The sequence below is a fragment of the Asterias rubens genome, chromosome 8 (assembly GCF_902459465.1).
Source record: "Asterias rubens chromosome 8, eAstRub1.3, whole genome shotgun sequence".
NCBI classification, from domain to species: domain Eukaryota; kingdom Metazoa; phylum Echinodermata; class Asteroidea; order Forcipulatida; family Asteriidae; genus Asterias; species Asterias rubens.
This window is the reverse complement of record NC_047069.1, coordinates 2,504,816-2,576,904: the sequence shown is the minus strand read 5'-3', so window position 1 is coordinate 2,576,904 and position 72,089 is coordinate 2,504,816. Positions and strand designations below refer to the sequence as shown.

Sequence of the window (72,089 nt, the reverse complement as noted above, 5' to 3'; positions counted from 1 at the left end):
TTTCTTTGGTCCAATATTGTGTCCCTGGGTTGTTGGCTTTCAAACTGGAGCATTTGGGGTACAAGCATCCTCTAAAAATTACCCCTCGCCGCCCCTCCTAACACTTGCAGGGCCTTGTTTGCAGTTGAACATAAAATAATATACAGTTCACACGCAGTTCTGATGGACCTGCTAATTCCTAAAGACTGGTGTCACTGCATCAGTGTTTTGGGCATAGTTTGTAATGCAAATACTACACGCTGTTCGTTTCCAGCAATAAATTGTTGAAATTGATTTGATTACCAATGTGGTCTTTCCGGTAGGACTTGGAAATGAAGAGCGGTGCAAGAATGTCAGGATCTCAACGCAGTAGCCTCTCAATAATGTTTGATGGAGCATTCAATGTATAACCACATGACATTTTAAAGGAACATTTTACATATTTTTTAAATATATTTTTTGCTTACAAAACTGTTGCTGGCAGTGTAAGCACTTCATGTTAAAACTGACAAATCTGTAGAAGTTTGGGATTGATCGGCCATCTTGGTCACGAGAAAATAATAAAAATCCGATCACACATTCTGCATGACCTTAGTTTTTTGTTTTCATGAATAACTCCGAATGGGAAATTAGTTTTATATATTTCTCAACAAATACGACATTTCAGTCGGAAATATTTTGAGGGATGTTTTCTACTAATAATTTAATTTATCTCTGAATTTAACATTAAATCAGGTGATCTGATTTAAAAGGAAAATGCTGCATTTATTTTGACGTGGTATTTGAAATAACAACTTCGTTAAAGATACATTTCTTGCCAACGTATAGTATTTAAAAGGATTGTGTTTCGAAGCTATTGCATCTGTATTTTGTTTGTTTGTTTGTTTGTTTGTTTGTTTGTTTGTCTATTTGTGTTGTTGTTGATTGTGTTTTCAATCACAACAATTGTATCGTACCTTTAAGCATTTCTGGAGAGTTACTCCATGGGGAGGGGAGGGGGTGGACTGAAAAGTCTCACTGCGGAGAGCAAGTGTTCCACAGCTATCGCAAGACTGTCTCCCAGTGTCAAGTTGGAATTAGTAGCCAATCAAATAAACATTCTACGGCAATTATGTACGCAGAGAACTGGAATGGTCATTGGGTAAATAGATTGACAGCATCTTCATGTCAAGATGACAGTCAGAGTGTATCTTCGTTTTGTATTCAAATGAGAAGGCGCTTCTTTTTCTTTTTATCAACAAAAATAACTTTTATCTGAAAGTGTTTTTAGTATATTTTTCAAAACTAATATTTATAATTATTATATTTAATTATTTAGTTATTGTTTTCTCCGAGTGAGATTTATTTATTTCGCAAATTTATTTATTTACATGAGTTGTTTATGTTTAATTTTACTTTCTGTCTTTCGCTCTTTCCAGCCCCCCCCCCCCCCCCCCCCCCGTGTGTGTATGGGAAGGGGTCAAACCAACTAAGGACCCACTAGTATGAGTTTCGTATTTCATTTAATCGTTTGTAAATGGTTTTGATTAAATCGAGGTCTATTTTCATAGGCTAGCTTAATCTATTCATTCATATTTGGATATTTGGGGGTCCTATGTCGTCATTTGTTCAAAGGCTTGTTCTGTATTTGCATTTTTTTCTTTTCCAATTCCCCAGAAATGGTGATGATTTGAAACCAATGTAGCACATTCGCTTTAAGGACAGCTTTAAGGGAGACAGCTACTGGTTTTGACACCTCATCAGAGAAACAACTGTCCTGGGTCTGTTACGGTGCAGTTTCAAAGGGCGTCAGGAACATACATCAGTTTATTGTTATGCCATTACGGTATTGGAATGTTTAATGGGTTTATATTAAGATGAATGTATCCCCTGAAATATGTGTCACTCTACACTTCAGTTGGAATTCTTGTGACATTATTAACAACAAATCCTTGAATTCAAATTCTTTGGATGACTCTCCAATTGGCATAACTGCAGGTAGTTTTATATTAGTATTAGAGCACAAAGAAGTTCAAGATGTCCTCAATTATTATAATATTGTTGTTTTAACAAAACTGGTGGAATGTTTTGAAATTGCTAGGCGTTTAAAGCGTATACCATATAGATCACTTTCCATAAGTATGAAACTAGGAAATTAAAATGTTTTCCAAAGCCTTTTTATAAATAAAAAATGAAAAATGAATAATGTGAATATTGTTTTATTTACCTATTTTATTTCATTAGAGTGGACTTTATATCAGCGCTAAAAATGATACTTTCCTTCTATATTTTCAATCCCCAAGAATAAACTTCAGCTCTAAATACACAACCAATTACAAACTTTCTTTCTCCACTATGGAAAAAATGTCCTTCTTGTGGTAAAAAAAGGTCAAAGTGTGGTAGTTATGGTAGGGCTATTTCCAATGATACAAAAATAAAATTACCACTGTCAGATGACTTCATGCGAACAAGTTTTAGTTTCTATGGGTTTCTATACGATTTAAAAAAGTACAGCGATCTTCAATTACGATCAAAAGGGATACAGAGAAAGACTCGAGTCAAAGGCCGTCAACAAAATCCAGAATGATGACATGAAGAAATTGCCCTTCACGAAAGTATGCCTAAAATCAATAATCATAATGCACTTCGTTGTAATTCATAACTCCGTAAAAAGGGTGGTATTTGCCATTTTCCTCCCTATTGGAGAATATAATACGATGGTGCATATAATCAGTCTGGGTTAGATTCTCACGAGGGATGCAAGAGGATCGCAGTGCGGGAATTAAGGCCCTACCTCTTAACAGTGTCATCCAACTATACAGGATTCAGTTACTTCTTGGGTCTGTCAAGAAAGATAGGTCTGGTATGGAGTAGCTGAAACCTAAGCATAAATTTAATCGGGAATATTAACTTACAATGTCAATAGATGGAGGCGTGAAACGGGTTTGGTTTCTTCGGGACATGGAGGTGCAGTTTGTAGCTCAGGGCTCTTTTATAGAAATTATGGGAGGGTTTTATGTAATATGTCATATTTGGGGCAAAATAGTTATTTGAAAGTGCACTTGAAGACCACTTGTTTCTGGAGTATACCATGAAGATATTATGGCAGAGAGTGTGTCCCCTTAATGTTACATTACTTTAACACACTCTTTTCTTCTTGGAATGTACATAAGTACCCTCTTTAAATTCATCTAAATGATTGCTAAGATGCCAATAACAAAATGAAGACACAATAGGAGGGGGTACACCATGCCACATATCCGATCACCATACGTTTTCTATAAGGTTAGAAAATGAAACGAGCTTAGATGAATTGACTTCTTTGCTGGACACCAATCACAAAAATACAGGGAAAACAAATGATGTTATGACAACCTCCTCTTTCACTTTCAAGAACCTCCGATCGCGCACATTATTATAGGCGCAGAAAACAAAGTGTTTGCAACGTCGAGGAAAGTATGACTACAGCATGTTCAAGTGATATTGGTATGGCAGAAGAAAATTCATTTCATTTTGATGGCTTTGTGCATCGATGTTAAGAACATGACGCTTATCAAAAATTAATCATGTTTACAAATAAATAAAATTTATCAGGAGATTCTCTCAGTCAAAAAAATGGTTCTACAAATTGGCGGATTGTGTTCGTCCAATAAGTTTAAGACAAAGCACACATATTTGAGAAAGATTTTTGTGAATCTTAAAACATCTATCCAACCACAAATCATTACGTGTCCGACGTTTTTATAGCCCAAAGCGCCTAATCTCACGGCACTGTGTCTCTTTAACATGACTCTCCCGAAGCAGCCACCCACACGCAGTGTGTGCTATCACCACGAGACAGAACCATCTCCACACGGATGATAGCGTTTCTCCTTGCTCATTTCCCAGACGTGTAACATGGGAGGCCCGTAGAGAAGCATTAACTCAATTACCAGAGCAGGGACCCGAAATACAAACCAATATTTTGAGCTATTGATTGACTATGGAGTCAATAACCTCAGGCGAATCGGTACAGGGAGTAAACACTTAACCGTAAAATAGTTGTTTTCTCGACTTGTCTTGATAAATGAACAAGGATAGATGGAAAGTAATTTCATTATGTTGTTTACTTAACCCTCAAAAAATGAAGTTGCCATTGTCAGGTACTACGTGAGTCTGGTTTGTCCGACGGACCAATTTTGGTTTCAAGGGATACAGCATTATTAAAACAAAATTGTATTGACGAAGAGATTTGCTGCCGCTGGTAGAGCAACTTGTATAAAATATAAGACAATATTTTCTTTAACCAGCTTACACCATAAAATCCAACTTCAGAACTGACCCATATCTGGTTCCGGTTCAAACCGAGTCGTATCAATCAATCTGACCATGATATCTGCTGAAGGACATTATCTCACAACTCCCATACACATGGAATAAATTTCTGCAAAAACGAACTCTAAAAAGATTTGTTTGTGAACTTTCAATAATTTGGTGAAGATGAATATTGGGTCACAGTAATGTTAAATTGCCCTCTTTCAGGGGTAACAGAGATGTTCATAATACAGCATACAAGCTTCTGACAATGACATACCTGGAATTTCATCTCTGAGCGGGCAAGGTTTTTCATTTTCCAAGGGGCACTTCCATTGGAGTTATCTTTAATTTGATTGGATACAGAGGCCATAGCCTAAGGGGCTCCGTGTAATTCCACAGTGGTATCTACGTACGTAACTGTGGATGAAACAGAAATAACCAATTAGCAATGAGTTTCGACCTCGTCCTGTCACTATGCGCCATTCAGTGCGCAATGATTATCAAAACTGCTGATAAGGACAATGTTCAACTCTTACTGAATTAATTCCCTTGAGTTCAGCGATTTGATTAAACACCCAAAGATTCTGGCTAAATCTATCTAGTCTTATACTTTCCGTTTTGTTTTATTAAATGTGACGTAGAGTGAGAAAAGACTCCCTGGTGTGCTAGTATGTAGTAATTATTCTTTTTGAAAAACCCCAATGGTACGTCATATCACGTCAAATTGCCAGCTGTAGGGCATTTTGGTAAACTGTAAACAAGGTTATTTAATTTTGTTCAAGAACTTTTGGAAAAACAGATTTAAGGTCGTTTAGCTACTTTTACTTAATTTTTTGTCTGTCAGTTTGAAACAGCTTGTGATTAAATGCTTTTGTTATGTTCGTATGTTAAGTTGCTCTCCATTTTGTTTCAGAATGAAAAAGCGAATTGAGGGCCCGTTTTTGATCTCCTAATGTGTTTTCCGATGTGTAAGCACTGTATACTCTTGAGTACTTTCCCGAGTCCTGAGAACACAAAAGTCAAATTACTCGGGTTGGATTCGAGCCCGCGACCTTCACAATTCCAGAACAGTGTCTTAAAACTAGACCACCGATTGCCGAGTCATGGAGACAAAAAATCAAATTTAGAAAACATACTCAAAGAAACAAACAAGCAAAATAAACAGGCTAACTTTTAAACAACTTTCTATCGCAACAATAATGGCATTTTGGCAAACTGTCAAGCCCACTTTCTTGTACAAAGTATTTATTCTAAAGTAAAGTTTCATTTATTTTGGTACGCCCACAGCTAGCTAGCTTGTCGTCAATTTCCATTTACTGAGTGAACCTCAAAACGTCCCCATCTCTAAGTGACACCGTTGTTTGACTTCTAAGTAACTCAATTTGTCTGATATTTTTCCTCCTAATTGCTAGACTGAATTAGCAAATTTTCTCCCTGCGTCAACCCGCTATGTGAAAACGGACAGACCCTTAAGGGTACCGGCGCTGGGACCATTACCCGTCGGACAAACACACGGGCAACATTTGCTAAGTTTAGAGACTAAATTAAATGTATCTGAAACATGTGTCTTTGAAAAGTCACAGCCAATGTAGTAATGTGTCCATAAGGGCATGAAACTTTAATTTGTGTGTAAATGAGATGTAACAGTTAATTGACCGTCGGCAGTAATAGACTTCATCAAAATTGTACTCTCCGTTTTCTCTGGGCATTATTGAGATGGTGAATGACATCTCATATTGACCGCAAACTCCTAACTACTTAGTATCACACGGTTCATGGGGCTAACGAGTGGTATACGTTGCTGAAAGAGGAGGGGAAAGTGCTACCTCCGTCCAATCGATTTACAAAAACAAACAATTTATGAAATAATTCAGAAATTAATAGTAAGCTGCTCGTATGGCCATGTATTACATCTCTATTGTTGAAAAGGTTTACTCTGCTCGTCTTTAGGAGAAAGACACTCCTTAACACACAGGTGAACTTGCATTTTGCATTTGTAAACACGTAGAAGTAACAAAGTGGAAATGTGTGATCGCATTAAAAACCAATCAAAGGAGAAATGGTAACGGGAGCTATTTGTTTGTGTATTGATAACCTCAGGCAGTTTACTGTTGTCTTATAAGGTTCCTTCGGGAAATATTTCATAGATCTATTTTTTAACCAAAAAGGTTTGCTCACCATTTTAAAGTTACAACAGCTAGTGTTTTTATACCATGTTAAATAAGCAGGGCGCGAGTATATTCAAACTGAACACCCCTTCGGCTATGTCTTGCGTCATACGGATCTCAGACAGCAAAGAACATTAAATTTAACTGTTCGTATAGTTCGACCTTTTTTTTTTTTAAGATCCTGTTTTAATTGTACCTTTAGAGATTTATGAAGTTGTTTACGGTAGGGCTTTGTGTAATGGTTTCCCGGAGCGTTTAAACAAATCACGTTTACAGCAGCCATACATTATTGAGAACTCGGTTAGTGTCTGCTCTAGACATCAACCTGCGTCAACTCAAGTAATGCCCTGTTTTCGCGCTAGTTGCTCCCATGGTAATAGTAGGCGAATATTCAGCGTCACCCTGCGACAAAATGTAGGGTGTATAACACTGACTATTTATTTTGAGTAAGTTCCTTCAGCAAACATCCCCTATAAGTCACCGACCCGCTTTCGTAGATGCCAATTGTCATGTTATTCGATAAAGAAATAATTTTCCAAAACCGCACAAACACAAATGTCTATATTAAATTATTCAATCCGCCAAGAGTGGCAGTGGAAAGTGTGTCCCCTTCACTTAACTCGATTATCATCGGCACAATTTTATAATCGATGTTGACTTTGAAAGGGTTATTTGAAGGAGAAAAAAACTGGCTTGGCTGGTCTTTTGTTGGGTTTTTGGCCAACGACCGATGATCGAACTTTTTAGCGACTCTGCCAAGTACAAACACTGGCAAAAAAAAGTACAACGACCAAAAACAACTTCTTGTGAATCAATGACACTAATGGTAACCTGACCTATTATAAGAGTCAACTTGTGAGGGAGGGGAGGGAGTGCTGACTAATATACATATCCATTTCAAGCTTGCAAGAACCAAGCACGGTCAGTGACTTACATAAATATTGCTGCACTTCAACAGTAGCCACTGTCTGTGTTACACCATAATAACACTTTTTTTAAATCACCACCACCACCATGCCCAACAACAACAACAACAGCAACAACAACAACAAACCAACGACGTCTGTTGTTCACTCTATGGTGTTTGTGTACACTATTTAGTTTTGGGGTTGAGTAGCAAAACGCCAGCAAATTATAACTTTGAATCTCCAAAATGATGCATAAACTATACCACCCCCCCCCCCCTTTTCTAAACTAGACCTAGATCAATTGACAAGGAGCAATGACAACCGATAGCGGGTAATTGGGTGTATTATGCACCATCTAGAAATTGAGATTCAGTACTGAAGACAATAACTGTAGTCATTTGAAATCAGCTGTTGGGGGGGGATTCACACCTACAACCTTGCAATCACAAGTCCAGCAGTCTAACCACTCGACCACGGTGACGGCAATGGAAGGTAATGGTAAGTGAGGTGCGAGACCCATGTCTGTATGCAGCTGAATCTACTCAAACAGTCGACATGAAAACACAAACACAAAAAGTGGGTTCACAATAAGATTCATCTCACCGATGCAATCAGCACAACTTCACACAACCTGAGGTTGGGTCCTTGCTTTTCTAAATATATATCTCACACGACAAACGTGCATGCACTGGTTGCACGTTTAAAAAGGTTAGGCTTGACGGCAAAACAAGTCAACCAATGATGTTTATCAGGGAACCTGAAAACCCCACCCAATGCAAAACAATTTGGGTAAAGAATAGTTGGTGTTACTCAAAAAATGGACAGCTTGAAATAATGTTTTCAATCGTGGCAGTCCAGTTTCAAGTGATGATGCAGATGTTTATAGTTGATTGGGCTACCTAAGGCAACAAAGAGCAAACAGAACAAATTGGAACAAGAAGACCGGCAGGATATATGGCGCTGATTGTAAGGAGTACCCAGGGACAAGCAGGGGGAGTGGCAACATCAAATGCTCAAGCGGTCTCCCAAATGACATCATCTGTCTCCGCTTAAGTACGCTGATGACAAGATGCTATCCAAAGAGCAATGAGCACCAATTAAAGATGAAGAACACGTCTAATAAACTTGATGGTGGTGGGTGATTAGTATAAACCTGAAAGCTTATTAACTATAGAGTTCATAATCAACACAATATCAAGTGAATGTTGTCCATCTGTTTTTGTTTGTTAGTGTTTTTCATTCAAATGTCACCAGACACACAAGGTGTGGGCTACAAATCACCTATTATTCCATGGGCCATTACAACCAACTCCTGGGGGCTGAAACAGAGTTACCCCCTTTACGGTCCAAACGGATGTAGGCTTGGGTATCATCCATCGGAAGCCTGGCTGGTAGTAAGAGCAGAAAGCACTACCTCACTTACTTAAAAAGTCGAGAAAGATCAAAAGCTCTAGAACCATCTTTGCAAACATAGATTGTAGCAATCATCGAATGCCAACATCAATTGTAGCAATCATCGAATGCAATTGAGTTTACTCGACTCCCTCAAAAACCAAGGATGAATTCTCCCTTTAAGGAGCTTGATACTATGACCGAGGGAGAGTTTCAATCCGCGGTTTCGGTTCAGTAGGGGTGAAGTGGTCTCGAGATGTTAAGGGGCTATGATGAGCTGCAGATTGGTTGAGACTAAATGGAGCATGTATGTGGATCGAGACGAGACGAAAAAAGAGACGGTAAACACGTGGGTCAAACTTGGGGGAATTCGCGCTGGCATTGTTGAAAAATCAGTTTTCCTAAATTTGTTTATTATTTCACTAACAGCTCGCAAGTAAAATATCTATAAGTACCGATGTATGGAGCATCATAACATTTTTTATAATTTCCAAAAATGAATTCAAAGTTATGAAGAGCATAACATTCATGATGAAACATTTCAAAGGTCTGTTCGGCCTACAGTGTAATTATTAATCCTGCTTATAATTATGTACATCGTCAGTGACACAACTCTCAGCAAATCTAAACAGCGCCCTTTAGAGGAAATATGACCCAGAAGACGTGGCTTCTATATTTAGCCAATTTCTATAATTGGCCTAAGGGTCTATTAAAGACTCTCTCAATTATAGAAGGGCTCCTTTATCCGTAGAGGAAGGTTCCTTCTCCAAAGTTGAATCATGTTTTTTTTTTTTTTTTTACGTGTTTCTTTTTTTTTTTTTACGGAAATAAATTTACTGTTGCAAATACCAATACTGTAGCATTATTATACCTTTAATGAGTAGTATTACTTTTAGTTCTGAACTGCCCGAAGGGATCAATTAATCGCTGCAAGACATAGTTAATAATTTACAGTATTATCTTGGAAGGTCATATCCCCCAAACCCTCTGTCACGGTGGATCAAAACAGTAAACGGACATTGCAGTTTTTATACAGTGTCAGTAGGAAGTTTAAACCTTAACGAGATAGTACTATTTTAGTTTCAAAATTAGACAAAAATTTACCTTACATTTTAATGAAATATTGTGTTGATAAGTAAACGAGCAAGCTGAATCTTTCTTATCCTGCCTCCAACAACGTTTTGAATTCGAATAATTTTGTAACATGGTAATTATACTACTGTCTCAGTTAAAACAACTGCTACCCTTTAAGGCAAACAAATGTAATATCATGTTTAGCTTATCACTTTGTTCAGTCAACAAGAGAGATAACAAGAGACTAACCGTGGTCACCGTCTGTATTATATATATTTGGAAATTTGAATTGATATGCAACAGTTGATGCATTCGCCTATAATGTCTACAACGCTGTGCTGCCGGGCAACACATCTACACGCCAGTGGCACTGATACGAACTTTTATCTTCAAGAAAAAAATAAACAGAATAGACATCATTCATGATACATAAGTCTTAATGGAAAACCGTGGTGATTAATCGTTGGATCAGCGCAGCGGCGCACGGAGGAGAGAGTCCGAAACTTCCTAATGCCACGAGATTCAAGCCGTTTGAAGAGCCGTCAGAACAGGGGCACTTAAGCTTGGTTCAAGAGCTGTTCAAGAGCTGTCATTTTGTTTTTCGGAGTATTTTACTGATATGGGGTTACGGAAGTGCTGCTGTTCGGTCGGCTGCGTGTATGTGATCGGTGTGGTTGGGGCACTGCTGGTGGTGCTGGGAGGTGCTCTAGTCGTTGTGGTGGATATATTTATTGAAAGCACAGTCAAATCGGTAAGAGAAACTTCAAAACAGATTCAGCGGCATTGATTGTTAATGTATGTCCAAAAAATACAACATGTGGTTTGGATCCAATGGTGGTATTTTTGCAGCTCATAATGATCCCATATAAGGCCCAGCCACGTTCGGTATTTGTCAGAGACCAGTATTCTCACTTATTGGTGTATCCCAACACTATGCATAATAACAAATCTGTACAAATGTAACTCAGTTTGGTCATGAAGTTGCAACAAAATTATGAATGAAAAAGCACCCTTGTTGCACAGCCTTGTTTATACCTGAATGTTGTTAACATTATTGAGTGAGAAATTACCTCTTTTTCAAAAACAAAGCTACTTCAAAAGGTGCCGCTAAAATCATCAAATATCTATTTGCTCTATGTTACAGGTACATTTTTACGATTTACCAATTATTTTGAGTAACATTGTCCAGTGCCTTGGAATATTCTGTCTAAATAAAACTATTATTATCGAAACTAACACACATTTTGTTTGAGTAGGCCCTACAGCAAAGAGGGCTCAACCCTTTTTTGTTTGCGTTGAAAGATAAAGTTGCTCGCCCGTTAACCCTTTATCAACCAATTAACGTTAATAAATGGGATCATGCTTATGTGGACCTTAAATTCTGTGTTGATTTACCTATAAACTGGAACGATACTGATAACATGGGTGTGTTTACTATTTGATTATGGTTTGACCTTGGTATGGACTTTTGCTGAGATTTGTTGGTATACAGTGGGGTCCTACTGACTGGAAGACTGCTTTAGACCATTTTGTAAATCAAGAAATACATTGTTGATTTATGCTCCTCTTGGATATGTAAAGACTCAGTATCCATAAGGGGAGAAACGAACTAATTTTGTTTCCCATTATGTGATATTCAAAATTGGTCTTTGGAGAAGTAAGGTTAATCACATTCTTTGGTTTTCAATAAAACCACATTTGAACCTTATTTGACTAAGGCTGTGGTTAAAAGTACAGTGTGGTTTAGTTACAGACTCCAACAATTTAGGCCGTTTTGTTAACCAAGAAATACATTATTGATTTGGGGAATGTGTACATCTGGGGTACACAATGGTCTATGGAGGAGTAAAATTAATCACATTTGGGTCATTCCATGTCAGACCAACGCACTTTTTTACCTCATGTCTTCCGATTTTGATAAAAATTGCTGTGCTTGTAGGTCCTAATAAGCAATGAATGCACACCAATTTTCAGCCCGATCGGACTTTCCATGTGGTCAGGGCAGAAACCACTAAAATCTGAAATTTTTGGGGTAAAATACCACCTTTTTTGTAAAAATATGTCACAACCATGTCAATTTGTATCACATATATGCAAATTTGGTATCAAATTGATGAGAATTGCATGCTCAAATCAATTCTTTCATCAAAAATAAATTTTCTGAAATGTAGGTCACTGTAATCTTTAATATGTTATCGTGACCTTTGACCTTTGACCCCGAGGTTTGTTGGTGGATTTATTATGTAAAGTATATAAATTGACTAGTTTGTGACCTAACAACTGTACAAAAATGGTAATAAAATTGTAAATTTTGAAGAGCCCAGTTGTTTCTTGGTTGATTGTGATAGAGGAAAACATGTTCTATCAAGTGATTTTTATTTTGTTGATTTTTTGAATGATGCATTGTTTCACAAATTGGGTCAAAGGTCACGATAACATATTAAAGATCACGATACTTGTACAAAAATAGTCATAAAGTTGTAAATGTTGAAGAGCCCAACTGTTTCTTAGTGGATTCTGATAGAGGAAGACATGCTCTATCAAGAGATTTTTATTTCATTGATGTTTGGAATGATACATTATTTCAAAAACTGGGTCAAAGGTCACGATAACATATTAAAGATTACAGTGACCTACATTTCAGAAAATTTATTTTTGACAAAAGAACTGATTTGAGTATGCGATTCTCATCATTTTGATACCAAATTTGCATATATGTGATGAGAATTGACATGGTTATGACATATTTTTACCAAAAAGGTGGTATTTTACCCTAAAAATGTCAGATTTTAGTGGTTTCTGCCCTGACCACATGGTAAGTACGATCGGGCTAAAAATTGCTGTGCATTCATTGCTCATAAGGACCTACAATCACAGCAATTTCTATCAAAATCGGAAGACATGAGGTAAAAAAGTGCGTTGGTCTGACATGGAATGACCCATTTGTAGGTTTCCAATAAGAGCACCATGTGCTTTCAATGAAAAACACTGGAAAACGGCAGGGATTTGTTTGCACGTTCATGCACAGTAAATGCTTCCCGGATCAGAGTTCACCCGAATTGTGGGTTCCATACAAGCCTGACCCAAGACGGGTCAAGCTGTCCCAAAAACTGGTTACAATTATGATTTTTATTCAGATTCTACGTCAGTGTGACCCCGTTGCTTGGTCAATTTGACCCATTTCTGGGTCAGATTGATTGAGTAGTGGGTCAGGCCCCAGGACCCGGGTTCAATTCTGAAGTTCATGATTTGTGTTTGTGTAATTCCTTTGTATATAGGACACCATTCTAGTGGAAGGAACCATTGCGTATGACACATGGAAGGAGACACCAACGCCAGTCTACATGCAATACTACATGTGGAACCTGACCAATAGGGAAGAATTCCTGAACGGAGGGATACCTGTGTTTAAGGACGTTGGCCCCTACACCTACAGGTGTGCACACACAGCAGACCACCGCATTGGTCACCATCTTTGATGAATTAATGTGCACGCGTGAGAAAACAGCCTATCATTTGCTGAGAGTCATTTGCAGCGCGTGCAAGCGTGAACTCTTCCATTGTTTTGCATCAAAGATGGTGGTCATGACGTCATCTGCAATCCATCTATTCTCATCTAAAATAACACTGTATGACTTTTTTGCTTGTAACCTGTCTCTGCTAAGCGATATTTTTCTCTGGTAAGCAATTTGTTATGCTAAATGCGTATGCAAGTGAGTGTGCAAATGAGACATGACGTTTCATTACATCTGCGGTTTGGTTTCACCGACTTTAATCAGGTGGACGAATCTCAATTGCATTTCTACCAGTATAAATTGCGTGGAATAGGCTACAAATCCTGAGTTATTTTACCTCTTTGGGATCATATTTTGTTGAGAGGCTAAAACACTGTTATTGTATATATTTTGATTTATCTAATAAAAATGACATATCCATAGTGGGACCCCATCAATTAAACATGTGCAAATAAAAAAACCTTCAAGGTTGCATTTCCTCTTAATACGCTTGATTTTTCCTGCTATCACATCTGAAAAGTGTGGATGTAAAACGAAGCTTATGGATCCGAATACTTTGAGGCTTATCAAAACTGTCTATTTACTTTTTTCTGTACTTTTAGAGAAATAAGGAGGAAGACAAATATAAGTTTCGACGACGATGAAGGGACAGTCAAGTTCAAGAACTACAAAGCTTACATCTTCGATCGGGAGAAATCAGTCGGGCCTGACACCGACACGTTCACCACGGTCGACCTGCTAGCATTCGTAAGTTATCCGTTTGCCAACATCATATTTTGTATAAAAGCTTTAGCTTCAGCTTTCATCTTCTGCTGGCGTTATATCACATGAGGGGACCTTTGGTAATAATATTGTCAAGGACCAGTATTCTCACTTTGTGTATCCCTTCATGTACAAAATAACTAATCTAAGAAAAGTTTGACTCAATTGGTCATCGCAGTTGCAAGAAAATAATGAAAGGAAAAACACCCTTATTGCACAAATGTGTGTGCTTTCTGATGCATAATAAACTAAGAGCTTCAGATTGTTGTTGTTTTGTGTTTTTTTGGAGGGGGGTGGGGGGTGGGGTGAGGACTACTGGATAGAGATTAATCTACTTCCCAAAACAATTGTGTATTTAGTACATCTCTCGTCACGTGTCGTTTGTTTTTCGAGATCTTTTACTGACTTAAGTTTAATCCTGATATTTGTTATTGCAGACATTTGGTAATTTAGGAAGATACTCTGATCTGATTCGGTATCTGCAGAAGATGATGCATGGAGCAACTGCTTCAAATATCATTGTGGACGTAACCGTAAGCAATTTTTTATGTAATACTCATCAAGAATGACAACATTTTAGCGTTACAAGTTTGTGCGAGATTGATAATAATAAGTCAGTGTATTTGAGCCTTTCAGGAGCTCATTTCGGGCAAAACAAAAACAACGAGACTTCTTTGCCGAAAATGACATAAATCTAAAACCATAACACAGTATCTTTAAAGAATACAGCAGTGACCCGAAAACTACAAAATTCAATTCATAGGTTGATGGTTTTCTATGGGGCTACCCTCAGCCATACTTGCAGTTTTTAAAGGACTTCACAGGCCTCCCATTGCCAACTGACTATGGTGTTTTCTATGGCGTGAGTATTTTAGATTTTTCATAGTTAATTATTATTTTACAACCTAGCCTTTCTATTGCTTTATTTGGTAAGAAAATCAATTTTTTTATATTTTAAGCTGGAAGCTTAATACTGATTATGATGATCATATGGTCTAGAATCATTTTGTTCGGTGAAATGATTCAAAATCAATCAATATCAATCTACAATAATTTTACTTTTTTAAACGCAGCTAAAAATTATTATGTTTTTCTTTAGAGGAGGAAGTGAGCTATGAAGTCATAAGGGGAAAAAAATAAGTCCTATACGACTCTGTTTAAATTGAACAAGTGGAGAATGCACTGAACTGTCTGTTTTCAATCACCAGGACAATGACACAACTTACGAGGAATGGGTTGTGTACACAGGTCAGAAAGACGTGTCAACAGTCAACCAGATTAAAAGCTGGAGTAATGGGTCTTCACTTTCTTACTGGAGTAACGAATATGCAAACATGATCAACGGTACAGGTGGGTACGAACAGTCCTTTTACATCCCCCCCCCCCATACGACACGGAGTGCACCTGCTGCAATGCGCGTCTAACATTGCAGCTATTTTCGGAGTGAAATGAAATGCGCCTCTCACATTGCTGCCATGTTGGGAGTCAAGTGAGCTGCGCGTCTATTACTGCTGCCATGTTTGGAGGTAAGTGAGTTGCCCGCCTAAACATTGGCGCGATGTTTGAAGGTAAGTGAGCTGGGCGCCTAACATTGCTGCCATGCTGGGAGTCAAGTGAGCTGCGTGTCTAACATTGTCCCCGGGTTCGGAGTCAAGTAAGCTGCATGTCTTACATTGCCGCCATTTTGGCGGTCAAGTGACCTGTGCGTTTAACATTGCAGCCATATTGGGAGTCAAATGAGCCAAGCGTCTAATGTTGGCGCCATGTTGGGAGTCAAGTGAGCCCGGGAGCCGCACGTCTAAAATTAAACATTTCTGCCATGCTTGGAGTCCAATGAACCAAGCGTCTAACATTGCCGCCATGGTGGGAGTAAAGTGAGCCAAGCGTCCAGCATTGCCGTCATGTTGGGAGTCAAGTGAGCCATGCGTCTAACATCGCCGTCATGGTGGGAGTCAAGTGAGCTCAGATATAACATTGCTGCCATGCTTGGAGTCAAATGAGCCAAGCGTCTAAAATTGCTGTCATGGTGGGAGTCAAGTGAGCCATGCGTCTAACATTACCGCCATGTTTGGAGTCAAGTGAGCTGTGCATCTTACATTGCTGCCATGGTGGGAGTCAAATGAGCCATGCATCTAACACTACCTCCATGTTGAAAGTCAAGTGAACTGCACGTCTAACATTGCGCCATGGTGGGAGTCAAAATGAGCCAACGTCTATTCATTACCGTCATGGTGGGAGTCAAGTGGGCAGCGCATCTAACATTTCCGTCATGCTTGGAGTCAAAATGAGCCAAGCGCCTAACATTACCGTCATGGTGGGAGTCAAGTGAGCCGCACGTCTAAAATTAACATTTCCGCCACGCTTGTAGTCAAATGAGCCAGGCGTCTAACATTGCCGCCATGTTGGGAGTCAAGTGAGCGGCGCATCTAAAATTAAACATTTCCGCCATGCTTGGAGTCAAATGAGCCAAGCTTCTAACATTGCCGCCATGTTGGGAGTCAAGTGAGCGGCGCATCTAAAATTAAACATTTCTGCCATGCTTGGAGTCAAATGAGCTAAGCGTCTAACATTGCCGCCATGTTGGGAGTCAAGTGAGCTGCGCATCTAACACTGCTGCCATGTTTGGAGGTAAGTGAGCTGCGCGCCTAAACATTGGCGCCATGTTTGGAGGTATAAAGCGGGCTGGGCTCCTAACATTGCTGCCATGCTGGGAGTCAAGTGAGCTGCGCGTCTAACATTGTCCCCGGGTTTGGAGTCGAGTAAGCTGCATGTCTAACATTGCCGCCATTTTGGCGGTCAAGTGAGCTGTTTATTTAACATTGCAGCCATATTGGAAGTTAAATGAGCCAAGTGCTAATATTGGCGCCATGTTGGGAGTCAACTGAGCTGCACGTCTAAAATTAAACATTTCCGCCATGCTTGGAGTCAAGTGAGCCAAGCGTCTAGCATTGCCGTCATGTTGGGAGTCAAAATGAGCCAAGGGTCTAACATTACCATCATATAAAGTGAGCGGCACATCTAACATTTCCGCCATGCTTGGAGTCAAATGAGCCAAGCATCTAGCATTGCCGCCATGTTGGGAGTCAAGTGAGCAGCGCATCTAACATTTCCGCCATGCTTGGAGTCAAATGAGCCAAGCATCTAGCATTGCCGCCATGTTGGGAGTCAAGTGAGCCAAGCATCTAGCATTGCCGTCATGTTGGGAGTCAAAATGAGCCAAGGGTCTAACATTACCATCATATAAAGTGAGCAGCACATCTAACATTTCCGCCATGCTTGGAGTCAAATGGGTCAAGCGTCTAACATTGTCGCCATGTTGGGAGTCAAGTGAGCTGCGCGTCTAACACTGCTGCCATGTTTGTAGGTAAGTGAGCTGGGCCCCTAACATTGCTGCCATGCCGGGAGTAAAGTGATCTCCGCATCTAACATTGTCCCCGGGTTCGGAGTCAAGTAAGCTGCATGTCTTACATTGCCGCCATTTTGGCGGTCAAGTGAGCTGTGCGTTTAACATTGCAGCCATATTGGGAGTTAAATGAGCCAAGCGTCTATTATTTCCGCCATGTTGAGAGTCAAGTGAGCTGCACGTCTAAAATTAAACATTTCCGCCATGCCTGGAGTCAAATGAGCCAAGTGTCTAGCATTGCCGTCATGTTGGGAGTCAAGTGAGCTGCACGCCTAAAATTAAACATTTCCGCCATGTTGGGAGTCAAAAGAGCCAAGCGTCTAACATTACACTATGTCGGGAGTCAAGTGCTGCACGTCTACTATTGCCGTCATGGTGGGAGTCAAGTTAGCGGCGCATCTAACATTTCTGCCATGCTTGGAGTTGGAGTCAAATGAGCCAAGCATCTAACATTACCATCATGGTGGGAGTCAAGTGAGCAGCGCATCTAACATTTCCGCCATGCTTGGAGTCAAATGAGCCAAGCATCTAGCATTGCCGCCATGTTGGGAGTCAAGTGAGCCAAGCATCTAGCATTGCCGTCATGTTGGGAGTCAAAATGAGCCAAGGGTCTAACATTACCATCATATAAAGTGAGCGGCACATCTAACATTTCCGCCATGCTTGGAGTCAAATGGGTCAAGCGTCTAACATTGCCGCCATGTTGGGAGTCAAGTGAGCTGCACGTCTAAAATTAAACATTTCCGCCATGCCTGGAGTCAAATGAGCCAAGTGTCTAGCATTGCCGTCATGTTGGGAGTCAAGTGAGCTGCACGCCTAAAATTAAACATTTCCGCCATGTTGGGAGTCAAAAGAGCCAAGCGTCTAACATTACACTATGTCGGGAGTCAAGTGCTGCACGTCTACTATTGCCGTCATGGTGGGAGTCAAGTTAGCGGCGCATCTAACATTTCTGCCATGCTTGGAGTTGGAGTCAAATGAGCCAAGCATCTAACATTACCATCATGGTGGGAGTCAAGTGAGCAGCGCATCTAACATTTCCGCCATGCTTGGAGTCAAATGAGCCAAGCATCTAGCATTGCCGCCATGTTGGGAGTCAAGTGAGCCAAGCATCTAGCATTGCCGTCATGTTGGGAGTCAAAATGAGCCAAGGGTCTAACATTACCATCATATAAAGTGAGCGGCACATCTAACATTTCCGCCATGCTTGGAGTCAAATGGGTCAAGCGTCTAACATTGTCGCCATGTTGGGAGTCAAGTGAGCTGCGCGTCTAACACTGCTGCCATGTTTGTAGGTAAGCGAGCTGGGCCCCTTACATTGCTGCCATGCCGGGAGTCAAGTGATCTCTGCGTCTAACATTGTCCCCGGGTTCGGAGTCAAGTAAGCTGCATGTCTTACATTGCCGCCATTTTGGCCGTCAAGTGAGCTGTGCGTTTAACATTGCAGCCATATTGGGAGTTAAATGAGCCAAGCGTCTATTATTTCCGCCACGTTGAGAGTCAAGTGAGCTGCACGTCTAAAATTAAACATTTCCGCCATGCCTGGAGTCAAATGAGCCAAGTGTCTAGCATTGCCGTCATGTTGGGAGTCAAGTGAGCTGCACGCCTAAAATTAAACATTTCCGCCATGTTGGGAGTCAAAAGAGCCAAGCGTCTAACATTGCAGCCATATTGGGAGTTAAATGAGCCAAGCGTCTATTATTTCCGCCATGTTGAGAGTCAAGTGAGCTGCACGTCTAAAATTAAACATTTCCGCCATGCCTGGAGTCAAATGAGCCAAGTGTCTAGCATTGCCGTCATGTTGGGAGTCAAGTGAGCTGCACGCCTAAAATTAAACATTTCCGCCATGTTGGGAGTCAAAAGAGCCAAGCGTCTAACATTACACTATGTCGGGAGTCAAGTGCTGCACGTCTACTATTGCCGTCATGGTGGGAGTCAAGTTAGCGGCGCATCTAACATTTCTGCCATGCTTGGAGTTGGAGTCAAATGAGCCAAGCATCTAACATTACCATCATGGTGGGAGTCAAGTGAGCAGCGCATCTAACATTTCCGCCATGCTTGGAGTCAAATGAGCCAAGCATCTAGCATTGCCGCCATGTTGGGAGTCAAGTGAGCCAAGCATCTAGCATTGCCGTCATGTTGGGAGTCAAAATGAGCCAAGGGTCTAACATTACCATCATATAAAGTGAGCGGCACATCTAACATTTCCGCCATGCTTGGAGTCAAATGGGTCAAGCGTCTAACATTGCGGCCATGTTGGGAGTCAAGTGAGCTGCGCGTCTAACACTGCTGCCATGTTTGTAGGTAAGCGAGCTGGGCCCCTAACATTGCTGCCATGCCGGGAGTCAAGTGAGCTCCGCGTCTAACATTGTCCCCGGGTTCGGAGTCAAGTAAGCTGCATGTCTTACATTGCCGCCATTTTGGCGGTCAAGTGAGCTGTGCGTTTAACATTGCAGCCATATTGGGAGTTAAATAAGCCAAGCGTCTATTATTTCCGCCATGTTGAGAGTCAAGTGAGCTGCACGTCTAAAATTAAACATTTCCGCCATGCTTGGAGTCAAATGAGCCAAGTGTCTAGCATTGCCGTCATGTTGGGAGTCAAGTGAGCTGCACGTCTAAAATTAAACATTTCCGCCATGTTGGGAGTCAAAAGAGCCAAGCGTCTAACATTACACTATGTTGGGAGTCAAGTGCTGCACGTCTACTATTGCCGTCATGGTGGGAGTCAAGTTAGCGGCGCATCTAACATTTCTGCCATGCTTGGAGTTGGAGTCAAATGAGCCAAACGTCTAGCATTGCCGTCATGTGAGAGTCAAGTGAGCCATGCGTCTAACATTGCCACCATGGTGGGAGTCAAGTGAGCTGAGGATCTAACATTGCCGCCATGGTGGGAGTCAAAATGAGCCAAGCATCTAACATTACCATCATGGTTGGAGTCAAGTGAGCGGCGCTTCTAACATTTCCGCCATGCTTGGAGTCAAATGAGCCAAGCATCTAGCATTGCCGTCATGTTGGGAGTCAAGTGAGCTGCGCATCTTACATTGCCACCATGGTGGGAGTAAAGTGAGCCAAGCGTCTAGCATTGCCGCCATGATGACGATCAAATGAGCCATGCGTCTAACAATACCGCCGTTTTGGGAGTCAAATGAGCCAAGAATCTAACATCGCCGCCATGGTGGGAGTCAAGTGAGCAGCGCATCTAACATTTCCGCCATGCTTGGAGTCAAATGAGCCAAGCATCTAGCATTGCCGTCATGTTGGGAGTCAAGTGAGCTGCGCATCTTACATTGCCACCATAGTGGGAGTAAAGTGAGCCAAGCGTCTAGCATTGCCGCCATGATGACGATCAAATGAGCCATGCGTCTAACAATACCGCCGTTTTGGGAGTCAAATGAGCCAAGAATCTAACATCGCTGCCATGGTGGGAGTCAAGTGAGCAGCGCATCTAACATTTCCGCCATGCTTGGAGTCAAAAGAGCCAAGCATCTAGCATTGCCGTCATGTTGGGAGTCAAGTGAGCTGCGCATCTTACATTGCCACCATGGTGGGAGTAAAGTGAGCCAAGCGTCTAGCATTGCCGCCATGATGACGATCAAATGAGCCATGCGTCTAACAATACCGCCGTTTTGGGAGTCAAATGAGCCAAGAATCTAACATCGCCGCCATGGTGGGAGTCAAGTGAGCAGCGCATCTAACATTTCCGCCATGCTTGGAGTCAAATGAGCCAAGCATCTAGCATTGCCGCCATGTTGGGAGTCAAGTGAGCTGTGCATCTTTCCATTGCTGCCATGGTCGGAGTCAAATGAGCCATGCGTCTAACATTACCTCCATGTTGAAAGTCAAGTGGGACGGCGCATCTAACATTGCTGCCATGCTGGGAGTCAAGTGAGCTGCGCGTCTAACATTGTCCCCGGGTTCGGAGTCAAGTAAGCTGCATGTCTTACATTGCACGATTTTGGCGGTCAAGTGAGCTGTGCGTTTAACATTGCAGCCATATTGGGAGTCAAATGAGCCAAGTGTGTCTAGCATTGCCGTCATGTTGGGAGCCAAGTGAGCTGCAAGTCTAAAATTAAACATTTCCGCCATGTTGGGAGTCAAAAGAGCCAAGCGTCTAACATTACACTATGTTGGGAGTCAAGTGCTGCACGTCTACTATTGCCGTCATGGTGGGAGTCAAGTTAGCGGCGCATCTAACATTTCTGCCATGCTTGGAGTTGGAGTCAAATGAGCCAAACGTCTAGCATTGCCGTCATGTGAGAGTCAAGTGAGCCATGCGTCTAACATCGTCTTACAATTCCAGTAAGAAAAGTAAAATTATGAAAATTAATCCATCCGAAAACAATCAAATGAGCAAATTACAGCAAAAATCCATAAAAAGTGAGCAGCGTGTCTAACATTGCTGCCATGTTGGCGGTCAAGTGAGCTGTGCGTTTAACATTGTCGCCAAGTTGGGAGTCAAGTGAGCCAAGCGTCTAGAATTGTTGCCATTTTGTTAGTCAAGTCCTTTTCGGAGTTCAACCATTATTTATGCTACAGACCATGCCAATGCAATGGGTCGGAAAACGTTGAAAAAAGTGTTATTATTGGATCAGATATAATGGTTTGTAACTATCAGGTATAAGTTTTATGGTTTTGCTGATACAAATTAGAAGATGTCACCGGACAGCTGCGACAGGACTGTACTTTTGATGTGTTCAATTACTTTATATTTTGCTTCTTTCTTCTTTCAATGCTAACTTAGATGGTCAAGCATTCCAACCATTCATTACCAAGGATGATGCCCTTTACATCTATGTACCAGATATATGCAGGTATGTGAATCATTATCTAATCTGTTTGCTTATTGTAAACTACACATTCTTGATTACAAGCTCGTCAGCAAGTTAGCAACAACTGCCCAATGTGTCATCAAAGAGTAAAACTAGGTCTCTCAGCATGCCCAACATGTGGCAGGAGCCCACAACCACACACGCACAAACATTTCTCTACTCAAACACACACTTCCTGGATCGGGATCCACTGATGGCCGACCTGACCCATTTCTTGGTCAATATGACCCGGAATCTGTGTCAAAGTTACCAAGAAAAGGGTCAAACTGACGCAGAATCCAGGTTAAAGTTCCATTTTTTTAACTAGTATCTAGTTAAAGTTCCATTCCAGGCCCGCTTGGACCCTGAATGCGGTTCAGACCTGACCCAAGAGTTTTTAGAGTAAATGATTGTTACACCTTTACAAGAACAGTAGATTGTATTTTCTGATTTCTTATTTCCAGAGCTGGTGTAATTGAGTACACAGGCCCTAATGAGCTAGAGGGTATTCCGACCGGTAAATTCTCTGCCCCTGCCTTCCAGTATGCAAGCGCGGAAGAATATCCAGACAACATAGGTTTCTGTACGCCTGATGAGAGTGGCTGTACACCTACTGGATTGCTAAATGCTACAAACTGTAAAGGTATAAAATTTACAACACGAAGAGGGCCAGTTTTCGTTCTCAAAGAACTCATTAAGCATAACTATCAATCACTTAGCATTTCTACTTGCTGAGAGACTTAAGAAACATTGCATGTTCTCTGACTGGTGAACTCCTGTTTATAAAACACCCAGGGTTGGAGTGAGCAGACTCTCTAGTTTCGGGGGTCTGAACCAATTCAGGGTCAGTTTGACCAAAGACCGTGTCAATGTGACCCATAAACTGGTTAAAATGTGGACGTTTTACTCGGATTCCGGATCATTATGACACTACTATAGGTCAAACTGAGAAATGAATGAGACCCCTTGCCCTCGGTATTTAGGTCAACTTTTGCCCCTGGAATTTTTAGGTAGAAAAAACAAACTAAACTGAATGTGTCATGATACTGTCCGTGGTAATGCTTTCCCTTTTTTTGTCATCATAGGTGCTCCTATCTTCTATTCTTCACCTCATTTTCTATATGGGAGCCAGAAATTACAGAGCAGTGTGAAGGGTATGAATCCTATACAAGAACAACATAAAGTGGACTTTGACGTCGAAATGGTACGTAGGGTGTATGCTCTTAAAAACCAGGAATAGTCAGTTATCACTCGCCTGTAGGCCTACTACTGTGACAAAGGGAAACTAAATCTCTGTTAATATATGATGCGGACAATTCTAATTCAAATTCTAATTATAATGTTGTGTTTTTCCGATTGCAGCTTACAGGAGTTTCAATGCAAGTTTCAAATCGACTACAAGTCAACCTTAAAGTGGAGCCACACAGACAGCTTAGGTTGGTTCAATTATTTGGTGTCATGTCATTAAAACAGAAAAGTACAAGCTGGTATTATCTTGTAAACTTGTGTTTCAATCTGAAAGCTAAAGATTCACAAGACAAGTGACACATTTGAAAACAATTAGAAACTTTCTAAACTATCACTCGACAAAAACAGTCCACAATTTGCCGAGTTTGAGAGATTTTTTAAGGAATCTTAAGTGCACATAAAATAAATCGCAAAAGGTAAAGTTATTTAGAGTTTTCTGATTCTTTTGATTTGCTCAGGGAATCCCTCAACATCCGCACAACGTACTTTCCGTATTTCTGGCTCAATGAGGTAAAATGCTTTAAATTGTTGTTTGATGGGTTGCTCGTTTGTTGTTTGGTTGTTTGTTTGTTTGTTTGTTTGTTTGTTTGTTGTTTGTTTGTTTGTTTGTTAAAGCTATTGGACACTTTCGGTACAGAAACAAAAATTCACAGATTTACAAATAATTTTGTTTACAGAAGGTAATGGTGAAAGACTTCTCTTGAAAAATCATTCCATGAAATGCTTTACTTTTTGAGAAAACATTAAAACAATATCAATCCTCGATATCGAGAATTACGGATTTATTATAAACACACGTCATGACACGGCGAAACTTGCGGAAACAAGGGTGGGTTTTCCCGTTATTTTCACTGGACTCTGAGGACCGATTGAGCCTAAATTTTCACAGGTTTGTTTTCATATAGAAGTTGTAATACACGAAGTGTGTGGGCCTTTAGACAATACTGTTTACAGAAAGTGTCCAATGGCTTTAACTTCGTTTGTTTGTTTGTTTGTCATGGTTGTACGTTTTCCTTTTTTTTATCCCCTTTTTACATTGTTGCATCTTTGGGTTGTGTTGGTGGTTTTATTTGTGAACTTTTTCAAAAAGTTTCTTGTTTGTTTCCCCATGACCAGAGTTCTGTACTAGACGAACCCACGGCCGACCTCTTCAAGGATGATGTGCAGTTTTATCTCTTAATAGCCGACTGCATCATGACATTTGTCTTCTCAGTAGGAGCTGGGATGTTTGTAGGCTCCCTCATTATTGCCATCATGAGAACGTGCAGAGCCAAAAAGGCTACGTAAATATATAGGTAAAATACGGATATTGAAGACTGGTATGAATTATTATACAACAATTAGGACTTTGGGGGGGGGGGGGTACTGGGCAGCAGTTGCAAATAATACATTTCTATCGACATATCTTTGCCGGTAAAAAAAACATTGTCTGTAAAGGGGGATATGGGTGGAGTTAAGGTTTGTGAAAGTGGGGGGGGGGGGGGGGGGTTATGGTGCGTGAATGTGGGGGTGGGGGTGGGGATAGTTACGAGATGACTTGGTGTTCATTGCACTAGAAGTCTTCAAACTATTCATTTGGTTCAGTAAACACAGGTTTATGTGTTTTTTCCCCAGGAATTGAGGCGCTTTTTCAAGATAGGAAGCAAGAACCAACAGCAGTTCACAAAGACCGGAATGAGAAAAAAAAGAAAGACGGATGAGTATAGAAAAAACTAACTAACACCGTGTCGTCAAAGAAGTTGGGACTCTTAAAAATTTCTTTTCAATCTATAAGCCTCGGTTTGGTTACATTGGATTGAGTGGAAGAAAAACAAGATGACTGAATCAGGTTTGAAGGAAATCCTCAATGCAGCTGGTAGTTGCATTACTGAAGTTTTAAAGACAGGGACTCCTATTCCTTGATCGTCTTTCATGAATATATAGGCCTAAGGCTTTACTGTAGTTTCACAGTGAATGATTTCATATCATGATACTGCAGCCCAGAATTAATAAACCAAGTTTTAAAGATATTCCCCAATGTGGGGTCAAATCATTTGCCAGTGTCCAAATTTACAGCTTTATATTTTTTCCGGTTTAGCCTAAACACCGAGTTAAGTTTCAAGTGCGACTTCAAGCCTGTTGCCCAATGGAAGCGGTTGCCTTCGTTGCCCTCATCATTGCCTTTGTGCCCCTTTAAGTGTTCCACACACAAATTGAATGTTCAATTTCCCCATAAAGGTGCCCTTTATGCAAAGGAGAAAACGCCTTGGTGCCTTCACCCTAACAAAACATTAAGCCTGCAAATTACATCATTTTGATACTTTTTTTTTTCTTTTTGCTCACTCTTCTGCAATTTTTTAAATTGCAGGGAAAAAGTAAATTGTTTAACATTATTGCAAAAGATTAGTTGCCCGCAAAAAAATGTACGGGACTTACAGACCTTATACTGTACATTGTATTCCTATTTTATAAGACAAGGGTAACGATAAAATTCTCAATTTTGTTCATCAGAACATAAGATTGGTTCATTTTCAGGGAACTTTCTGCAAAAAAATTACAAGTTTGCAGCTCTGCAATACAAAGGAAGCTTTGGATAATGGAAGCAAATGGCAGCAAGTTGGGGATTGTCACGGTGGGAGGATCCCCTATCAGATTAACTGTTCAAGACTCACAATTCCAGGGGGGGTGGGGGGCCAAAACAACACGTTGGCAACCTCCTTTTTGGAGTGAAACAACTGGAGGAGTCTATACAAAACCATGTTGCTTCGAATTAACTTAGTTGAGTCACAGGGGAAAATGTGTAAATAAACATGACCCAAAAAGAAAAAAATAATAATCAGTGCTATAGTGATCGACATTGAATTCGGTAAAATTTGACAAAGCCTGACCAATCACAGGCTTGGGCCGATTTCACAAAGCAATACAAATCATCGCAAGAAAATTTTCAGTATTTTTAGTGATTTGTATTATGACATCACATTTTACTTAGCAACTACGATTGATTTGCAATTACGATCAATCTAGATCTTTGTGAAATCGGCTACTGGTTCATTACAACGCCATATTTAAATGAAGACCAACCTTATACTCTTCACATACAACAGATAATGTACTCGACGATGTGCATGTATCATCATGGTTCATTTAATCTTGCATGAAAATGTAGAACAGGGTTAAGTCAACTACTGGGAACAAAAAAAAACACACACACATAAAAAAAGATTATTTTTACAACCTGCCAGTGATTATTATTTTGGCTTAAAATAAATATGTACAGAATTAATATCATTAAATGGTCTTCCCCATAATTTACTTATTTTTTCTCGCACAGTTGGGATATCATTAAAATGTGTACAATGCTAAAACAATGGGCAAGTACATGTAGTAAACGGTCCATTAAAAACAACTTGATAAAAACTTTAGGTCGAAAACTAATCTAAATTCAACTGTAACACACAAGGCCAATCGGTTACAACCGAATACAACTTTAGTCAACCGAACAGTTTGTGCATTATTTACACTATAAAGATAACTGTATCCAACAGCAACTGCGGTTTCACCAAACACGGTAAGAGTTGAACATGTAAGTACCATCGAACAAGATTATGAATATTCATTAAGTGATGTCACACATTAACATACTGGTCATGCGCAAACAAACATCGCGGCCATTTCGACTGAAAACAACTACTACCTACACACTTTCCTGTGTGTGATATTTTAAGAACATTTACCAATACGCGGTAGTGATTTCATTTAATTGCATCTGGGATGTGTGCAAAGTATCTACCTGAGCGCGTAAGTGCAAAACATGTGTCCTTGTTCTGACAACATATTTGCAAAATGGGCCAACATTCCTCGGATGCCGAGCAGTATGATTTAAATACAATCCCAAAGCAAATAAAAAAAAATAAAGAGTTAAAGGCAGTGGACACTATTGGTAGTTACTCAAAATAATTATTAGCATAAAACCTTTCTTGGTGACGAGTAATGGGAAGAGGTTGATGGTATAAAACATTGTGAGAAACGGCTCTGAAGTGCCATAGTTTTCGAGAGAGAAGTATTTTTCCACAAATTTGATTTCGAGACCTCAAGTTTAGAACTTGAGGTCTCGAAATCAACTATCTAAATGCACACAACTTCGTGTGACAAGGGTATTTTTTCTTTCATTATTATCTCGCAAGTTCGATGACTGATTGAGCTAAAATTTTCACAGGTTTATTATTGTATGCATATGTTGAGATACACCAACTGTGAAGGCTAGTCCTTGACAATCACCAATAGTGTCCACTGCCTTTAAATTATACATTTTGCAGTTCTGCATCACGCAATTTTCGCTCAATCAGGGACATTGTACTAAAAAAAATCCATGGTTAGTCCAATTAAAGTAACTGTCATTGAGCAGTGCTACCTTGCGACAATCCTTTACAAATGCAATAATTCTTGATATTTTTAAAAGTGAAATTAACTTATGAACAGACTCACTGAAATATTAATATTTACACATCAAATGAAATAACTGTAAAGGTTTCCAACAATTCAGTGTGAAAACAAAGTCATGATAATACTAATACATGTAATATTAAAAAAATTCAACACCTTTTAAAGGTAACATTATGCTGTAGGTACCAAACTTATTTATCACCTGCCAGTGTCATTTGGGATTTTGTCCCCAAGTATGTGTATCTTCTACACAATAAATTAACCTGGGCCCAATTTCATAGAGCTGGTTAAGCAAACATATTGCTTAACGATGTCTGCTTAACAGAAATATGCAGGATACCAGACACAGATTGGATTGTACACGTGGAATGATAGTTTCGCTGGTGACCTTAATCTGGTATACTTAATTTTTTTGTGCTTAGCAACTTTTTATGCTTAAGCAGCTCTCTGAAATTGAGCCCTGGTCTAGTTAAACTAAAAGAAGATGGTTCAACAGAGGGCGCTATCAGACCATTCACCTCATTTGGAGTGGGCGATCAGAATCTCTCCTGCTACACTGGAACGGTCAAACAACTTAAAAGTCAAAGTGCATTATTGCTCAAAATCCTTCCAACACATTTAACCACGATAGACATTATTGAGTGTACACTTAAAAACAAAGCCATGAACTCCACAGGTTGTATGGGAATGGCATCATACTATTTTACACATTTTGGTGATAGAATTGTCTTTGTTTAAGAGTGAAATTTATTTAACTGTACATGGTAAAAAGAATAATAATTTAGTAAAACGTGCATCTTCAGTAGAAAGAAAAAAGAAGAAAAAAATACACATCTGCAAAGGTCTTTCCATCTAGTCAAAAAAGAAAAAACCCAGGATAGGTTTTAAGGCTTCATTCATGCTTACAATATGCAAGTCATAAAAATCTAGCATAAAGCCAGGTGACCAATGTTCATGGGAAGGCATTCGATATGAGGGGCTGAGTTTCATTGATAGATCCAAGTTGCTTCACAAGGCTTACTGGTTCCAATAATAATAACGCATTATTACCCAACACCCAAACATTTGGTCGCTTCTGTACAATCTTCTCACACATAGCTATTCAAATCACAGGTTTGTAGTATGTAACGCCTAAGCAGATCATGTCATTTGATTGGAGGACTGTAAGTCACATGGCATTCATAAATAACCATAGCACTATTTTTTTCCCATCATTTTCCCCATTATTTATGCAACTCCACACCAGCTATCTGTTTTGCACAACATAACAAAACAGCATTTTTGTGAATGGCAGAATACAATATTGTACACTCAAATCATTCTAATAGTTATATCCTCCACTGAAACGACTAAAAAATCGACATGGGTGTTACATTCAACAACAATTTAAAATGAATGTTTAGCATTTGTATAATAGTTTCATTCGATGAAAGGTGCGACATGTTCCAATCAAATCTCATTGAAACAAACATTTTACTTTTCGACCCATATACAAATTCTCACCAATATACTCGTAAACATGTACGTGCATCATTTGGTTTGTCCAAAATATGACAACCTGTGATGCTTACACCCACACTGAAATCTGAAATGGTGCATTCCCCCTTAGCCACAGTGAAGTGACAAAGTCTTCTCATCATTTGAATGGTGTAAAACATTGCATAACGTTGTCTCAAGGCTTATTTAATCAAATGACTATAATTTCCAGGGATATTAACATATGTACAATAATTACATGTAATAACTCATTATGAGTGTTGATGAAAAGCTGGTGTGCGCTTAAAGGCCATGGATTTTATCTTAAACGCAGCGAGGCTCTTTGTATTTTGCAAATGGTATTTTGGTTGGAAAATCTTTAAGTTTGTGGGACACTTTGAAAGGGGCATCAAGGCCAAGGCTACAGCCATGACCTCTTTGAATATCCAGGCCTGTGTCTAGTAATACCACTATGTCCAGGTTGGGAAGCAAAACCGAGTTCAGGGACCAAGTCACAAAAAGAAAGGAATATTAATGTACAGTGTACACAACAAACCCCAACTGAGTTTGCTGGGGTGAAACTTTTACTGTTGGACGACGAGTATTTGAATACTTTGATTGGATCTAGCAATGAATACAGGGGCCCAATTTAATCAAGATGATAGCCTATAAATCTGTTTGAAGGATAAATGGCTTACTCAGCAGAAATGTCATTCCAGGTAAAATACCTTGTGCATGTCCATGTTATTCAGTCTTTCAACTGACACCTTGCCATATTTTTTGCCAAGTAAAGTGTTACGTATTATTTTGTGCCCAACCCCTTTAAAACTTTGGCTCAGGAATACATGAGTAGCTAACAGTCCCCAATCAAAACCCATACTAAAATCACATACAAATCTCAAGGGACAAAGTGTTTATGTTGAGTAGAGAAAAGTAATGTTAAACCATTGAGAAATTACCATGAAACAGAAGACCACAATCTTTTAAGGTTTTGCTGTAACCTCAGGGCTTACTTCGTCGGTGGCTTCTTCGGCTTACCTGTAAAGAAACAAAATCACACAAATTCAATATTCAAGAACACAATATTACAATAATCATAATACTAGGTTGTTAATATAGCAATGTGTCAAACCCCTTAGGGAAGTATCAAATTGGTCATTATTTTTTTCTTTGTGGAGCAATATCTTTGAAGTATGAAAATGTAATGGTTTACCACTCGCGCAAACAAATCAAAACAGTTCACGTAACCTCTGTTTGTCTTTGGAACGATTGGTGCGCATTACGTGATGTCAATGTGAATTGAAGATAGCACTTACAATACGTAGGTTTTTTTTCATACTTTGTTTTTGCTGTAAAACATGTAGTCCTCTTTTTGACATCATTACATCAACTAATCAACTCTCTTATTTCAAATCTGCATTATCATCCACCATAAATACAATGTTATTTTGTGACAAAGACATAGTACCGTATGCTTTTCCGCTGTTTTAAAAACCACTCACATAAGTATGTTCACATAAGATTGCAAACGTGAGCAACATGCGCAACTGTTGGCAACATTTGCGCGAGTGGAACGCACCCCAGGTATTTTTGATACATGTAAGTGCACTGTGTTTTTATATGTTTAATACAACACACAGGAGCGGTCGCACTAAATACCGACAACTCACGACAACTCACAACAACAAATTTTATAGGCAAATGCACTTTACAAGAACATTTGAACAAAAGTCAACCGTTAAATTTATGTAGAAGAGTCATACATGTATGCATCTAAATAATTTTTAAACTGTCTAAGTCACCTGCTCTGGAATTTTAAGCAACAAGAGGAGATTCACATATTATAATATTTTTTTCAACTTCACGAGAGGCACATAAGTGGTTAACAATTATCTTGCATTTTGTATCCTGCGAACTGATTGTATTGTCCAAATACGTCGAAAGACAACATGGCGGACATTATCGTTCGTTACTAATTTAGGGTAAAAAATTCATATTTAATGGTATAATAGTGGTATTTTGTCAAAATAAAGCTTTTGTCACTAATATATGTGTTTTGATGAGTGGAATATGAATAAACACTAAGGTTCTACAAAATTAGTTATCATATTTACAAATTTAACAGTTGGACCCGACCCGAGAGGGCACTGTTTGTTACGTCAATCGAGGCGCATATTTGAAGAGAAAATCCTGCAGTGTTGAAAAAGAAGTTGGACCGGACCAATAGGCACTATTGCTCTTGTGAGTCTGACCAGCCATGCAGACTGACCCCATCTTTAGTTGTTTTGCTGCATCCAGCAGTAATACACTTGGTAGGCATTGCCGGAAAATGCAAGAAAACATCTTTTCAAAACGTACAAACTCAATGACTTGGACTTGCATGTACATGTACTTTGCATGTGTGTTTACTCTACGCATCAAGGCAAAGTCTGCCTTGATTGATGTCACAAAAGGGGTAGGCGGAGTCAACTCCAAACAACTTTAACTATTTTTTAAACATATAAACGTGACAAACAATTACTTTAAAAAAATGTTTTATTGTTACTAAACATACTCCTATGTTTGAAAAAAATAAAAACTCTATTTCCAGGTGCTGGTGACTTAACAAAGATAACCAACAGCAAAGTTTTTATGAAAGAAGAAACTTACATTAAATGAATCCTGTTGTTTCCCTGCTGACTTGATGGCCTTGACCAGTGCACGCCCTTGTCTGCTTGGCCGTCCCGATGAGCTGCTTGTTGATGAATCATTGTTGTCATCATCACCATTCTGCACACCATTCACTCCTGGGGGTGTCACCTTACGACTGGTTTTCCTCCTTCGATATAAAAAAACAAAACAAAAATTCATGTAAATTTCTTTATCAATATAATCTCCTACCATCCAAAGCAACTATCACAAACACAGTTTTCAACATTACCCTTACCTTCAAAGTAACATTGTGTATAAATCAAATTCAGACATTACAAATTTCAAAGCATTTAAAAACATGGGGCCAATTTGATAGCGCTGCTTAACATGGGGCCAATTTGATAGCGCTGCTTAGCAGAAAATATTGTTCAACAACTCTCTGCAAAGCACAATTGACCGGGATACCAGTCACAAATGGTATACACGACATGGTGGTTTACCAGCCAATGTTACAGCCAAGGTGGCTGGTAACATGTGGCTGGTATCACTATTCGGGTAAGCATAATTTTGTTGTTATGAGCATCTTTTTTTGTACTTCAGCAGCTCTATGAAATTGGACCCAGAGGACAAGAAAAGATTTCACTTACAGGTTTTGGAATTTCAGTGTAGTCTGTTTAAGTTTCTTTGCCGATGAGGCGGCATTGCTCGATGATGACCTCTCGTCCGAGGCCTCAACCTCAGCTAATTTTCTCTTCACTCTCTCTCTCCCATTCATGGGCGACGATGACGACGTTCCAGCTTCTTGTGAAGATGAAGTCGATGCCTTCTTCGGCGAGGGCTTTGAAGGAGTCCTTCGTTTCTGGAAGGTCAAGAGGGGCCCAGCGAGGACCGACTTCCTTGGTGAGTACCTGACAGGTGAGGATTGAGGAGAAGAAGAGGAGCTGGGTCGTTGAGGTTTACTGGCTCTAGTCAGGCTGTTCAGACTGTCTCGTCTCAAGGTACTTCTATAAGGTTTTGGAAAAATAAAAATATGTTTAAAAATCAAGTCATGAAACATGGTCATGGAAAAAAAGATTAAATAAAAGAAGACTTGAAGAAGCAGCCCATTTGGCAGTATATCTAATCTACAAAGACAGTAACTTTTAATAAAATATCAAACAATGCAAAACTAACATCAACGTCAAGTACAGGGAAAATAAACTGAAAGGTTCTACACATGATTGGCAAGATAAAAAAAAAATAATTTCAGTCTGAAAACTTACTGATTATGGACGTTCATACTAGAACAATTTCTTTCTGTGAAATATTACACTGTGAAGTTAATAAAATTATTTCAAGAAAACTGTACCAGAAAACCTTAATACATTACATTCTGAAACAAAAGATTGAGCCCAAATTTCCACAGATTTGTTATCTCATGCATGGTTGATCACACAAAACATGAACATAGTCTGTGACTATTTTTTCAGCTCGACCAATCCTGGGTAAATCCTGTAAAAGAATTTTTAATAGTACCCTGAAAAATTGAATGTGTTTGTAATGACAAAGCTTACCTCTTTAGTGGAGATGAAGTTAACCCGTTACTTAGCCTGCCACTTGGGGTTTTCCTGGGCATAGCTTTTCTCCCTGCACTTGATTGTGATTTAGAGCCAACCTTTGGATTTGTTTTCTTGGTCGGACTAACTGTTGTCTTTTTCTTTATTGGACTGGCTTGTTTTTTCGTTACTGGAGTCGCTTTTTTCTTCCCGACTCGAACTGTTGGCTTCGACTTGAGAGGACTAGGTGATTTGTTCACCTTCTTAGTGGCATATGATTTTTTGACAAGGGTCACTGGTTTGTTTGTTTTACTAGCAGGTTTGTTCTTTGCAGCACCGGCTCTAGTTTTCTTTACGGTTTTAGCAATTGCTTTCACAGGACTACTTGAAGATGACGAGGATGGACTTGCTGTGGCCTTGAGTTTCTTCAGTGCCAGTTTCTTGGCATGTGCTGTTTTAGCCTGAGCAAGTTTGGTCTGAGCACTTTTGGTTTTGGCTCTCTTAGCAGCTGGAGATTCCGATGAGGATTGGCTGGTGGGTCTTTTACGAGGCGATTTGGAAGGACTTGATTCTGGTGATGACTGATTCCCTGTTTTACTTCTAGTCAAAAATTCTTTGATCGGCCTCTGAATTGTTCTCTTTTTCTGAGGTTTCTTTGGCGATGGGGATGATGTCGACGATGATGGCTCACTATTGGCATTATTTTCAGAGAGAGCACGTCCCCTCGAGCGGGTCATCCCTTTCCTTTAAAAAAAATATAGAGAGTAAAGAATGTTTAGATCATTTTGCTCCACTCTGGGAGTATTATTTTAGTTCCAAAAGGGAAGCAAAAGGAGAACATCCTTTTTTAACTCTGAAACAAGGTTTGTAGTTCCCAAAGGGCAGGCCAAGTTGAAACTTTTTTCTCAATTCTGCGAGTAAGGTTTGTAATTCCCAAAAGGCAGGGCCAAGGAGAAACACCTTTCTCAATTCTGCGAGTAAGGTTTGTAGTTCTTAAAGGGCAGGCCAAGGAGAAAATCCTTTCTCAATTCTGCGAGTAAGGTTTGTAATTCCCAAAGGGCAGGGCCAAGGAGAAACACCTTTCTCAATTCTGAGAGTAAGGTTTCTGGCTCTTACATTGCAGACCATGGAGAAACAAATTTCTCAATTCTGGGAGAAGGTTTAGTTCTAAAATAGCAGTCCAGAGGAAAAACTCCCTTCTCAATTCTGGGAGTATGGTTTCTACTTCCCAAAGGATTGGCCTAAGGAAAGACACCCTTCTCTATTCTGGGAGTAGGATTTCTAGTTCTCAAAGGAGAACATCTTTCTCAATTTCTAGGAGTAGTGTCTCTAGTTCTCAAAGGGCAGGCCAATAAGAAACACCCTTCTCAATTATGGTTTCTACTTCCCAAAGTACTGGCCAAAGGATAGATGTTTTTTTGTACATTCCATTAACACAATGCAAAGTTCACGAAAAACCTACCTTTCTGTGCCATTGACATTTAACTGCCCATTACTTGCAGAACCTTTACGAGATGAACGACGACCTATTCCCAGGTTAGGTTGGTTCTCATCCCCACTTGGGGTTTTCTGAGGACTTGGTGAGGTAGGGCTGGCAGGAGTTGCTGAATCCGCTCTGACAGTCTTCTTGCCAGCTTTGGAGCCTTTTTGTTGCGGCGATTCTAAGAGTTTATCGGTTAAACTCTTTTTCTGATGGGAAAATGTGTACAAAAAGTAGTGTTAGCAAATCTTATTGAAAGTATTTAATGACATTAATAGTAATGTTGGGATAAACTATTCTCACTTCAAAATGAAAAACTGATTTACATACTATGGCGAAAAGTATTACTATTAGCTATGTAGGCCTACTATATAACTGTAATACAATGTAATTTTGCATCAGAGACAATCTAAGATTTAGATTTGCCTTAAACTAATATAGAATTTGAAAGTAATTTTTACTCAAAACATTAAATCTAAGTCATTAATGCTGGGTCACTAACTCTTTCCAGAACAAACATTACTGATTAGAGACAACAACTAATGCAAAATCATGAATGATGTATCACAAAATATCACAACTATCAGTTACAAATGGAAATCGTAAATTATAATGTAAACAGGCATGGGATCTGGCACTTGGGAAAAAGTAGGATCATTTTAGCAACAAGGGGCTGACCGACATGGTATAGGATTTAATACAATTTTCAGGCTTTTCAATTACACTTAATATTCTGGTTTTTCAAAAGGGCAAAACCAAATGAAAAATCAAACTCAACGAGGAAGAATATGAAGTACGTGCAAAGAGGAGAAAAGGGGTGAAACAATCATCAAAATCATAGTAAATTAAATCAGTGTAGGTATGAAAATACTGATAAGTGATTACAACGATTCAACAATAAAAATGCACCAGAATAACAATATGAAAACATCAGTTATTGTGTGTTGACAAGAATAGTATTGGCATTGAAAATATTGCAGATATCATATAACAAGTTACAATGTATTGCAATGATTCACCAATAAAAATGCAATAGACAAAAGATCAGAAATAATATCAGTTGATGTGTGTTGACAAGAATGGACAATAAAGTATTTGAGAAGAAATGAACAGTATTATTGACACGTCAATGCAAAAATGGTAAAAATGGTAAACATAACCATCATAATATACAATCCATACATAATAATGTGGTTGATATAATTGACTCCAACCAAATTCATGTGACAAATCAGACATGACACCAATTGAAATTAATGCACAAAGTACAAGCAACAATTGTTTGATTCATAAAATGTTATCTCAGTGAGTAATGATACAATGGTTATTGCATACAGAAACAGAGCGCAGCTTACAAAAAACAGCACTCAATGTACACAAGTATGATCACATTTTCATTAAAGAAAGAATTAATAATAGAAAGAGGAAATCAGAAAAAAAAAAAATAATATTGCATTGCAAAAGTACAAATTATAATATATACAGGTAGCAGAAACTTTTAGTGAAGAATAAGTTGACAAGAAATAGTAGTAGCATGAACTTTATATTCCTCCTGAAATCCTTACACGATACCAAAATAGCAACATGGACCTCACAAGATTTATTAGTTGAACTGGACTCCAGGAGGGAATGAGAGTGCTCAGTACTTTAACAGTTAGTCTGTGAGTTGGTCCCCTTGCATCTTGACCATAACAATTTGTACAAACATGGACAAACGTGTGCATTGCTTTCCCTCATGGATAAAGAAATATCTGAAACGGGAAAATACGGAACCCAAGACAAAGATGAACTCACCTTCTTCTCCAGCTGTTGGGTGAATTCTTCCTGCATCTTCTTGGGGAGGACGCTGTCTGTGTTGTGGATTGGCTTCCGAGGGCGCAAGAATAACTGCTTAGGGAGGAGAGGTTTGCCAGGATGCTCCTTCTGGGAGAAAGCGGGGGTCTTGCTCATGAGGAGGCCAAGGGTGATATCACACACTGCATAGAGTTTCTGCATCAAGAAAATTGAGCAATGTTCAATAAAACATCTTACAAAGAACAAGGACATTAATGACACTGCTGTAAAGTTGCAAAGGTCGTGGGTTTGAAGCCCACCTGGGTGATATGTCTGTGATTTTGTTCACAGAACTCAGAACAGTACTGAGTATACAGTGCTAACACACATCAGTGCATTGGGTAAAACCAAAATGATTATTCTGTATCCCCAATGCAAATGTTTTATAGATAATAAGAATAGCAAGATGATAGCAGGAAAAACATCAATAACAAAGGAAAAAACAAATATTAAAAAATCACTTAAGAATAAAAATAATAAAAAAAGACATTGCCACAGAAGGATTTTGAATGAACTCTTCTAGCATGTTCGCATTCCTAACATGTGTTGGAAGCTTGTTCTGAGATTTGTAGGTCAATGTGACTTGATCAAACCTAGGAATTGTCCAAAGAATGTAAGTACTGGTATCATACCCTATTGATTCCTCTGTCTTCAGGTTTCTGTGCATCCTTCATCTGCTTGATGGCCTCGATCAGCTTCCTTAAGAAGCTACAGTTCTCACTCTTACTGACAAGAGGTTCCAAGATAAACCACACACACCTGGGCACAAGGACAAGACAATACAAAACAGTTATAATTACACCTTTCTTTACCTTCATAAAAGCCAGTAAAATATACTATTTGGAAAGCCATTATGTGGTGGTGAATACATTAATACTGTTCATTTATTTCTGTAAATGGTAAATTAGAGTACCTACTACAGTATGACGTGATATTGAAAATGACAAATGATTTTCATCTTCAGAAGGTATTATTTTTTATAAAGTTGATACAAATACCAATTTGTCAGGAAAAATTGGTCTTTAACACCGTTGTGTGCAACAGGTACGCCTTCATTAAGAAAGAGTATACTGATCAAAACATTGTTACACCACTTGTTATTTTCAAAACAACCATAACTCAGCCCTGATACTTCACGACGGCAACGACGGCAATTGCCGTCGTTGCCCCTACCGATTGCCGCAATGCCCTTCAAAAACCCAATTTTTCACGGCAATGATTGCCGTGCCCTTTTCTCATCATTGCCGCCGTGCCCTTCCTCCCGAAAACAAATTATATTCAACGTTGTCAAAGTTCGAAAATAAGCCAAAAAGTCCCGATGTCTGTGTAAATTTCACGCAACGAAATAGACCCCAATTTCACGCACGTAAGGCATAACAGCAGATTTCAGGCACCGCATGCATTTATTCTGTCAACATCGTGTCAAAATGGAGCAGTTACGTGGGAATTTTTAAGCGTCTCTACGAATAACTACACATCGTGCATGACCAATAGTAGGATTACGTAGGAACAAAAATTATTTATTGTGTATTGTAAGTAGTTGTTCTTTATTTTGTTGAATTAGATGAATGCTTTCTTTTTTCATTGGGTAAAATGGAAAAATTGGAAGAACTATTTTTTACAGGCAACTCGGGAGTTTTTTTTTCAAACTGCCGTCGTGCCCTTCGCAACTTTTTATGATTGCCGTGATGCCCTTCCAAATTTTTGAAAATTGCCTTGGTGCCCTAAATTTCTACAAAAAGTCAAGGCAAAACTGCCGTGCCCCTTAAAAGCCGAAGTATCAGGGCTGATAACTCATTGACATTATTTACAATGTGTCACTGCAAACCTTTAACCGTTTCTAAATTGTTAGCCCACATTGCTAAATTAAGACCTATACTTGACTGTGAAACTTCGCATCTTGAACCGTAACAATTAAGAAACCTTACTAAATAAATGTTCAAACCACACTTTGTCAAAGAAAATTTGAACAGGTCTCTGCAAAAAAAAATCTGGACAAGAGGTCATGTAAAATCACAGATCGCAAGGTAGTGAACAAATTTCCAAATGAGATGCATGTGGTAACTTACTCTTTGGTGTCCCGCAATCCTTCCATATCCTTAAGATTAGTAAAGTCTGGATCATGAGCAAGGAGGTGGATGGTGTAAGGAATGACATACTCTGGTAGAAGAGTCAATGCAAGGGCTGCAGGGGGAAATATTGAACAAAGAAGTTAGAAGTGTATGATTTCATCCTTGTTTTAATGCAATGTATTTTACAATGTAAAAAGGGAAAAAAAGGACTTGGATATTGTATTATTGTGGAAAAATAGTCGCCTGGGGGCACAATGTCTGACCTAGTTCTCGCCAGTGGTGCTGTGCACATGACATGTGTACAGTGCGTGATCCCTGTAACCATTTTTAGAGGCAGCAGGCTATGACAAAGCAACAAATCTAAGAGCAGCTCAGTAGTTGTAAACCTGGCACATGCTTAAAGATTATTGTTAAAACAATGTCCGTTGATATAAACAAAATACTAAAATACTTGACGTTTTTTTTTTTAATCGATACTTTTTTAACCATATCCCTATCAGAATTTTTCGATAATATTGAAAATTTTGATGTAGCAAAAATTAGGCATGCAATTCTACCGCGAAAAAAAAAACATGGACAATAATTTTCCCATTGATCGCATGTACTTGAGCTAGATGAGTATTGGTCCCATTTTGTCTGGTTGCTCCCACTCCTCCCCAACTGCATCCTCATATACAACAAGCAATAATAAAAAAAAACAGTTGAGCCAGACTGTGCAGAAAATAGTGTAGATGCTATGATATACGTGGAGAATTGTTTTCTAGCTGCATAATGGAACCTTTAAGCGTCTGGTTCCCCCTGCATCCCCTTATGCAACGAGCAATAAAAACATTAACGAGCCAGACTTTCAAAAAAAAATATATATAGAAGGTATGCTGTACGAGGAGAATTGTGCGAGGAGCAGGTACGTGCTCCTCTTTGCCTAGCAAGCGGGGTAGGCAACGGTAATCACGTCTTTTCTTTGGTATAAAACAAAAAGAGGAGCGGGCGGCGCAATTTTATATTGTTTAGACTAACAATAAGTGCAAAGGATCAAGCTATCAGACTATTTTCTCCTTACCATTTTCCACATTGTGTTGTTTAATGTAGTCCCTCCTGGTCTGAATATTCTTGACTAGGTACTGCTTAGCCTTGGCTCGACTCTCCTTCACTGGATCTTTGACACAAAGGCTGAAAATGGCTAAGTAGCTGAGGGGTAGACGCAGGCAACTCAGCCCCTTATCCAGATGACGGGAAAAACTTTCTCGGACTTGGTAACACTCATCCTGATGAGGAAAAATGCAAAGTTTCATTGTATGTAGAAAAAGTTTTTTTCAGGGCTTTTCTCAAGCAGAAGTGTTTAACTGATTACAGATCCACAAGATTTACACAAAGTAAAACAAGTTTGCCAACAATTGTTTTTCTCAAGCAGTGCAATTTATTAAACAAAATCTTAAACATCCATGTGACACAGCAGGACTGTGAAAAGAATAACACATTGTGTAAACTGTCATTAATAAAGCATTTCATGGAAATGTTTGCTGTAACACCATGTAATGACTACCTCTAAATGAAAAGAACCTTTGGTTTAAACTCGACGTTTCGAACAGTATGCTCTAAACCTCTACTGGATCAACCTTCAAAAATGCCCACAGTAGAATGACCAATTACAAATAAACTGGTAGTATTGCAAAAAGCTTCTAATTTGTTTCATGAAACTACAAACATCCCGTAAAATATAAAAAACTACACAAACTACTTGAAAAACCAATTACTTAAAGAACGATATAAAAAGAAAAATGGCAAATGACAAAAACAGAAAATGTTAGAAAGTACAAGGCATTTAGTTAGTATATAGCAATACAAAAGGCTCCCATTTGGTATTGGACTTATCCAAGTTAATATTCTTAACAAAGATAATTTTTCACTTAACAATGTAATGATTTCTATCCTTTTTTAATAAGAATATCTGAGGGCTTATGTAACAATTTATGAGGTAAACAAACACATGTATCGTCAGAAATAAAAATTACATGCCCAATTACAGTGAGGCCTAAACGAAAAGCATAATAAAAAGCTTCTAATTCTTTTTTTAAATCCCCAAAACAAAACATATTATAATTATTACATGAGAAATGAGATCTGACGAATGTAGATATTCCTGAACAGTGGTTAATACTCATCGGTGAAAGGGCAAAAACCAAACAATATAAGATACATTTTGTGCATTAGGTCCTGTTCAAAGCTGAAAGCTACTGAAAATATCACCAATTGTATTATCTGAGTGTAGTACATGTATACTTACATTGATCATGAGTGCAAGCATCTGGAATTGTTCCATAGATATAAGATCATTGTAGGCAGGTACCTGGGCCAGCTTCAACATGGCACAGCCAGCGGCTAGCCTCAAACGAGACATATCGGCTTTACTGCAAAAAGAGTATACAAATGAAGAACATATCATTGGGTGCTTCGAAGAAATGCATAAAATGCAAACACCTTTCTGCTGTGTGTGTTTGGCATAAAATGTTTTCATCATAGCAGGTCACAAGCAAATAAAATGGAGACATTTTAAACTGTAATGCAAAACTGCAACATGATTGGTAGAACTTATTGGCAAGTCAAGATAATTGTTATAGATCTGCAATCAAAAAAACTATAACAGCTCAAGATTTACACTGAACCACATGCCAGTTCTTGAAGAATCAGGAAAGTAAACTCATAACCAGAAAAGTCCAATGGTCTTGTGGTTTTCAATTATAAGAGAAATACCTAACTTTGAAATATCTTTAATATAAACCAAATGATGTTCAAAAGGTTTGAGTCTGTTAAATGTCTTTCAATTATGTTGAGCTAGCCATAAGACTTGGGACTGCGGTCCAGTGTAACATTTCAGCCCTGCAGTGCAAACTGCTACCACACCATGCCAGAAACACAACGGTGACTCTTGTTAAGTTTTTGAGAAAGGATGGGTCATGGATGGGTTATTGTGAAAAAAAAAGGGGTGGGGAGTAAGAAGAATGAGTGAGTTACCTGATAGCCTTTCTCTCCATCAAGTCACCTTCATTCTTAATCATAGTCATGAGTAGACGGATGGTAGAGACACAGGGTGAGGTGTCTTGGGTGTTACGTAGTCCCTCTAACCATTGAACCAGCAACTTCATCGCTCGGATCTACATAAATGGCATTAAGAACATTGCCCATTAACAAACAAGAGTTAGTGATGTTCACATTAAAGTCAACCCTGTTGAGACCAAAGAGGCCACAAATGAATTGCATTAAATTGCCTTAAACATCCACAAAAAATAATATGCATTCGTTTGACATAAAAGATAATAAACTGCGCCAATAAAGTATCTAAACACTTACAAATGATCAGATTTATCGGAACCTGAAATAGTATACAAAAATTGAATTGTTCGTTTCTATTCACCGTTAACATCTTGTGTTGCGCTACGATGCTGTTTGGTGGATTTATGGACACTTGAGTGGCTTAAGGTCGAATTTCAAAAGTTGCAAAAGCCCCTATTCACCCCAATTCCAAAAGGGAACTCACATAAGCATCACACTCAGACAAAATCAAGACAAACGACACAAACTCGTTTCGTTTACATGACCATGAAATTAATTGCAGTATCTTTAACTCTAAAACTGCTGTTATCCTGTCCTCCATTCTTGGTGTGTCCTCCATCACTGTCCTGAACGGCAAGGAGTCGTCTTCTCATACTCTCAATGAGACCTCTGATCTGTCCCTGGTCAATCCCCTGCCATTTCCCGATCAGGATGCGTCGCAAACCCCTCGAGAGTGGTGTCAGGCTTTATGGACTTGTTCACTTTCTTCTTCTGCTGCAGAAGTCACCCTCGGACGGCCACTCCTTGGCAGGTCGTCCACATTTCCCTGAGCTTGATAGCGATTCCACCATTTACTGACCGTCGCTGGTGACGTTTTTACCTGATGAGCTGCAGCTCGCATCGACGTACCGGCTTCTATCAAACCAACGGTCCGTCCTCTTTCCTGTTTGGTCGTTTGAGCCATCTTTCCTGTTATCTTGAAACACCTTTCCTTGCTTACCATTGTTGTATGCCTCCCATCTTTGACCCCTTTGCTTGGTTTACTGACAATTATTGCTGATGTTCATCGCAACCGATTTATCCAAAACGCGACCAAAAAAATCATTTATAAAAGGCGGGCAAAAGAAACGCCGATCTTACTCGTCACAATATAACGATTTAGCTTGAATAGGGGCTTTTGCAACTTTTGAAATTCGACCTTAAGCCACCCAAGTGCCCGTAAATCCACCAAACAACATCGTAGCGCAACACAAGATGTATCAAAATGTGCAGAAATTAACGGTGACTCGAAATGAATAATTATTTTTTGGCATACTGTTTCAGGTTCCGATATATCTGACCATTTGTAAGTGTTTAGATACTTTATTGGCGCAGTTTAGTTAAGGTCATGTCCATAACATGTTAAGATCAGATGGGCAAACAGAATAACCAAATCAAAAATGACAAAATAATACATCACCAAAAAACAAGTTTAGGTACATATATCAATTATCATTGCTGATGAATGAAACAAATAAATGATTAAAGAATGTAGGAAAGCAAAGAATTTGTTCAGAGAAATGTTTAAACATATGTCACAAAGTTAAAAATAAGATACTAAAACATGAAGCAGTCATTAAATCAGTCTTATCAACAGTTCAAAATCAAACAGGTTGATTTATAATATAAACAATCATCAATTTGTCATGTTAAGCAAAGCCAGGTACATTGGACTGGCACAATAACAACACTGGAAGAGATTTGCAAAATTATAATGTTGACAATTGTACATAAGTTCAAGATAATCAAAATACAATAAAAGATGCAAAGGACAAAATCAACAACAAATTATGATCATTCATCAAGAAACATTGCGGAAGAGATTTAAAATACAAAATTATACAAACATTAATTATTAGATGAGATAAAACATGCATTTCCACAATGATGACTTAGTTTTAAACAGTGAATTTAAAATATCCAAGATAGAATGTGGAATGATAGAAGGTGGAAAATCAATGAAATAGTTTTAGGCTAAAATTGTATGCAATTTTCAGAATCATTAGAATGCAATTGGAGAATATAGCTTACATGTACATAATATACAATGATCATTATAAATGCACAGCACATAAATATATATTCAAGGAATTTTGAGAAAAGGAAAATTCATGAAAAATTCAGGTAAATCACAAGCCTGAAAAACAGCACAAAAGTCTTCACCAATACAAATGACACATTTTGATAAGCAAAGTTGACCAGTCATTGACTGTCGTTTATTGGCAATCCTAAACTATACCTTAGCCAGCGTTTCTTCTGCAACTTGGTTGTCATGGCACCAGATGCCCTTAGTCGGTGTCCCTTCAGTCTGGTCTTGCATCAGGAGTCCCTTCACGATACAGCTGGCTATCATTGGCTTCATACTCAGACAGAACTGCTCTGGGACCAGCTTAGCCAGTTCCCCAACAGCTGTCAAGGCAGTCAGATGGTGCTCATGGTCCAAATTTAAGCATTTGTGCAGGCTCTGAATTAAGAGTCGATCAAAACATATCAAGGTTAAAACTTCCCAGAAAAATATATTTTTTCGGGTGAAGTGCTTAATTGGTTCTGGATTAACCAAATTAAACCCCAAATTGGCAACAACAGTGAACTTGCCCGAGTTAGATGCATTCAATAAAACTTTGGAACAATGGTGTTGAGCATACATGTAATCAAGGCCAAATTACAAGGGATTGCATGTTTACAGTGCCCTTGTTAAGACCAACAAACTTGGGAGTACCATCTGTAAGCACAGCTTCCTGAAGCAAACAATTCCCACAAATTTAAGCCCAGATCAGGACCCCAAAAGTTCATAGTTATACAAAGTAGCTTCCCCTTACGTTGACCCTCTCCTTACACTACCGACATTGTATTGTAAACTTGGAAGTGATTCCTGGTTACAAATATTGCAGTTACCGATTGAATGGCTCCTGAACAAAAGTTAGGGAGACCTCCATTATAGGGCTGCAAAATCCTGCAGGTTCAAATTCCACTCCAGTCAATTTGTCCATGTTCAACCCAAATGTGATGCAAAGTCTTACATTAACCAAAACATCATTCAAAATCAAAGTATAAAATGAAAACGATAACCCAAAATAGAAGTACATTCTTGGCTACTCACGTCATACAGCTGCTGGAACACAGCTACTTTGTTCTTGTTTAAGACAGCATTAATGCAACGGACGGCATGTTTGGCTTGGGAAGGAGTCCCCGTCTTAGCTTTGCTTAACAAGATGGGTAAGAGGCACCTGTATAAAAAGCGCAAAAAAACATATAAGGTGATCAAAAGTATAACAAATTAAATTAAAATAAAAAAAAACTTTTTTTTTATGCAGGTTGCCCCAAACAAGGCTCAAAGAACAACTGTTTAATGATAAAAGAACTCAGGTGAGCTGAATGCAGGAATTGATTTCCTTTTTAAAACAGTCTAGAATGTAGGATGGAGCAGGGGTGTCCTTATTACACAGGATCATCATAATGGATTTTAAAATCTCACATTGAACTTGAACAAACTTACGATGAAATGTTTGAGAATTCTTTGTCCAGATTCTCTCCAGTATTAATGAAGATCTGGAGTGCAACATCAGACACGGTGTCGTCGTCGTGTTTCAGCATGGATATGAGCTGGCTGAAGCAACCCTCGCTCCTATAGGCATTGGGAAACACCATGGACAGAATCTGCAACACAAATAAAAATAAGGTCAACTAGACATAGTGTTTTTTGTTAATTACAAAAACACGGTGTTCGGTTGGACGTTACATGATGACGTAGTTCTAAAACATTGAACCATAAAGATGTTTTTTATACAATGTGTCGTTATTTTATAGTTAAACTTGTATCACACTTTTGAACGCCTTGTTTCTTCACAAATGCAATATGTTTGTGTGAGATTGGCATCAGTTTTTTGTTTGCAACTTATGAAAGCCCTTTAAAAATCTAGCTCACCCCTGCACTTGATGCTGTACACAGATTTGATAATCAACAGCGCCCTCTTTGGTGGGCAAAAAGAGAGCGCTGTTGGGAATTCCCCCAAAAAACTTTCGCGCCATATGATTTTTACACATTTTTATTGTTATTCAATACCTGATGACGTCATTATGACGTAATTAGGCCTGTGTTGTCTTAAAAATGCTAAGGTTCAACTATCTATTCAGTTTCAAGGTTCAAATCGATCTCAATCTTGAGTTATGCCGTAGATAAGCTCAAAAGTTGTTTTTTTATGAAAAAATGGACGTTGAAGAACGAGTCACTACTCTTTTATTCCCATGCATAAATGCCCTTTTGTTAAAAAAATGAAACAAATACAGTTATAGACACTTTAACAATTGAAAATTTGAGGTTTGAAATATTTTTTTCCAAAACTTTGTGAATAATCACGTGGGTTGTGTGTACGCGCGCGCTTAGATTACGCGCTGATAGCTTTGATTTGCGCGTTCCTCGTGATAATCTTGGGCACCCGACACACAGAAGCCAGCTCAGTGTGCATAAACAGAGCTCCAGTGTGCATTAACAAAAGGTTTATGCACACCCACGTGACGGGCTCTCCACCAATAGAGTAGAGAAACTGTCTGGGGTATTTATGAATGTTGTTTTTATCTGTTGCATGGATGGAAGCTGTATAAATTGTCATTTCTATTACTTTTATTATTATTAGAAATCAGACTAAGCACACATGCTGCACACATAAAGTGATCCAAGAATTACACATACAAGTATGTAGATAACTGCAAGACTTGCAGACAGTACACTGACCTGTAGTAATTTAAGGCCCCTGACTTCAGTCTGCTCCTCAGCCCTGTCTTCAAATTCATCTGCTATGCCCTCCACATGGTCATAGACTATAGTGACTAGCTCCTTGACTGCGTTGGCATCTACCACCAACGGGGAGATTCTCTCCATTAGGGTCTTCAGAGTATCATATGTAGGCGTCTTCTGTGTGCCTGTCGTGCCAAACTTCTTCATGACCTCACCCTTCAAAACAAGGATGTGGTTTATAAATCAGTTGCAAACAAAATAGAACATCACCAATCTTCTGTAGTGACGGCTAGTCGAAACAATAAGACCAATTAAGAACTCGCTCCACAGTAGTGAAGTTAATAATGAACGATCTTATTTAGCTCAAGTAGTAGTCCCAAACGATTTTCTACCTTCCAACAAACCCTGGACGATATGGAAAATTTTTACTGGCAATACATGTATATCGTCGAGTAAATATCGCCGATATCACGATACATCGTGAATAAGCTTGGGCGATATCTCGATATAAATTGAAAATCGTGATTATTATTATTGGTTTATCAAAAATCAAAAGGAGCAGCCAAAAGGCTGAATTATGTTTAGGTTTTCAATATAAAAACACATTCAAACATCAAAAACCAGCAAATAATATGCAATAAAAGATTATGTTGTGATACCCTGTCTTGCAAACACAAAGGGCTGTTTCAAAAAATATTAAGTCGCAAAACCAACCGGAAGATTCCCCAATTGATCCCAAAATGACAGGGTTTCTTGGACAAAATAAAATATAAAAGACTTTAGCGCCCAGGCGGTCTCCCGCAGACACTACAGAGGTAACACAATGTATCATTTACCTCCCCTGTGTGCATGGTGTGTGTGCCGCGAAATGCACACCATTGGGATCATATTACACAAACCACAACCCATCAGTACTGTTATGGATGCTTATTGGTTAGCTAGAATGAAATGGGAGGGATCTAGCTAAATATGCACACATGTAAGAACAGTCATGCGCAGTAAACACTTTAATAGACACTTTATGTGTGTGTAACTCATAGATGTATTCAGCTCTATAGTGTGACTGAAAAGCCCATGTTTTTACACCATGGGTAGACCGTACACCCCAAAGATCCACACCTCAATTTGAAAGTAGTCTAAAGTATTTAAATTGGGCGTCGTAAGATGTCAGAATTTTAGACTTCAAATATGAATCGCGATATAATCGAATATCGCGATACTTTTTTTACGATACATCATGGGACAATAAAAGCAATATCACCCAAGCTTACTCGTGAAGATTTTTGAAAATTTAAAAGTGCCCTTTAGACAACTTTGGACAACAATGGCTCAACCGCAAGCTGAAAACCGTTTTACAGCAAGGAGGAAAAACAAAACATGACTTTTAATTTATATATAAAAAAAAACATTAAAAATGACTGTGTAAACTAAATAAATTTTTGTTCTAACCAGAAAAATATGAGAAGCTTAAAAAAGAAACAGGTAATTCCCCAATGTCTCTTGAATTAAATTAAAAAGCATGAAGTGTTACTTCATGTACTTACAACAGACTGTAGTGCTCTTTTACAGGTGACCTTGGGGTCAACAAGCTTCTCCAGCGCAGATCTGACCTTAAGATCTTCCTCAAGCATTGATGCCAGTTTCTTGAGATGATCAACAGCTTTGGCTGGTTCGGGTAGATGCTCTAATAGGAAATCAAACACAATCAATAACGGTAAAAGAGTCAACTGAAAAATCTGAAACAAAGCTACAAATATCCCAATCTAAAAGAAATCAGGGCCAGGAGGATGGACAGCCAATAGTACAGATATCGCTCAGGTAAAGATTTGTAGCACAAGACTGCAACTTTTCCCACAAAGACATGATTCAAACTAGAGAAGAATTATATCAATAAGGTTAGTAAGTAAAACTTACTTGAGATGGCAACAAGCTTGGGATCAATTAATTTGACTTTCTCATCTTTTCCTTTCTTAAAGCATTCCATCAGTTCTCGGACTTGAACACGAACGGTGTGCTGACATTTCATCATCTCAATTAGGGCCCTGTATATAAATAGAAGGCAATGTGTCAGAAAAAAAACAAAAACATTCTAAACTGACAGAATTGTATAAACTTGCATAAAGATGAAGAGCTCCACCAACAAAAAAATATACTGGCCTTCTCTTTGCTTGGAGATCAAACCTTAAAAGGGGATTGAAAATTGATATTAACTATTTCTAACCCAGTTACACTGGTCGTCACATAACAATCGGTGCTTTTATTATAATATAATGATGTGATGGCCAGCAGGTATAAGCAGGAACTGGTTTGGAGTTCGGAATTCCATGTACAGCCACAGGCATGCCATGTTCGTGACGACATTCCACCTTCAGGTATCATATCCTAGAGTTGTAATGAGCCAGAAATTTGGCAAAGGCTATTGCTTCAATTGTGCACTACTGAATATATCAACTGGATTTTTGTGCCAAAATATATTTGATTGGCTAACTTTGTCAACTTGGGGTTGCTGGTTTCAAAAAAGTTGGGTAACAAAGTTAAATACTGAATCTAGCATGGCCATGCATAGATCTAGAGATTGATGTTTGATTGGAGAGAGAAAGCTTACTTGACGGCAAAGCGGTCCACAGTAGCAAAGAGTTGGAGCAATCTCTGCATACGTGGCTTCACCTCCAGGGTGTAAGGTACTAGTGTACTGGTGAAGATTCTCTCCACAAGCAGCCTAGAAATAAAAAATAAAAAAAATCATTAACAGAATGGAATGATTCCATGTGAAACTCCTATTCAACAAAAATAAAAATTGTTCACCTAAGTTGTAAACAGCGTTCTAGCAAGGCATTAAATAGGGTGACAGGCCAAAACGCTATCAACAAGTTTAACGATTAATTACTATGGTAAATAAATCTGGATATGGTGATTGGTTGCACACACTTGTGTTTATTATTATTTTACATTAATTAATTTATTTATTTGTTTGTTTGAAATAAATAATAAATAAACAAAATATCAGCTTCATGACCAAATAATTCTAGATCGAATGGACAACAGATAAGAAATTAGTCTTAACATCTTCATTTAAATATTGCTTAGTCTTTAAACAAAAAACTGTATCAGGAGTATCACAAGGGCCCAACAATATTTTGTGGACAAACTTTTACTGCATTATTTGTTTTACTTTTAAATCATTTCAGACGAAATTATTGGGTAAAAAAAATGTCTGTGAAATTGCCTTTGATTGCACCAGAGAGCATCTACATAAACATTTTCCCGGGGCCCTAAAGCGGGAACTGGACCCCACACCGTAATGACATTGCGCTACACGCACACAAATGACAACATTTCTTTAGTACCCCTACCCTATAATTTCTCTCTGGCTAGAACACTGGTTGTAAACCAGGGCTTGATTTCACAAAGCACCAAGATTTTAAAGGACTTGTTACTATCACTGTTGATGTAGCAACTTGATGTTGAGCCTTGGCCTTGTACAAAAGTGCAAAACAAAAATCCACCTTCATAACCTATAAAGTCTTTAAAATGTTCCGCTAAAGGTTTCCAGATGAAGCATTTGCCAACAAGTAATAAGGACAGCGGGTCAACGCATCCATCTGGAGACAAGTTTTGTTGGGGTACCGAGTACCGACTCTCTGTCGATCAAGGCTTACTTATCTGTGGGCAAGAAGGCAACTGAAGACTGAGTTTACATCTTTCCATTTAGCCATGGTGGTTTTTCTTTGTGGTATTGGAAAAAAATGGGACTTCGATCACCAAGTATAAAAATTAACGCTGTATATTAAGTAGTTCAATGCATTTCCTTCTGGTAATAGTTACAGCCAGTTTGTGTGAAGCGGTCATCAGTGATATTCACAGTTTAAACATAACATTTTAAGTAGCTTACCTGTCCTCAATGCAGGACTGGTAGTACATATGTAGAACCTTATCTTTAATCCAGATGATTCGTTTGTATTCTGATCTCACCAACTCTTCATTGTTGAACCACTTCTTATAAATGTGTGCCAGGCCTAACACTGCTTCTTTGCGAATTTTCCACTTAAAAAAATTAAAACGGCAAACATTTCTTTGAGTAAAACTTACAAATACTTCACTGAAACAAAGATTAGAAAACGGGCGTACAAGAGATGACCTACATGTACATGTACAAATGGAATAGGCTTTCAATGATTTTCAGCCTTTTTAATCACATTTTCCCAAAGGCAAACAAAATTAGTTTTCAGACTTCAGTCGGAAGAATATCCTGACTGAGAATATTGTGGACAATGGAGTTTAAAAAAATTAGCAATAAAAAAACGCATTCATTGACAGTTTTGCCAATTACTTCAACAAAAAGCACATTCAGCCGAAACCCTTGAAATGAAGAAGAATAAATCCAAGACTTACTTTTTTATCAAGAGTGCGGTCTTTGATAAGTGTCAGCATCTCATCGCTGATGTTGGTGATGTCTTTCTTTGCAGCCTTAGCTATGGCTGCAACCACCTCTTGCCTCACCCCTTCATCAACATCATGGACGCGCTCTCGTAACTTCTCTGAATTGAGAAGACAAACAAAAATATTATTAAATGGATATGAACAGTACATGAACGACACAACTGATTTCATCATCAGTTTTAACCAGTGACACAGGCAGAACTCTTCTACTACGAACAAGGGAGGTCTAACAAACTGCCAATTAAAAAAACATAGCATTCGGGAATGTTCAGAAAGCAGTCTAGCAATTGTGTAGAAATTCGATCCGGCAATTCCCTTAACATGGTAGAACACAGAGGCCTGGTGGAGATTTGTCATGTTTATTTAATACCTAAGAGAAGTCTTTCAAAGCAAAAAGGTGAAATGCACATTAAAGAAACTTAAACCTTTCCCTCATCCTCAGTTTTAGTCTGCAACAAAAAAACAGGAACATTACTTCAAAGTCAGAAATGAAAACAAAAGGACAGGCTCTAAAACAGACTGTTGGTTGTTATATTTACCTATCAAATCATGGAGGAGGTAGGAATGATGTATGATGAAATCCGACACAAACTGGACACAAGCTGTCCGAATACCTACACTGATGTCACTGAACCTGAATAAGACAGTTATGTAAAATACGTCACTCAACAGCGTTATGTTTACGATCATCACGCAGCATGGCCTATGCTAAGAGTTTGAGATAGGACAGTTAACTCAGAATTTATCAATGCTGAGGGTTTGTTGCATTTTACTCATTTACATTTATTCTAGTTTCTGACTGTGAAAAAAAGATCAGTCTAATGAGCCTTCCCAGCATAGGAAAGATGCCAATGAGGGCAACACATACAGCATCTCACCGCAATCCAAAATGGTAATACATGTAGTTTACTTTTTAAAATGTCAGACCTGTCATTGGTACATTAAAAGAGGATAGTCTTAGTAGATTTTTAGAGTGCTACTACCACAAATATTTTAGGCTTCTCTTCATACAGAGGCCACTGTCTTTGTGTACGTGCCCTCTTAAAATTACACAACAAATTTTTCAAATGGATGATCCCTTTACAAAAAGAAAACTAACAATTAGAAAATTGAGTTCAACTTGAATACCTATGTAGTTTTATTCATCACGTTTGCAATCACCTGTCTTTTAGAAAGGTTTTTTAAAAGGTGAAAAACACAAAAACCTCCATATAATATAATTGGTATCTTGTCCCTTACCTGCCAAGGAAGCAGTTCCACAGGGGTTTGTTCTGGGATGCAAGGTCAGAGTCTTTGTTGGAGAACATCTGCCCTAGAAGGTTGGTGACAGCCAGCCGTTCCCTCTCATCATTGCTCTATATGCAAACAATTATAGGAGAATTGCAAGTCAATTAAGAGTCCAGTTAAATTTGTTTTTTTCTTCAATCACATGTGATATTGTTGTACCAGGAATGTAAAATTCTAGGTAGAAAAAAGTCCAAGCGATAAAACTATTTTGTCCGACACTTTTGCAGTAAACGTATAATCCATGATACAGGGCTATTACTGTATTAGGCATGCAACTGCAGTTTGTCAAATAAAGGGGGACATTTTCCAGGCACAGCAAGACTCTATGCTGTGTTTCCAACGGCATAGTTAAGAGACGCGAACTATAGGAACCAGCTCATCAGCTAAAAATGTGCATACATGGCTTTTTAAGACAAACAAAAATATGGTCCATGTCACATGAGGCAACTTGAGGCAAGAAGAAATGTGGTCACATTTTAATGTTCACATATTTTTCTTGGGGATTGTAAGACACTGGTCGTGTTGTAGAATGCACTGCAGTTAATTGCCTCCAAGTTGCCTGTAATGCTTGCCTCGTGTGAATAGTACAATGAAGGTAGGACACTGGCTTTTAGTATCCCATAGAGCAAGTTGAAAAGTGGTGTTTGATAGCCCATAGTGGCAATATCGCCAGGCTAGTGTCGCCTGGGATGCTACTTAACTAATAGTGTACTACTAAAATAATAGTTCAAGACCCTTACCTTGAGTTTAAATTCTAGCTGTGGTAATACTGACAGCAGCAGTGTGCTGGATATGGTGTTGAGCTGATAGATGAGCTCATAGGTATTGCTAGCTAACTCCGTCTCAGTCGTCTTGCCCAAGATCAGAACATTGTTGAAGAACTACAACGAATGTTCAAGGCATTTGTGTTATTACATGTACTTTTTGTCATAGTTTCTTTCCATTCATTTGTTTTATTAATGCAAACAAACTGTGACAAAAGTACATGTAAACCCTTTTTTGAACTGTTGTACTTTTTGATGCAATAGTTGACAAAAGGGTTTATTAAATTATCTTTATCTTAAAACAAAACAAATGACTCAAACTCAATGATGTTATGGTCATGTCAAACAAATAGAACAATGAAAGATGGCAACAATTAAAAATGCACTTTACATTAGAATCAATACACATCATCATGGACTACTAAAATGCAGTTACTGAGCAATTAAAATTCACAAGTAATCATGAACATTGAACAAAATACACAAGTCATTGAAACAAAGTTAAAACACAGTGCATTTACAACAGCAACTTTAAATTTGGAGTTAACAAGAAAATACACATCTATAAATGGAAATGTAAAAGATATAAAAACACACATCATAATGCAATGCAAGTACTGTGAGATATTAAATGCAGGGACAAGCCTAATTCAAATGCACTGCATGGACTTAAATCCCAAACATAATCAGAGAACACATCAAATAAATACAGAAATTGAATTTGGAGCTCACAGGAAAATACATATAGTATACATAAAATGCAAGTATTGTAAACAATTAAATGCAAAATGCACTTTGAAACTTAATAGGGGAAAACTCTGCAAATTAGGCATCATTGCATCCAATTGCAGGCAGTACAGTGAATAAAAGTGGCCACATTTAATGCAAGAAGTCATGAGAAATTATCAACACAAAAAATGGAACCTTATAAATGGATAATGAAACATACACCAAATCGTGTAAAATCAGACATTCATATGCACAAGCCCAAGCACAAACACAGATTTGTGCATGCACTTAATCCCAAACTGAATGCGTACCACACATGAACATTTAGTTCACTTTTAATACAGGCAGTTTGGTAATTTTGAGTCTTCGTTCTAATAATTTTGAATTCAGAATTGAATTAAGAAAGAGCATGAGTTACAAACAACCAAAAGCTTTTAATGATATGAATACATGAACTCAAAAATGTGTTTTTATTTTGTACAAGAATATTTAAAAGCATGTGTGCAATAAATGTTGTTAAAATATCACAATCTTGCAATCTACATGTAGTAATACTCACGGCTTGTATAGATGGCTCAATACTGGTAGCTGTCCTTTTTACCAGCTCCTTGGCCATTTGGAAAGCATGTGGATTCTCAGCCTTCTTGGAATCCAGTAGATTTGCCAGAATGACCTCTAGGAGGTCAGGGGGCACTGCGTCATTCTCGCTGATGAGGGGACACATTACGTCCAACATGAAGGTACGCACCTTGGGTGAGTGATATTCACTTGGAAAACGAGAATACATGTTATACTGTTAGTTTACAACTTCTAACTGGCAACCCCCTAACAGAGTTGTGTAATGAGAACGTTGCATCAGTTTACTTTGGTGAAGTGATTGTTGGATGCCATTGTCAGTCCAAATGTATCTCAAAGAGCATTCAAATCTGAGGTCCTGTGTGCACACATACAGGTTTTGCTTTTTTACTGAAAATGGCTTCTTACCCAAATTGGCACAAATACCTCAATATGAAGTTCTTCCCTAAAGAAAATATTGAGGAAAAGGGGAAGGCTATATACATGTAGCTCATCTGGTAGAGCACCGTCATATAAGCCCAGAGTTGAAGATTCAAATCCTGCTCTTTTCTTTGTTCACCCCACAATTAAATCCTAAAATCAGGAAAAATCCTCATATAGTTATTAAAAACATGTAGGAGGTTTGCAATTTTGACTTGCCCAGTGACAAGTAAAACTTACCCATCATGTTTCTTTTTAAAGATCACAAAAAAAGATAAGAATCTCAAGGGTTCTCATCAACTCACTTTGCGATGCTGAAGAAGACATTGAAAAGTTCCACAAAGATTTCATTGCAATCCTCCAGCTCCATGCAGATGTTATAGGACTTCACCATAGCCAGATTCTCTAGGAGGTAGAAGTAACGCTTCCAGGAAGGGCCATCCACATTCTCAAGACCCCACAGCTGCTTGTTAAGAAACTGGAATATTATCTGTAAGGAACAGAACAAAATGAAACTCAAGTAGTGAATGGTTGTATTCGCTCAGCGGCTGAACCAAAGGCCCTGGGATGGGCTGACGTATCTGAAGGTGTGGTGATAGACCAAGTTTTCTCATCTACATGTATGTGATGGCAAGTTTGGCCTCATTCAAGAAAATCTGAAATTGCAGCGACAAATCCTGAAATAGATATAGACCAAGCCATGCATGCAAGTTCTGCATGCTGCCGAGTGGGTCATGGCAGCACAAAGTTTTGTACACAAAGACATACAAAAATCATTTTCGTTTGAACTTTTTATGCGAATCACTCTCTCTACCAGTCATGCTGTCCTGTCACAGTTCTTGTAGAATGCAAAGTAAAAAGACTACGAGCCTTTATTGGAAACCATGTGACTGCTGCGTGTGTTGTATCGCTGCGTGTGATCGCGGAGTGGTAGGTAGGTGTTTTGCGGGAATTTCTAGTGAATTTTTCCGATGATTATCTCAACCATTCTCAACCGTAAAAGTGTAAACATACAACCGGACATTTAGTATGCATATAACAATTTTACAAAAATTAATTTTTTGACGTTATTTTATTGTACAAATTATGTCAATCAATCAATCAATAAAACATTTATTTTCACATCACATGGAGGCATCATCCTAAAAGCCGAGGCTTGTGGCGGATGTGCCCGTTACAAGATTACAGAACAAAACAGGAATACAGCACTAAATAGACGAATAAATAAATACATACCACTACGGTAGATAACTACACAAAGGTTTAACCATGGTAATGAAAATATAACAAAGGGACAGCAATTAAACAAACAATACAAATTAGAAAACATAGACGAGTAAGTAGGTAGGTAAGTAAGTAACGGCTAAGCCAACTACCAGTATAAAACAGCAAATCGATCAATTATGTTGGGAATTTAGTAAATTAAAACGTTTTTAGTCGGTATTTAAACGAGCTAATTGAGGGGCAATTAGTAATTGGTGGTAGAAGATTATTCCAGTTTTTTGGTCCAGTGAAAGAAATTGTGTGTTGGGAAAGAGTTGATCTAAATAGGGGAACATGAAATTTAGCTGATGATCTAGTATTGTAATCATGTACGGTGCTGTTAAAAACAAAAAGATTGAGTAATGATTTAGGAAGTTGGTTGTTTACAAACTTATACATAAAAACATCTTGCTGAAATACATTTATATTCATAAGAGACAATAGCTTATGTTTCTTAAACAAGGGAGTGGTGTGCTCGAGAAAGGGGGCCTTGCATACAATGCGAATAGCCTTTTTTTGAAGTTTAATCAACTTATCCAGATTTGACTTGTATGTATTGGCCCAGATAATATTACAATAAGAGAGGTATGAAAGAATAAGTGAACAATATAAGGTACGCAGAATGCTCGATGGGAGTGTATACTTCAATCTACTCATGATACCAATATTTTTTGATACTTTGTTTTCTAATTCTTTGATATGGATGTTCCATGAAAGACATTCGTCAATATAAACCCCAAGAAATTTTGTATTAGTCACTCGCTGTATGGGCTCATTATTAATTTTAACTTGACAATTACGTAAATTCAATTTCTTTTTACTTTTTGAAAAAGCCATAAATGTACATTTCTTCAAGTTGAGTGACAGTCTGTTTGCCTGGAGCCAAATTGATACTTTGTCTAATTCAACATTAAGTACATTGATAATAGTTTCTACATGTCTGTTGAGTAGATAATATTAGTATCGTCTGCGAAAAGGTCAAAAGAGAGGACCGTTGAGGCATGACAAATATCGTTTATGTACAAAGAAAATAACAATGGCCCAAGAAAGGAACCTTGTGGTACCCCACAAGTAATATTATTCAATGAAGAGGAGCAGCAGTCAATTTCAGTATATTGATTTCTGTTCGTAAGATAACTAAAAAACCAATTCAGAGTAGTACCTCTTATGCCATAAAAATTAAGCTTTTGAAGCAGAATATTGTGATTGATAGTGTCGAAGGCCTTAGACAAGTCTAGAAAGACACCGAGCGATATGCAGTTATTCTCAAAACCTTTAGTAATTTTAGGGACCAGGTCTATTAAAGCCATGTCAGTGAATGATTACTTCTAAACCCGTATTGACCATTGTACAAAATATCAAATTTAGATAAAAAAGAAGAAGTTCTCATGTAGACTATTTTTTCGAGAAGTTTAGAAAAACATGATAACACAGACATTGGTCGGTAGTTAACGGTTTCACACTGGTCTCCAGCTTTGAATATGGGGATCACTTTGGCCGTTTTCAGTTTATCGGGAAAAACACCCTTAGAAATGGACAAATTACAAACATGGCATAATGGCCGACTAATTTTGGAAATAACGGACTTAAAAACATCTGGGCTCAGGTCATCGTACCCAGCACGTCTACCGTTCTTAAATGATTTGGCAATATCACAAACCTCCTTTTGATCGGTAGGGTAGAAAAACATTGATTCAGGGTGATTACATTTTTAAAAATCTCTAAATGACACATCTGTTTGTGGAATTTTACTATTCAGTGATGGGCCAATGTTAGTGAAGTAATTATTGAATATATCAGCGACCTCATGGGGATCATTAACTTGTCTACCCTTGTGATTAAGCTTTGTCTGACTTACGACTACCGGTATTATTATTCAAAATGAGCTTAATAATCTTCCATGTCTTCTTTACATCATGTTTTGCCTGGTCAAATTTATCTTTATAGTATTTAGACTTAGCTTCTTTTAACAGGGTGGTTAGTTTATTACGGTAAGTTGTATACTTATGCTTATTCTGCTCAGTTGGTTTGTTAATATATTTTTTATACAGTCTATGTTTATACTTGATAGATTTAATCAAACCAGTGGTCATCCAGCTTTTAAGTTTACAAGTCATTTTGGATTTTACTTGTTGAACAGAAAATTTGCATCATACATTGAGGTATACTTAGAGTGAAACAAATTGAAAGCTTGGTTAGGATCCTCATTAGACAAAACGTCACTCCAGTCAGTTTCAACAAGATCATATGAAAATCTGGCAATACCACCGGCATTGATTATCCTTCTAGATTGATTAGCACAATGTTGGGGCTGGTGATTGTCCTTTAATGATGAGACTTGGAAGATGGGAAAATGATCTGTAATTTCAGTAAATCATCGAGATAGTTGGAAATGATGTTGTCAATGATGGTGGCAGTCATGTCAGTAATACGGGTTGGTCTATTTATTAACGGCCGATGATAATTACTAAAAAGACTATTAACAAAATTCTGGGTAGGTCGATGGGAATCACATTGCAAGAGATCTACGTTGAAGTCGCCCATAATAAAAGTCTTTTTGTTTTCTTTGTTAATTTGTTGGAGAACAATATCAAATGAGTCAACAAAAGTAGCAGGATTAACCTTGGGTGGCTTATATATTACACCAACAATAATGTTCTTTTGTCCCGAGCGAGGGATTTCAATAAACAGTGATTCACATATGTTATTGTCTGGGAATATATCGTTTCTCAAATTAAATATAAGAGAATCATGTATGTACAAAGCAACGCCACCACCAGCCTTGTCTTTTCTATTATTAGAAATTAAATTGTACCCATCAATTTTAAATGGAGGGCTATTTTCATGGAGCCAGGTTTGGGTAAAACCAAGGTTAGAGAACTGAAAATTCAAAAGATCAAGATAGTCGCAAATACTGTCAACATTTTTATGAAAACTTCTTGCATTTAAATGAAAGGTAGAGAAGGTATCTTTGACAGCTTTGTGCTTGAATCTTTCTTGAAATTGATCACAGAATAAATAATCAGAGTTTGTGTGTTAAAATAAAAGTTACTATCAGGATCGACATCGGCGTTTCCAGGAAACTGATTTTAAATATTAAAGGATTAAGTATGAGATTTGAAAGCCTATCAGTGTTAAATCTTTGATTGCTTCGGAGCTCTACAAGAGCTACATGGAAATCAATGTCATCTTCTAGGTGATTAAAGGGCAAAGCGTGCTGATGGCATGTAAGTTGACTATTGCATAACTCACAATAAGTAGTCATTGAAAAGTGTAGTATAGCATTATACTATATACAATAGACCGATCCAGTAGGCTCCGCCCACAACGCACGTGTGAGCAAGAACACGTGGGGCTCTCCAATGCCTTTCTGCACAACTCTGCCGCGCGCGCCAAGCATACGCGCACGCATGTCGGGCCTTAGTGTCGGACCTTCGTTGAGTTGTGATTGGTCAATACGCAATGGGGCGGAGCTTAAAGGATCGGTCTATTGCCCCAACACAGATTAAGCAACATTCCTCAGCCGTTATATTATTATGTAAGCTTTTGGTAGTAGCCGTGTAATAACATACGAGACTAATAGTAAACTCGAACGGAAAACAAGTACATGAATAACCACAAAACATGGATAAATATGAATTAAACATTGAGCAGTACTTGCTCCATGGGAATCATAGTAAAGTTAAATGTAACCATTAAGAAAATAAACTTGATGCCAGGAAGCCCTGAAGTTCAAGGAGAAGAAGAAGACGGGTCGGTCTTGATGTATTTTGAGCCGTTTATGTATATGTAGTATGATTACGACAAAACTTAATGCCAAGGGAGGGATGCGTTTTCAGGGATTCGGGCGTGTGATTATTCGCACTCCTGGGAAAGGTTTTATTTAGGCGTGCGATGGCGTGCGGGTGCGATCGCACACCTCAAATCAGAAGGACTCCCGTCAGGGAAATTGTGTAAATTGATGAGAAAGACACCTAATTCACATAAACAGTTAAAATGTTTAGCAATGTCTCCGTGTACAGAAAATCTTGCACTGCTGCGACCCAGCAATGGCCGCATAGCAAGGCACTTGCGCGTACGGGCTAAAACGAATCGGTCTAAAGGCCTAGTTGTAGTCCAGAGATACTTGTAGAATCAATCAATAAAAATCAACTCATTACATAATCCTATAGCTTACCCTCAATTGTTCAGCAGTTCGATATGGTGCTTCTGGGGCAAAGACACGGAAGATATCAGCAATGCAGCATGCCACCAGCAGTCGGACATCCTTGCTGGCATGCTTGAAGAAGAAGTTACTGATGAGATAGAGAGCTAGGGGCTCATACTGGGTGGCCTCTTCCTCCTGTTCCATGTCTTGGAAGGAACGAGCAAGCACCTGAGTACAATAAAAGCACCATCATGACCATCCAGAGATGTACTATGTAACAGGGGTCTCAAATGTGTTGAAAAATCCACAAGACCGCACAGGGGTTGTAGCTCAACTTTTTTTATGGACCACACTTTTTTGTACGAGACAAGAATCCAAATGAGAAACAACTCAGCTGAATCTCGGGTCTGAGATAGAAAGTTAACTTTGAGCCCTGGAGGCAAACGCATACTATTCCTACCTTGAGTCTTCTAACAAGCTCATCTCTAGGGAGGTCTTGGGTGATATCTTTAGATCCTTGTGGGTACACAATGGGGGACACCACCAGCCTCTGGTGCCCTCTGCTCTTTGACATCTTGACTCATCCAACTGAAATAATAAATGAAGAAAATAATAGCTTTTAGATTTTTCAACTTAGGATATGATTCATAGCAGAGTTGTGCAGAATGACATTGGAGAAGCTCACATATTCTTGCTCACACGTGCGCCGTGGGCAGAGCCTAATGGATCGGTATATCTTGTCTTTGCATTCTGTTGTGTTTTAGGGACATGTTTGATTTCTATGTGTTATGCGCTATATAAGAATGGTTAATTATTATTATTATTATTATTTAATTATTATTGTTCGCACACTTGCTCTGCCACAGCCCAGACAGCCAATTATGCCGTGAATTCAATGGGGTCATGCCAGAATGCCCACGCTCAGTATACATTGAGAGAAGGAAAGGAAGTAACTTAGAAGAAATTGAAAAGATTTATTTATTGAAATATCTATTAAAAGGTTATGAATTTAAACATCCGACAAGGTAGTACATGTAGTATGTAGTTTTGGTTTTAACTGCCAACCCGCCTTTATGTGGGGAATATCCCTTAAAAATGCAGCCCAAGCATGCCAAGTGTGTTATTATTGCCAAGTGTTGTTAATTGTTTATAAATATAAATAATTTGATACAAACCGCTGATATGAAAATCACTGATTAACATCCATATTTCATGAAACAGAACACATTTTTTAGTTTACACCACTGGGCCAGTGATGTAAAACACAAAAATGTAATGTGTCTCTGAAGCAATTAAATCATATTTGTACCTCAATCGATTGGTGTGTTGCGATCTCTAAAAATCTGGTGCCACTACTTTTAATCCAATGCGTTCACAATCATCACTATGCATTAAGTGCATGTTACGTAAATATTCACAGTCAGTTCGCTTGTGTTTGTCAACTCGCCGTCAACACGACAAATGCAGATGGCAGGGTATGGTTTAGTCTTTACCAAACCGTCAACTATCAATTTACACAAAGCACAGTACATGTACTACATAATTAACTACGCGGTTCACAATGCAGGAAAGCCCTCTCTATTGTCCAAAATGTACAAGCTCTGTGAAAAAGCATGATGGTGGCTGGCGGCTTTGCCGCCTAGAAATAATTTTTTTCACGATAAAAAGGCTCAATTTTTATAACCGAAATATAACCTAAAACTAGGAAAAATTCTCTTTTGGCCAATACTTTACAGGTCTATGACTCTTTTTTGGATTTTAATTGTATAATTACTATTATTGGAGGTGTTGATGATAAATGACGGCACCAAGCAAGTTTACAGCGAGTTGACGGCAAGTAGTTGGACCTGTATTTTCAGTGCGTCTGACATGGTCCGACCATGGTCCGACATTTCCCAATTTATTCTAGAGCTTCGGCTCTACGTGTGTGACGTGTAGTTCAAATGGTTGTGGCAATGCGTGGGGTGCATTGTGTAGCCCGGCAACTGTGCACACATGTGCGGTCCGACCTTTTGAACTACACGTCAAACACGTCCGTAGAGCCGAAGCTCCGCCCCACGCAGGTTCGACATTTGAACCTGTGAATTTCGCTCCGGTTCGGGTAAGATTTTGTCAATTTTTCTTCGAAATATTTCCTCAATCTGTTCCGGTTCTGGTAAGATTTTGTCAATTTTTCTTCGAAATATTTCCTCAATCTGTTTGGAGTATTATGGCAGGCTGCATTAGACATTGCGGATTGAGTTCGTACCCTCAGAATTTGTGTCATGATTTTTGAAAGTGGTAAAAATGGGGCAAATCTGGTGACTAGCTGACGAAATTGTACATGTTGGACCAGATTAACAGTCTGACCGTTGCCGCTCGAAACAATCTCGTAACCCTCCGGCCTGGCGGCCGTCGGGAGGAGGGTTACGTTATCGCAACTAGACCAGATTAACTGTTGCCGCTCGAACCGATCTCGTAACCCTCTGGCCTGGCGGCTGTCGGGAGGAGGGTTACGTTATCTCAACTAATTTTTCATTCGATATGAAATAATATAGTATAAGCAGTATCTAATTTACCTCAATGAGATTCCTCCCTTTTTGCACAAATTAGTTAAAAAGTGGTGGCGTCATACGGAAAGTTTTCCAGCATTGTCCAGGCCCCGGCTACTTTTTTCATATCATTATCAATTAAATAAAAATATTATAAATAAAACTTAGGGAGTCGAGGTCCTCAGCCATGTCAGCTGGTAGACTGGAGAGGTAGCTCCTCTCATGGAACGACTGGGTGCGAGTGTCCGACCAGCTAGCTGGCTAGAGGTAGAGGTGGGCACCCACCGGCAGTCGTAGTCGACCAACCCAACCACAAGCAGCGAGCGTTCACGGACAACATCCGCCCGGCCGGCCAAATTCGCCTGCTTCGCTTCGTTCGTCGTCGTCGTCGTGTGGACAATTTTTTTTTTTTTAAAACAAGCCGTCAAAATTAAAAATGCACTTCAACTCAAAACACATATAAATAAGAATATACCTTTGACTGCTCTTGAAAGAATTCTTCACAAGACGTACACTTTACAACTGCAGCCGACAAAAGATGGAGATTTGAGTTGTTTTGCTAGAGCAATACCGAAATTGTAACCCTTTTTCGAAAAAACAATGGCGCCAACAGTGATACTCAGCACTTTTATTATTAACGACAACTCACATTGGCTAGTTGATTCAACATTTTAAAACAGCTTTTTAAACCATTCACCCCCTAAAAAAAAATACTTACCTCCATAAATTACAGCAACGTTAATCTCATAAATATTTGTTTAAGAAATATTTAAACTTGGGTAAAATTTTAGCATATAATGATTATTTTTTTAATTAAAATAACCCACAAACTCATTTTTATTAGCCAATCAAATGCCTCGTTACATCTTACGTCGGCAATTGCATTTATCAACTGAGGGCGCTAGGTTCGTTGGGCGGATGATATGCTGCACCACAATGTAATTCAGTGCAGTATCGTCCGTGAATAAACGGTCGTCTACACGTACGTACACGGACGGCAGTTTTTTTCTCAAGGGGGTACATGTAGGCTGGCCCATCAGGGACCTCCAAAGTTGAACAGGGGGGGGGGGGGGGGTCCAATGATATTTTTTGTTTCAAGATTTAAAGAAATGCGCATATTTTTGGAAAGTTTGACATAGCCTGTGATATGTAGGGATGGGTTGAATCTGCGGGGGTTTTGCGAATCAATTTTTTTTATTATTCATGATTTGTAAACAAACAAAACAATAATTGTATTTATACAAAAGGGGACCACCGCTGGTATGGTTTCACGAATAGGCCTATACATTAAACCATTTACGAATTAATGTTAGTGTTTTGGGTTGGTTTTTTTTGCTGAGTTAAAAGATTTACATGTATTATTTTGTATCGTAACTTCTACGTAACTAAACAATTTGCATTATGTGCACTTAATAAATGTGGAACGTGACGTGTGATTAAGATGGTTGCCGTTTAATTTCAATGTAATACTACCATAGTTGTGAAAAGTAAACCCAAGTTTGATTATAATAATAATAATAATAATAATTAAACCATTCTTATATAGCGCATAATTATCACCGTGAGGTCCCTATGCGCTGTAAAAGGAAATCAACAATTATTGTACAAAGTAAACAGATATGTTTTCCACTGGGTTTTGAATTGTTTTGATGTCTCTGGGTTCGTTGTAAATGAGCTACATCCTTTAGTTGTTTGTAGCATTTTTAATGGTTTCATTAAGGTAACAGCTGGTCTGGCCTAATTTTATAATTAAGTTGTTTTGGGGCTTCAACTGGGGAATATGTCAGTTTTTGTTTTTCTAGTAATGCTTTTCATTTTTCTGTTAAGCGCTTTGAGGAATGCCTATTCATATTGCGATACTGTTTTATTATTATTATTATTGTTATTATTATTATTATTATTATTATTATTATTATTATTATTAAATAATCACTGGTTTGCAGCTATCCTATAAATGCACCATGATCATCTCTTCGTTTATCTCTTCACCGAGTCTTCAGTTGATTTTATGGAATGTGAGGTCATTATCTTTGTTGTCGGTATCGTCAACTGGCGTGACGACATCACTTTCAACCGGGCTTACGTAATCCATTCCATTATATTCAGGAAAGTCGTCCGAGTCGTAGTCAATTTCTTGACACTGTGACCGTGAGAGTTGGCTACTCCTCTCGGGCACGGTATAAATATCGTTCTCGCCAATGGTTGGCATAATTGTGATGAGACTTGATGACCTCACCCTGCCCTCGGAGTATGTGTCCATTAGGTTAATGTCAAGCTCCCATTGCTGAAGCCGACTAGAAGACCTCCTTGGGGTTGCACTTCTTGGAGGAGGTGCAGAAGCCCTCCGTTTTTCGGAATCTCTCTTTTCGAGATCTTTCTGGAAGAAGTCTTCCACTCGATCCTGCTTTTCTCTCAAGTCATCTATCTCCTCGAATATGTGGTAGAACTCCATAAAAGTGTTGGATATCTCCTCGGAGATTCGCTTGGTCTGTCGTTGTACCTTTCTGGAAAGACTTGCGATGGCTTCGGTCTTGGTTTGACCGGAGTGGGAAAGGGGCACCGGACCTCGGCATATACGAGCGAATTGGCGCATTGCCCTTTCGCTTTGACTGATGGTACATTTTGAGAGGGTTTGCATTGTTCGAAGGTCCTGTATGATGCTGAGAGATTGACGACGATCTAGGATTGGTCTCCAGTCTTCACGAATTTCTTGCTCTTTTTGGAACTCGTCTTTCATCAGGTAGCTCTGACTGTAATCCTCGTTCACTTCATCATCATCTTGACAGATGACTGACCATTCGCCAATGGCGGCAAGTTGCCATTGCTCTCGTTGTTCCAGCTCATACTGAATCTCTCCTGGGACAACATCATTTCCCCTTTCTCCTTCGTCTTGGGATACTTCCTCCCTTTGTTTTTCAACGTTCATTCTCGAAGACATCCTTGAGGCCGCAACTGCTTCCTCTATTTGTGCCCAATTGTCGTACTCGTCATCACTGCTTTTGAGATCGGCCAGCTCATTATTATTCTCACCATCACTTTCATCTGTATCTGTATCTAAGTTTAGCTCATCACCACTCAAGACATTACCGGTTATCTCCAGTCCCGAGACAACTAGATTCTCATCATCAGAATCAATGTGTTCCTGTTTATTTTCTTCTCTGGTCCAGACATTGAACATCGAATCTTGACTTTTGATTATGTCATCAGTCTTGATTACCAGGTCAAGATCTTGTTTGGTGCCACGGGAAGTCTTAGGCCGAAGAGAACATATGCTTTCTCTGGATACATCACTGACGAGATGATCTTCATTTGGAGACATCTTGGTTGTCTTCGCCTGCTGATAATCTGAGAGAGCTGGTGCCACTTCCAAGATGGGTTTGTGTTTCTGTAGTGGGAGATCCTTGACAGTTGAAGTTTCAAGAATGCTTGGAAAGATCTGTCCTCGTGTTCCCTCATTCGACAGCACTTCTATCTTGCTTGGATGGGAATCCTGTCCAAAAGTGTCAATTTCCGTGGTAACCAGTCCAAACAGGTTTGGAATCATCGGTTTTGGGGCATTTATTGCCACTTCTGGTGTTTGAATTTTCTGGGCATCACCCAGACAAAACGGGATGGTATCTGGTTTCATTGGTGTAACTGGTGTAGCCACTTCTCCATGTACCCTCATCATGTTGTTGTCTGAAAGGTTTTTGGAGAGAGGGACAACCTTTGACTGTCTACGCTTTCTCCATCTGCGGATATGCATTTTCAACGGTGAGCAAATGCAAGATGAAGGAGCGGCATCTTCGTCATTTTCTTTCCCTCCTTGGGTGTGGCTGGTGATATGGGAAGTTTCATCAGCAGTCTGTGAAATGGGATCAAAGACAGGAGATATAACATGAGCGTAATTTTTGTAGTAGGCAAGTAACAAAATTTGATTAAACAGAAGCAACATAACACAACAACCCTCACCAGCTTTGCATTTCTTTTGATGCAACACCTTTTCCCAGAATGACGTCTGGGCTTGGGACCATCTTCGGTCCATTTCCCATCAAGGGGTCGATCATGTACATGATCCTTGGGGACGGTGACCTGGGTTTTCGACAGCACCTATTAAAGAATTAAATAGAGAAAAGAAAATGGCAAGTTGCAGTTAGTTTAGGGTAAAATAGTCCACAACAACTTCAACGTCAACCCTTTTCTGTTCAAGCTGGAAAAATGACTAAATTATAAAAAAAATATGAAAAAATGCGAGTATACGATGATCAAGTTACAAATTTGTTGTTTGTACAATGAAATTTGTCTGTACGATATTTTCAAAGTTATTGATTTAATGTGGGAAAACACTACTGTTTAATAAAACTTTTGTGAACAACTAAACTTAAAAAAAAACGTATGCAAGAGTTTCTATACCTTCACTTTAGTGTGAGACACACGAGATGAATGCGCTGATGGAACATGTCCTCGTATCCAAGCGGCAATGTGCCTGTGGTTCAATGTCTGCAATTCAATTAAGACAATGCAATCGATCGTTCCAGTAAAAACAAATCACAAAATATAAACGAAATTGTACAAAAATACTACTTTGTGTAATAAGGTCTACTATAAAATGCATTCCACCAGACTCAGAAAACCGAAAACTGAATTTACGATGAAGGGTTACGCATTAAAACCATACAGAAGCAAAAGATTGTGTGTACATTCATATTAATTTCATAATCATAGTAGGGCCTAGCCTACTGTTTGAACCAAAAATATTGTTTGCATGCCACATTGATTTTAACATTAAAAACAATAAATTAAATAAAAACATATCTCACCAATGTTGCATTGTCCATAGTTATCAAGTTTGTTTTCTTCAAACGTAGATGATACTTCATTCAGAAAAATTGGGAAAGTTCGCTCGATCAGAATTCGCTGTAAGAAAGTCGCAAAACGATACTCACTGAACTGAAGCAGAACAAAATCTGTGCAGTTACCTAGCAGCGCTTTGATAAAAACAAAACAGCAATGCGAAGACGCCCGTTATCACGCGCGCTCAGCTTTGTTCTCATTTATTGTGACGCATTAACCACACGCAGGATGTTGAACTTGATGATGTCATGTCATTAGGGCGCCCTCACGTAGAGGTAAAACAGGCGGCCGTCCAATGGCCAAACCTGTACGCCGCGCGTGCAAATCTGTGCGTTTTGACTGTTTCGTCATCGCTTTACCTCTAAGGTGGCGGCTACAGGTGTCATACAGGGCGTCCATTGCCATAAAACGATAGAAAACAGCCTCGCTACTATGACAGCGCGCCCGTACCTCTTTCGACTGGTTGGCAGATTTTGGAATGCAGAGCATCACAAAACAGTAGTTTCCTGGGGATGTCACGGGATTGGGACTTGAGTCAAGTCTAGGTTGGCAGGGAAACTTTGGGTATCTTTCCACCTGGCCAGCACACCAAATTGTTATTAACAATGAACTAAGGCAAACCGACAATAGTCTCGACCTATAGGAAATTTCCTTATTGAAGTAGTGTACGGCTTTTGAATTCTGGGGACTAAGTTTTGCATAATCTTTACAACTTAAAAGGAAAAAGGTATATTATGTTTGGTCATTGTCAAAGACCAGTGTTCTAACTAGGTGTATCCCATCATAAGCATAAAATAACAAGCCTGTTAAAACTTGGGCTCAATTGGTCATCGAAGTTACGAGCAAAAAGAAAAAACACCCTTGTTAGACAAATTTGTGTGCTTTCAGATAGGAATAAAAGACTTCTAGCTATAGAAATCTTTTCTTATTTTACTGAGAAGCTACCACTTCCTCAAAAATACGTTACTTCAGAGGGAGTCGTTTCCCACAATGTTTTATACTAACAACAGCTCTCCAATGCTCCTTAACAAGTAAGTTTTTAAGTTAATAGCTGTATTTGTTTTGAGTAATTACCAAACGTGTATCTTCCCTTAAAACCATTCATTGTCACAATGCCCATTTTTTATTGCAACGACTTGTATGTAGGGTAGGGCTAACAATTAATTGAACTTACTTGAACTTTGAACTTACTTGAATCCACCGACGCCATCACACAACTGGGGAGGAGACGGTGGTTCTGGTTACTGGGGCAGACAGCTTAGATAAGCTTATGTAGAGCCCCCGACGTTCTTTAGGAATTTATCCACATGTCCCTTGAAAATGTTCACACTTGAAGCTTCAATTGCTTTTCGAGGGAGAATGTTCCAGTAGTTGACCACTCTCTGGGTAAACCAGAACTTCCTGAGGTTGAGGTTGGATCTTGATTTGTACAGTTTAAGTTGGTGACCCCTGTGCTGCACGGTTGACAAATCAAAGAAATGTTCAGGGTTCAAGCCCTCAAGGCCCCTAAGAATCTTAAAGGTCTCGATAAGATCTCCTCGCAGCCTCCTGCACTCCAGGGTGGTCAATTTCACTTCCCTGAATCTGTGAACGTAGTCTAGGTGAGATAGACCTCCAATCATTCGCAATGCTCTCTTTTGCACTCTTTCTATTAGGTCAATAGCCCTTTGAAGATGAGGCCTCCACGCCTGAACACAGTAATCTAGGTGTGGTCTAACCAGTTCTTTGTACAGTCTGATGATTGTTGTTTTGTCTTTGTTCGTTATGGTTCTGTTGATTAGCCCCAGGGCTCTGAATGCGCTTTTGACTGCCTTCGCACAGTGGGTACTTGCATTTAGTGACTGATGGATGATTACCCCAAGATCTTTCTTCACTTACTGTCTGAATTATACTGTCACCAATGGAGTAGTTGTGCTTGATGTTACTATGCCCGAAGTGGAGGCACTTGCATTTGTCAATATTAAATAACATTTGCCAGTCATCAGACCACCGGTAAAGGCGATCGAGGTCGTCCTGAAGAGCGCGAGCATCTGCTGGGGTTTTCACTTTTCTGAAGACCTTGGTGTCGTCAGCGAACTTCAGGACCGAACTCAAGATATCCTCGTCAATGTCGTTGATGTAGATGATGAACAACAGCGGGCCAAGAACAGAACCTTGGGGGACACCGCTTTTAACTCCTGACCACTCCGATTGGGCCCCGTTCACCACCACCCTCTGTTGTCTGTCAGACAGCCATGCCTTAATCCAAGCAGCAGTTGAATCACCTATCCCATGTGATCGTAGTTTCGTCAGTAACCTCTGGTGTGGAACTCGGTCGAAGGCTTTACTGAAATCGAGGTACACTGCATCAACAGGGTTGCCATCATCAACGGTCTTTGTTACAAGCTCCAGATAAGTTAGTAAATTGGTCAGGCAGGAACGACCTCTTAAAAACCCGTGCTGTGAATCACTGATCAATCTGTGTGCTATAAGGTGTTCCATGATGGCATCTCGGAGGATGGTTTCAAACACCTTACTGACCTGTGAGGTTAGGCTGATCGGCCTGTAGTTTGCTGCTACACTACGTTTGCCCTTCTTGAAGATGGGGGTGACGTTTGCTCTCCTCCAGTCTAGTGGAACCACTCCTTCTGCCATGGAATTCTGGAAAATTTGGCTGAGGGGTTCAGCTATCGCGCCCGATACTTCCCTTAAAACCACAGAATAAATATCATCTACTCCGGGTGCCTTGCCAGGCTTCAACTTCATTAGCACTTTGAGAACGTTCTCCGCTGTCACCTCTACATCTCTGAGCATGTCGTCGTTCGGTCCGCCAAACATCCTCTTGGGATGTGGTATGTTATGTAATTGCTCAAGTGTGAACACAGATGAAAAATAGTCATTTAACACCATAGCTGTTCTCACGTCGTCTGTAATGACTTCACCATTTTCTTCCGTCAGAGGACCCACATGGTCCCTTGTTTTCATGTTGCTCCTCACATATGCATAGAAGGATTTAGGGTTCTGCTTGATTTTCTTTGTCAATCTTGACTCGTACTTTCTTTTGTCATTGGTTGAATCCGCCGGTTCAGGAAAATCTGTAGTGAAAGATTCAGCAACCTTTAAACTGTTTGCAGTGGTCCCTAACGTGAACACGGTCACTGACAGCAAACGCCTTTTTGTGACCGTTGACCACTGCCATAGCGCCCTCACACCGAGCTTAGTGTCAGGTACTGAACAAGTCTGGTGGCAGGTTCGCTCGTCCCCTGCATGCGCCTTACTTTAACCAAAGGCGATGGGATGGGCAAACGTATCATGCACGCTCATTGGTTTAATAATGCGCAGTCCCATCATGCATCACACCCACACTGCACCATATTTAAATGCACTGCACACATGACGTACTTCCTGAACATGAATCTGTGCAAGCGATTAGCCCATCCCAGCTGTCCTGGATAGACTGGCTGCTGGGACCGAGCGAAAGTGGCAGGTTGTTTCCCTTCCAACCTCATGTTTGGATTACCAAGGGAGAAATACGTCTTAAGACTATAGAATAATGTAAAACTATATTTCAAGCTTTCAATTGCTAGCTTTAGGAAATGTTAATCGTCAATTAACATGAATGATGTAATACTATATATATTTTAAGAGAACAAAATAAATTGAAATTAATCAGTGGAAGTTTGTTCTTTCTGTAGGCAGAGGTGAGAGACAAAAGACCGTAAAAAACCACATAGGTTTACTTGTTGAAGTATACAATGCTTAACCATGACAACCGAAGCCATGTATTGTGATTATATAATGGCCCACCGCATAGACTAGTACGTGTAGGCCAAACCATTTGATGTGAGAACCAGGAAAAGATATGTATACATGTAGTGAATAAGTTTCAGCAATCTTTAAAGTTGTTGCTTACGGTCCCTACGTGAACACGGTCCCTCACAGCAATAGCGTGACGTCACATGAATAGTTTAATGTCCGGTTATTTCCCTTACAACCACAAATTGGATATGGTTCATTCCAGGGGGGAAAAACTGTACTAAAGAATGTAAAAACTATATTTAAAGCTCTGAGTATTTCTTTAAATGTTACTTTCCTTTTTAATAAGATGTTCATAATTAAGCACTTGAGTTAACACATAATTTATCAATCCAATTACATTTCTTCTTCTTTTTATATGCGAATTTTTCATAGCGCAAAAGTGAAGTTTATAGTTTGAATTCGTAGACTCAGTGGGCAAATGTTTTATCAACCAACATTTTATATCGGATAAAACAAAAAAGTTATGTCACAAGAGTTAAGTTCTTTATTAAAAAA

General features: G+C 38.9%; 2 protein-coding genes across 3 annotated transcripts; one reads left to right on the top strand and one right to left on the bottom strand.

Moving 5' to 3' along the window:
• Positions 1 to 10,237: 10,237 nt before the first annotated feature.
• LOC117293212 (lysosome membrane protein 2-like) lies at positions 10,238 to 25,209 on the top strand. 2 transcript variants are annotated; one of them, XM_033775434.1, is made up of 13 exons: positions 10,238 to 10,547; positions 13,075 to 13,232; positions 13,914 to 14,058; positions 14,511 to 14,606; positions 14,837 to 14,935; positions 15,282 to 15,423; positions 22,218 to 22,287; positions 22,749 to 22,927; positions 23,370 to 23,488; positions 23,647 to 23,720; positions 23,991 to 24,042; positions 24,649 to 24,827; positions 25,147 to 25,209. In XM_033775434.1, exons 1-12 carry the CDS (start codon positions 10,416 to 10,418, stop codon positions 24,817 to 24,819), a joined length of 1,437 nt encoding a protein of 478 aa, XP_033631325.1. In that variant the 5' UTR covers positions 10,238 to 10,415; the 3' UTR covers positions 24,820 to 24,827; positions 25,147 to 25,209. The 2 variants fall into 2 exon arrangements, with proteins under 2 accessions (XP_033631325.1, XP_033631326.1); XM_033775435.1 differs by lacking the exons at positions 23,991 to 24,042; positions 25,147 to 25,209 and having other exon boundaries at positions 24,649 to 24,746.
• A 2,537-nt stretch (positions 25,210 to 27,746) lies between these two features.
• LOC117293380 (sister chromatid cohesion protein PDS5 homolog A-B-like) lies at positions 27,747 to 63,556 on the bottom strand. The gene is made up of 28 exons (XM_033775680.1): positions 63,439 to 63,556; positions 60,893 to 61,020; positions 60,463 to 60,660; positions 55,328 to 55,512; positions 54,586 to 54,793; positions 53,274 to 53,414; positions 52,486 to 52,601; positions 51,786 to 51,880; positions 51,199 to 51,344; positions 50,699 to 50,850; positions 49,412 to 49,525; positions 48,721 to 48,848; positions 48,351 to 48,490; positions 46,804 to 47,022; positions 45,568 to 45,728; positions 45,172 to 45,298; positions 44,311 to 44,535; positions 41,994 to 42,133; positions 41,266 to 41,389; positions 40,042 to 40,246; positions 38,979 to 39,093; positions 37,542 to 37,668; positions 36,871 to 37,065; positions 35,059 to 35,285; positions 33,615 to 34,340; positions 32,709 to 33,065; positions 32,080 to 32,248; positions 27,747 to 30,468 (listed from the first exon to the last, which is right to left on the bottom strand). The coding sequence occupies exons 2-28, from the start codon at positions 61,004 to 61,006 to the stop codon at positions 30,433 to 30,435; spliced, it is 4,890 nt and encodes a 1,629-aa protein (XP_033631571.1). The 5' UTR covers positions 61,007 to 61,020; positions 63,439 to 63,556; the 3' UTR covers positions 27,747 to 30,432.
• Positions 63,557 to 72,089: the final 8,533 nt, after the last annotated feature.

Bases quoted from the DNA above. Each gene is read 5' to 3' on its own strand.
- LOC117293212 (XM_033775434.1), top strand. From the start codon at position 10,416: ATGGGGTTACGGAAGTGCTGCTGTTCGGTCGGCTGCGTGTATGTGATC. The intron at 23,489-23,646 runs GTACGTAGGGTG...TTCCGATTGCAG, and splicing joins TGGACTTTGACGTCGAAATG to CTTACAGGAGTTTCAATGCA. The intron at 24,043-24,648 runs GTAAAATGCTTT...CCCCATGACCAG, and splicing joins CGTATTTCTGGCTCAATGAG to AGTTCTGTACTAGACGAACC.
- LOC117293380 (XM_033775680.1), bottom strand. From the start codon at position 61,006: ATGTCAAAGAGCAGAGGGCACCAGAGGCTGGTGGTGTCCCCCATTGTG. The intron at 52,602-53,273 runs GTAAGGGTCTTG...GTTTGCATATAG, and splicing joins AGCTAGAATTTAAACTCAAG to AGCAATGATGAGAGGGAACG. The intron at 47,023-48,350 runs GTAAGTACATGA...CTTGTTTTGAAG, and splicing joins AAAGAGCACTACAGTCTGTT to GGTGAGGTCATGAAGAAGTT.